This window comes from Gossypium hirsutum, chromosome A02 (assembly GCF_007990345.1).
Source record: "Gossypium hirsutum isolate 1008001.06 chromosome A02, Gossypium_hirsutum_v2.1, whole genome shotgun sequence".
Classification (NCBI taxonomy): domain Eukaryota; kingdom Viridiplantae; phylum Streptophyta; class Magnoliopsida; order Malvales; family Malvaceae; genus Gossypium; species Gossypium hirsutum.
In genome coordinates this window covers 6,113,793-6,178,089 of record NC_053425.1, presented here as the reverse complement: position 1 = coordinate 6,178,089, position 64,297 = coordinate 6,113,793, and the positions used below count along the sequence as shown (strand labels likewise).

Genomic DNA, 64,297 nt, shown 5'->3' with positions numbered 1-64,297 from the left:
ATGATTGAATGGTGAATTTGAGCATAAATGATGACGTGAGATTCATATGAGAAAAATATATGATTAAATGTGTTATTTCTCATAATGTGCTCACTTGGCTATATGAAAGTGTAAATTGAATGATATATGAGAATTGAATTGAATAAGCTTGTGAAAGATAAAGTTAGCTAAGTGAGTAAGTATAATATTGAATGATGATAATTCAATATAAGAACATGATATAAAATTGAGACAAGTTGTGTGAGATAGCTTATCATGCTTATGGCATTGTAATGAAGGTATTTGTTATGTTAAGTTTATTAAGATACGAGCTTACTAAGCTTAAAAGCTTACTCTATGTGTTTTTTCTTTGTTTATAGAGTTTCAAATATTTACTAGGGTTGGAAGTCGCAAGAGACCTTATCACACTATCTGGATATCGCTTCGGTAAATAAAAGCTTTAAGTTTTGGTAATGTGGTATGTATAGGCTAGTTTTGAGATGGTTCATTGTGACTTGTGTGTATATATATATAGCCATGTGAAAATGGCTTAATTATGATGCTAGTATTGTGTATATTTGGTTATGTATTGAGCTCATTTTGGAAAGTATGATTCATGAGTTATGTATGGTGTAATTTGTTATATGATTTGGCTTGAGCATTGAGGTGAAATATTGAATGTATTTTTGACTTATGGTTCATAAACCTACAGGTAAAATGATGAGTATAACATTGATGATGCATTAGTTATTTGAATACGGTTTGAAAAGGCAAAATAATGTGATATGTTTAGAGATAAATATATATGTATATGGCCAAGTGAAATGGTCATTTTGGTATGTTCATAGTTGGGAATTTGGTAATGTTTAGCTTGTGATTTTAATATGCTTTGATATATAGTGTGAGCATGAATTTGGTTGATGATATTATGGATTGTTTAATTCATGTTTGGAGATGAATTTGGCTGAAAATGTTGCATTTATGATGCTTGATTTTGGAATTGTAGGGAGGACTCAAAGGGGTGGTACTATGGCCTTGTAAATAGCCTATTTTTCTCACATGGACAGGGAAACGGGCGTGTGTCTTAGTTGTGTTACTCAATGGCTATTTCGAAATGAGCAAGGGCAGACCACACGGTCGCACACAGGCGTGTGCTAGGCCATGTGGCCAAGTCAATTTCAAGCACGGGTTAGACACACGGGCGTGTGACTGGCCATGTGTCCCAAGTCAGTAGCCTCCCTAATTCTCACACAGCCTGGCACACAGGCGTGTCTTGTGGCCGTGTGGGACAAGTCAGTATGTATACTGTGTTTTGCTATGACCTAGACACATGGGCCTGTCTAATGCTGTGTGAGTTACACGGTCTTCTCACACGAGCGCGTGACCTTTATAACTTTGAAAAATGTTTAAGTTTCGAAAAAATTTGTATGCATTCGGTTTAGTCCCGACCTCTTTTTAAAACATGTCTAAGGTCTCATAGATCTATGTAAGGGACTCTGTATTGATGTATGATTATGATACTATGATGATTATGAAATGATACGAATTGTTTCGATATGTCCGATAATGCCTTTAACCCTATTCTGACGACGGATATGGGTTAGGGGTGTTATAGTTCGCCTCATGCATCTTAAGCTAACGAGACACATATGCTACCACCTTACCATCCTACATCAACACACATCCCAAACCGGCATGTGATGCATCGCTATAAACTGTGAACTCCTTTCCAGACAAATGGTACACCTTTACATAGCAACTTAATTAAGGGTGCTGCAATCAGTGAGAAATCTTCCAAAAACCGTCGGTAATAACCTGTCAGCCCCAAAAAGTTGTGGATCTCAGACACATTCTTAGGCTGCTTCCAATCTAGTACAGCCTCAATCTTTCGAGGATCGACACGAATCTCCTCAGCAGAAACTACATGCCCCAGAAAAGTAACTTCACGTAGCCAAAACTCGCACTTGTTGAACTTAACATAGAGTTGTTTTTCCCTCAAAATCTGAAGAACAATCCTAAGGTGCTCGTCATGCTCATCATCAGTTCTCGAGTAAACCAATATTTCGTCGATGAACACCACCATAAACTGATCTAGGTAGGGCTAAAATACTCGGATCATCAGATCCATGAAAGCTGTTGATTGCGTGATATTCGTAACAGGTTTTAAAAATTTATAAATGAATCGTTCTTGAGACTAACTTATTATCACGATTAAGGCTAGTGTACCTACTAAACAGTAGTATAGTTCAGCAAGACCGGATTGTTGAACCCAAAGGAACTACAAGTACAAGTATTTATTTCTTTTTTATTATCTAGCCTAAAAATTAAGAGGTTTGGTTATCTAAACTAATTACTAACTAAGAATGCACAGAAAGAAAATTTTGGAAAATAATTTTGGGAATATTCGATTGATTAAGACAAAACCTAACGAAAAATCCACCTAGACTTCACTTGTTATTTGACTCTGAATCAGACGATTTATTTATTTGACTTGATCCGTAGAAATCTCTCAGTTATATTATTATCTCTCTCGAGACTAATAACGTCTAACCCTAGATTGAATAATTGAAATCTCTTTCTAATTAACACCCTAGAATTGCATTAACTCGATCTATGGATTCCCTTATTAGGTTTCACCCTAATCCGGGAAAATCTTATCACCATATCTCTAGTTGTGTAATCAACTCCGCTTAATTATGACAAATTTACTCTTAGACAGGGTCTATTCCTCCTCTGAATAAGAGCTTGACTTGAATCAATATCTTGGAATATCAAAACAAGAATTAAGAACACATAATTAAGAACAAGTCAAATATTTATCATACAATTCAGATAATAATAACAAGATCCATCTTAGGTTTCATTCCCCTTAGGTATTTAGTGGGTTTAGTTCATACTTATGAAAGAAAACATCTCCAAAGCATAAATATAACAAAACATAAGAAAACACAAAAACTCCTGAAGGAACTTGAAGGGAGATCTTCAGTCTTGATGATGAATCTGGCTTCTAAGATGGATCAATCGGCTTTCCTTGAGTAATTCCTTGCTTCCTACTCTGCGTCCCCCTTCTAAGTGCCTCCTCAGGTGTTTAAATAGGCTTTAGAATGCCTAAGAGCCCCTAAAATTGGCCTTTTTCGAATAGGGTTATACTTGGGCTCGACAGGGACACATCCGTGTACGATTACTCCAGCCCGTGGTCAAGGCTGTTAAACAGGCACGAGCGTGTAATATACCGGTGTACGTCATGCTTCAATCCTGCCAAAGGGACACGGTCGTGTGACACGCCCATGTGAGGAAGTCCATGTTGATTTTTCACGTGGGTCTATTTTCTTCGTTTTTAGCCCGTTTCTCGCTCTTTTTACTCTCCTATGCTCATCTAAGTATAAAACACGAAATTAAAAGATTGGGAGCATCGAATTTATCAATTCTAAGGAGAAACCCTCTATAAATGTGCTAAGCATGGAATAAAAATATGTATAAACTACGATTTATCAACTGTCAGTGCATTAGTTAGTCCAAATGGCATCACTAGGAACTCATAGTGACCATAACAAGTCTTAAATGCCATCTTATGTAAATCAGCCTCCTTAACCTCAACTGATGGTACCCAGATCGGAGATTAATCTTAGAAAATACTGAAGCTCCTTGAAACTAGTCAAACAGGTCATCGATGCTCGGTAACATATACTTGTTCTTGACGGTCAGCTTATTTAGTTGCTGATAGCCAATACACATCCTTGTGGATTCATCCTTTTTTCTTAAAGAATAGAACTGGTGTTTCCCATGGAGACACACTACGGCGGATGAACCCATGATCCAACAACACCTAAATCTCCCCATTAAGCTCCGTAAGCTTCTTTAGTGCCATTCGATAGGGAGTGATAGACACCGGAGTTGTACCAGGGAAAAGCTTAATCCCAAACTCTATATCCCAATTCGAAGGTTAACTCGGTAGCTCCTCAAGAAAGACGTCTAGAAAATCCCTTACAGTGCAGATATCATTTACAGTAGAGTCCCTAGAAGCGAAAACACTAACATAGGCCAAGAATGCCTCACATCCCTTACGAACTAGTTTCTCAGTCCTCAGTACAGAAATCACATTCGACAGATAATCCCGATGCTTCTAATCATGACCACCTCATTACCCTCCTCAGTTCTCAATACAACCCTCTTAGTCGCACAGTTCAAGTTGACACGATGCTTGACCAACCAGTCCATTCCCAATATTAGGTCGAACTCCTCAAACGAAAATTCTATTAAGTCAGCCAAGAATACCGTCCCTTAAACGTCTAACGGTACATCTCTGAATAGCTTGTTAACCCTTATAAACTGTCCCAACGGACTCAGTAAAGTAACCTCACTCGTAGTGCTCTCAATCAAAATCCCCAAGTTTTCAGATATGTTGCTAGCTATGTATGAGTAAGTAGACCCTATGTCTATCAATATAAGATATGTACGTCAAAAATAAAGAACGTACCAGTCATAACGTCAGGGGTATCTCTGTCCTCACGTCGACATGCAACATAAACCAAAGCAGGCTACCTCGTTTTAGTCTATCCAACACCTCTGCTCGGTGCTCTCTGTCCACGACCTATGCCATTACCACCCCTCGCCTGACCACAGCCTCTTGATTGCTGCTGGACTACTCTTTTGTGGTTGTATCGTACCAGTACTCTAAGCTTGCATCTACTTGGCCCTCAACAGACACTCCCTAATGCGATGATGCGATGATCCACACCTTAGACACGCCTCAGTCCTCCTCCAACACTCGTCCTGATGGCATCTACCACAATCGACACATAGTTGTTATTCAGTAGTAATAACATGGGGCCCAACTCTAACTGGCCCATCAGCTCTGGCCTTTTTCTTAGGCCTCTGTACAGAACTCGAGGGCTCCGAATCCTTCTTGTTCCTACCTCTCTCTTTCTCTTACAGTTTTGGCGGTCAGCGTGCTTAACCTCCTTAGTAATCTTCGCATTTTCTATCAGTGCAAAAAAATCACGCTCCCTCTATGGAGCTATCAGGACTCTCAAATGATCCCTAAAGCCATCCTCAAAGCAGACATATCGTTCATACTCAGTCTCCACCATACCTCACACATAGCGGCTCAGTCGCAAGAATTCGGACTCATACTCGGCCACAGATCGATCTCCCTGAATAAGGTTCAGGAACTCCCTCCTATGGGCATCCACGTAGCTCGCCCCTACATATTTCCCTCGGAAGACAGTCTTCAAGAACTTCCAAGTCAGACGTTCAGGCTGAGTGCCTTCCTTAACAGTCAGCCACCATTGGCAAGCCTCATCTCGCAGCAGTAAGACTGCACCCTTTAATTTCTACTCAGGGGTGCAATTTAGATCATCCATGATCCTCTCCGTGGCCTCAATCCAGTATTCGGTCACATTAGGGGCAACCCCAGTGACATCTCTGAACAGCTCAGTTCCATTGGGCCAGAGTCATTCCGTAACTGACCCTCGGCCTCTAAATCTAGTGTTGGGTCCAGCTACCCTCTTCAATATCCTTAGCATAGCCTGAGACAATGCGTCGTCTCTAGCCACACGATCTTGAGATTCAGTCTCAGTAGTAGGCGACACTGGAATCTCACTCGTGTCCAAATTAGGCATACTGCCATATGACAATAACTCAGCTCAAGCCCCTCTATGGCTTTTTCCACTGCCTCTAGTACCCCGTCCACAGATACCTTGTGCGCTTATGTCTAGTCAGATTTATCTGTATTAAGAATTTTATGAATCAGTTACAATTTTAGTATTTATTAACATATGTTTTATGTAAACAATTTCAGTAATTCAGAGTGATTTTCGTAAATTGCAGCCTCTACCAGTTTTGCTACAGTCTCAATATACTCTATCTAGAGTGTTTTCACAGTATACTACCTACAGTAGTTTCAGATTATACTATCTATAGTATTTCTAGTTTCGCATAATTGTAAAAAAACCCTCAACGTTTGGGGGCTTTTGGTTTTATGCCTTTAACTTTTTTATTTTTTGATTAACACTCTTAACGTTATGATTTTTTTAAGAAATTAATCCACTTTTAAAGGTCAACATGAGTTGACCGTTAATTAAACTATAAGTCAACATAGTGGCCCATGTGACATGCCACATAAGCACACGACATCATATATGACGTCATTTATTTAACTTTTTTTTTCTATTTTGTTTACATTTTCTTTCTTCTTCCTCTTTCTCTGTTCCCCTACAAATCACACCATTGAAAGATTCTTCTAAAACCCAAAACTTTAAATTTTCTTTTTATCACCACCACTACAATGGCAAATTTCAAAGAAATAAAAAATTTCTTCCTCATATTAATATCACAAAAAAAGTAAAAAAAATCCAAGAAATGAAGATCATCAATAGTTTAATGTTTTAAATCCCGTCCATTGTTTTCCTATCAACCCTTTCATTAACCATAGCTGCTTCTTGTCCAATGGATCTCAACTATGTAACGAGAATCCCGTGCAATTCAACTCTTTGCCATGATTTTCATCCTTCAAATTAAACACCCAAAGCTAAAATCTAGAAACAAAACTGTTGTGTTTAACTGTTATCGATTTTCGGCTTTGGATCAGTTGAACACCTTTAAAAAACCAGTCTTTTTTATCTCCCTGATTTGCCCACTTCTGTTTCATGCCTCCATGATTTCCAGTCCAAGCTCAATTTGTTTTCTCTCCTTAACGACGTCGTTTCCATTTGTTTCGAGCTGACCTAGTTCGTGATTACGCTTGATCTTTGTGGCGAGATACAAACGACTAAAGATTGGGTCACTAAATTAGGTCAATCCATGGTGTTAGACCAATATGAAAAACTGATCTTGGTGATTTAACTGCATGTGATAATTGTCTCCATGCTAGTAACGAGGTTCATTCACGGTTAATGGCTGTTGATGGTAATCGCTTATACGGTACTGATTGTTTTGATTTTATTGTTCTTTATGCTGCAGGATTGCTAATGAATTTGGCCCTGGAAATGATGGAACTGTTACTTTTACTTTTGCTTAAACATTGAATCAAAAATCTGGTCCTAATAACAAGCATTCAGCTCTTCAATGGTGTGATTTGCATGGGAAGAAAGAAAGAGGGAAGAAGAAAGAAAGGAAACAAAATGAAAAAAAAGTTAAATAGCTGACATCATATATGATGTCGTGTGCTTATGTGGCATACCATATGGGCCACTATGTTGACCTACAATTTGATTAACAGTCAACGTTAAAAGTGGATTAGTTTCTGAAAAAATCATAACGTTAAGGGTGTTAATCAAAAAATAAAAAGGTTAATGGCACAAAACCAAAAGCCCCCAAACGTTGAGGGTTTTTTTTACAATTATACCTTTCAGTTTAAACCTTGTCACGTTTTAGAAAACTTACAGGATCGGTGCCGGAGACTCGGTGTACTACATTCTTAGTCAAAACATTTTAAATCATTTGAAAATCAGTTCTTAAAAACCAAGTTTTAAACCCAAATTAACAGTCGAGTTTTGCAACCTGGCTCTAATACAATTAAATGTAACACCTTAAACTCGGCCTAGATGTTATGGCCAAATCTAGCCATGTCACATGGAATGGAATTTTGAAAACTAATTTATTACGATAAAACTGTGTTCGTTTATTACTCTTATTAGTTTCGAAAATCACTTACTCATCTAGTCGACTGTTTTAAAACTCAATTCATCACGGAAGCTTTAGAAATCATTTATTTTAAGGAAAGTAGTTCATTTCACGGAAAACCTTGGTTATTAGAAAAATTTGTATTTTGTTAAGTTTGAAATTGTAAGTCCGTAAAAGCAATTAAAATTTCTAAAGTTAAAGCAAAACAGTCCATAAAGTCCAGCTACATAAAAATATTCTATAATTAATAAACCATAAACGAGAGTAAAGTAGTTTAAGTACATGTGGCCATCGTCGAGTCCTCCATCGCACCGAATCGTCAGGTCTGGGGATTACCTGTGCACATTAAACGAAATGGTGAATTTACGTAAACTCAGTGTGTAATCCCGACAGAAAACATGCATACAATCAATTAGCAGCAAACAGTCAAATACAATCTGGGCCTAAGCCCATTATAGTCCCAGTAGCAGTTTGGGCCATAGCCCAACTCTGTTTCAGTTAGGGATGAGTATTCGATTGAGTCGAGTCGAATCTAGTCAAAAATTTTTGAGTTAGTCAAGTTAACAAATCCTATTTTAGCAACCGAACTCAATTTGAATTTTTTTCGAATCAAATCGAATCGAGTCAAAAAATTTTGAGTCAAATCCAGTTGATTTAACGAATACTATTATTTATACTTAATGTTGCGTTTAGATGGACCGATAATTTAAATAGTAGACGAAGTATAAGATTATTTAACTGCATAAACAATATAATGATTTTGCCTTTTAACTTAATGGGTAAACATTTATCAAAGCGACGTAGTTTTGCCTTTTAACTTAATTATTTTGAATTTTAACTTTCAAAAAAGTAAACATATATCAAAACGACGTTGTTTTGTCTTTTCTTATTCGGATTTTCGGATAACTTGAATTGTGTAATTCATATTTGAGTTAAACCGAAAAACTTAATTTTTTATTAAAGTTGATCAGAATAACTTGATTAACTCAAATAACTTGAACTATTTAATTCAAAATTTGAATTTTTTATCGAGTTTTTCGAATCAAATCAGATTTTGCTCACCCCTAGTTTCAGTATTCAGTATCAGTTACGCACTAGGTCGTAGCCCAAACCAACCTCTACACATCATCTTCGTCCAACCCTACACTCCATGTGGGGATTAAATCAACCCACCCATCCCTACATTCCAGGTAGTATCGAATGCGGCACACAAACAGTAATTTGTAGCTGAGTTGTCAGATATTAGGCTTAAAGCCATTCAGTACACTTCCTTCAAATAATATCAACCCCAATGCAATGCAATATATAATGGAATGTCATGCTATCACTGATCTATCAAATACACATACAATTCAGTATACATGCTTATATATATAACATGCTTAGTACATAATTCACTTAATCAATTTCACACAGATAAGGGTCTAAGTAGTGCTTACCAATCCTAGAGAAGGTTCACAGTCGACTTGGGCAACTCGTTCAACCTTAACAACATTTCAGTAAAAATGGACTCACACACCCATGTGGCCTGCCCGTGTGGGCCCACACGCCTAGATTGGCCTTAGCACGTGTGTATCACATGGCCTGGCCCAAATTTTCACACGCCCAAGTAAGCTACCAGTGTAGGCCCACATGCTCGTGTGGCCCATACAGCCCAAATCAGTCTAGCTCGTGTGTCGCACATGGCTTACCTGGCCATCACACGGTCATGTCTTGTACCCACAACCTAGCCTTATCGATCACACTCCTATGTCCTATCACACGGTTACCACACGGGCGACCACACACCTATGTGACGTTGACAGTGAGGTTTTTGGCTTTCATCGAAACCTCGTTTAATATGCAATAGAGTACACATCTGGTTTCAATTGAAGCTAAAACGATTCCCGAGCACTCCAGAATCTATTTTTATAAAAAAAACTCTGAATTAATCGTTTAAATCGATACTAAAACCAAAACTACGCCTCCCACAATCCAACGGACAACCAAATCTCTTACCTTAAACGAGCACAATTATGACGCGTAATTACAGTCCCGATGTAACGTCTCCAGCCCTTAGATCTACTCTTAAACAATAAGTTACACAACTGTTATCAAAATCGTATAACCAACCATAGCACAAACTTTCATAACACTTACCAACCACCACGTGAAACCAAACGTTGCACACACGAAGATGAATCGAAAAGGGAATCGACAGAAGGAAGAAGATGGAGATGGAGAAAACGCAGGAAGATTTTGAGAAAAACCAATTTCGATAGAGAGTGAATTTTTTTGAAAAAAAAAAGAAGAATGAAAAAGAAAAACATAATACCACAAAATCCCCTTGATTTTCTCCCACTACCCATATGAACTCAACTTCCTCAAAATCTCAGTTCAACCGAAATTCTATCCACTAATAGAGAAAAAAATATAACACATTTGCTAAAGTCAAGATTCAAACACCTAACCATCAGCAACATAACACTCCACTTAATCACCAAACTGGCAAGCCTATTCTAATATGATTTTACAAATAACTAAATATAAACCCATTGAATAGAGATAGGGCTTAATTCCAAAAATAATCAAAATTTGCCAAAGCTAGGGCTTGAACTCAGGACCTCTCACACATACCCAAAACACTTAGCTACTAAAACAAATACACATTTATGTTAATTATTCGCAAAAGCAGAAACATAAAATTTGAGGCGTTACATAATTAACCATTGAACACTTAACCAATTAAGCAAACAAATATTTGTCTCAGAACTCACAAATACAAAAATAAATTAATTAGGGCATTACACATAATGTCATACCAACCGTTGGATAATGGGAATAATTATTAAATCAAAATTATTTTCATATTGAATAAAATATTCTTGATATTTTACAAATAAAATGATAATTGCGAGACACTCTCTTTGTTATTGATAAATTATTATTTTTAAAATTTTTATCTCTAATTTTGTAAGTACAATAGTTTAGACATTGAAAAGTTTAAAATTGTTTGCTAAGTATTGTATAATATAAAGTATTTTTGGTATGATTAGATACTATCAAACCATAATTTCATTATCCAACTACTAGTATATTTCAGAATGAAATATTCTAGCCAATGTTTACGAAATCGGATTGATGGTCAAACCAGTTAGGCCATTGGTTCGCCTATTCGACCAGTTTGATTGGTCTGTCCGATTCAATTAAACAAATCATTAAAAAGTAAAAAATTCAGTTCAACTGCCCAGTGCCCGAGTCAACTAGTCTAATGGATTTTCTAGACCAATATCTTTATTGGTTCCTATCCAATCAATCCGATTGGCCGATTTGGTCTCATTCAAACAATATTGATTTTAGGGGTTTAATTTTCAATAAATGAATTTTTTTATATTTTAATATTTTATTAATTTTATTAAAAATATATTTTTCATAATTTATTAGAACTTAATAGATTTTTTTAATAATTTTTTATCATGCTTATAAGTTTTATGATTTTTTATAATTTATTAGAATTTATTGGATTTTTGTAATTTTAAAAATATTTATAAGTTTTATGTTTTTTTAAATATTAATAAATTTTTATTAATTTTAATAATTTTTAATGATTTTTGATGAGTTTTTATGAGAAAATATAAGATTAAACTAGAAATTATCACATGTAACCTTTGATTAGTCCATTAATTAATTTTAACAATCAATATAATTAATGACTAAAATCGTTAATGATGAGATTTAATTGAACACGAATTTAACGTAGAAACTCAAATTTTTTTTATTAAAGGGCCTTTTTTTTTTGAGTCATAAAGATAAAATATTACTTTATAAAATAATAAAACCCTTACACATTATTCACAGAAAAAAAAAAAGAATTATTAGGTTTCCCAAAAGAGATTATCATGTAGTCACTGACATGGGAAAAGAAGAACACTGAACAACAGTCAATGTAAAGAGAAGAAATATAGAAAAAGAAAGGGCAGAGACACCCTTGTCAACATCATTATTTAAACTTATTTAATATTTAACATTTAATAATAATTTTTATTAAACATTTAAATGTAAGAATATAAGTTAAAATATTGCTATATTCCCTCTACTTTTCAAAATTTAAGAATTTAGTTTTTATATTTGTATTTTTAAAAATTTAGTTCTTTTATTTTTCAGATTTTAAATCCAAAATTAACTATTAATATTATTAAATTTTTTGGGTAAAATTTGTTATTGTGACATTTTGAAATAAAAAATCTACTCATTTGGGAATCATGTAATTAAAAAAATAAGTTGTAATTAACCTAAATTTAACAAAAAAAAAGTTTAAAAGTATTAACAGTACCTTAATTTTGAAATCTAGAAAGTAGAGTTACTAGATTTCTGAAAATACAAGTATAAGAACTAAATTTTTAATTTTGAAAAGTACAGGGATTGTATTCATATTTTAACCTAAGAATAAATAACTTCATTGATGACTTTAATGTTAACCACTATACTTTTTACAAAATTTAGTATTTAGTTCTTATACTTTTATTTTTAGGAATTTAGTCTTTTTATTTTTCAAGGTTTAAAATTTAAATCTAATTGTTAACACTGTTAAAATTTTTTTGTTAAATTTATTGGTGTGACATTTTAAAATAAAAAATTACTCACATGGAAACTATGTAACTAAAAAATGATGTTGTAATGAACTTGGATTTAACAAAATAATTTCAACAATGTTAGCAGTTGGACCTGAATTCTAAAATTTGAAAAGTAGATGGACTGAATTCTTTAAAAAAAATACAAAGACTAAGTTTTAAATTTATGAAAAGTATAGGAACTTATGACATATTTTAACATAACTTTTATTATATTTGACAAAGATATTCTTTTATAAATTCAAATATGCTCCAAATCTTTATAGTTTTTACATATTTAAATTCAGTTGTTCCATTTTTAGTTTCAAGAATTTAATCATTTACTTTTAAATTTTCATAATTCAGATTCAGTTCTTAATACTATTTAATTTTTTTGTTATATTTATTGGTGTGATATTTTGATTTAAAAAATTTCAATTGGTAACTATATAACAAAAAATAATGTTGCGATGAATCTTTCTTCAACATAAGAATTTTAATAATGTTAACAAATGAAATTATATTTTTGAATTAAAAAATTTAAAAATTAAAATACAAATAAAATAGCTGAATTTCAAATATACTAAAACAAAAACCTTAAAAGCATACTTGAACTTTGAAAATTTTGTTTAGAACACTAGTTAACAAATTTAAATTTATTAAATTAATTATAAAAGCTATCTTCATAATTTTCTTCAATCAAAAAGCATTCAATTGAGGGCCCTTTTTTTATTTTATTTTGAATATAGCAACCAATTTTGAATGAATACTAGATTTTAGAAAGAAAAAAAAAAGGATTTTTCAAATTTGAGTTGACTTGACTTTAACTTATAATTAATGATAAAATATATTATATTATTTAAATTTAATTATAATATATTATTATTTTTAAACAACAAAACAAATATCAAATTACATGGACTCACCTTAATTTAAGCTTAAAGCCTTAAAAAAGACGTTTTAAAATTTTCCTATTTATATTAATAAATAATTACATGTAATGATAAGATATATTATACGCTTATGAGAAAGACTTAAGTTCGTATATTAAAAATAATATTATTAAAAAAAAACAGTCACAAACATTGATGTAAGCAGTAAAACGTACATGAAATACATCAAATAAAAAAAAACACTTGTTATTATGGCTAACACATAAACTTCATTGGAGAAAGCCTTCAAATTACAGTAACATCACGTGGGAAGAAGAGTAAGGAATAGGTTGTAGGAATATTTTATACTCAAGGCGTTTGTTTTTTATTTTATTTTTGATACTTTTCGATGCGTAATAATGATTAGGAGTGATGTCAAAAAATTACATTAAAGGGTTAAAAATTAATAATACATTTTTTGAAAGAGTTAAAAAGTGAATTATTATTATTTTATTTTGTGATTTCATTAATTTTGAAAGAATTATATAATAGATTTATTATTTTTGGTGGGTCCTCACTGTATACCCCTTTTATATTCACTGTTCATAATTATGATTCCATTTTAGACCTTTTACGCTAGGAGCAAATGTCCCTAACACTTTCTCTTTTCGTCTACAATACTTAAACTCGAGACCATTAAGGAAAATCAAACTTTTCATCACTTAATCTAATATAAAAATTAGACAGACCCGACCTTAGAGTTGTCTAAAGGTGCGGTTACTCAGGACTCAAGATTAAAAAAAAGGTTTAAAATATTATTTTTTAACTTTTAAGGGATTTAAAAAAAAATTATCAACTTTTAAGGAGTTCCAAAAAAGAATTTTTTTAGTTTTTAAGGGTTCAAAATTTTTTTTACCTAATTTTAAGGGACTTGAAAGAATTTTTCTCAACTTTTAAGAAATTTAAAATCTCATTTTATTGTTTTGCCTATATTTTAAAAAATATCAAGAATGAAAATGAAACTAGAAGAAGGAAATTACTTTAATTTTTTTGAAAAATTATAAAAATAATATAGTGAAAAATTATAGTCCTACCATTCACATCATCCCAAAGTCGCTCCTTTTCTTCGTATCACCCACTCAATGAAAAATTAAAAAGTTTTTGTTGTTTTTTTTGTTTAGGTAAATTGTGAACTCTTTTATCATCCATTCAATGAAATTTCTTAGATTGAATAAAACCAAAAAAAGGGTGACCTTTGTAGATAAAAGCCACAAAAGGTTCACTATCAAGTGTTTAGTATTCTACATGAGGAATTTGAAGTGTGAATGCTATTTTATTTTTCCTTTTATTAGCTAAGCCCACTTCCATGTGACAAAAATTTTAATTAATTTTACTTTTTCTTCACTTGGGTATTTGTTTAAAATTTCTATAATATAATAAAAAATAAAAGGAATATATATTTTTTTGGGTCAACAAAAGACTTCCAACCCTTCAAAGAAAAACAAAAACCATTGATGATATTGATGTGCACCAAAACCACTTGCTTGTTTGCTTTTGCTTTAGTTGCAAGCCTGAACTTTTGACCACCAAGCCTTAAATGTAACCATTTACCATTCAATTTCTCATTAATTAATAAAAAAAAGTGATTCCCAGATTAATTTTAATTTTAAATATTAAAAAATTAATTAAATTTAAATTAGTTTTAAAAGTCAAGTTAAAACTTTTGATGTTTTAATAAATACATAGTTCGAGACAATATTATATGATATATATTAAATTTTTTTAATTAAAATAACTTGATTTTTTTATAAATATTATGTGAAAATAATGAACTAATATGTTAGTATTGCACTACTCATATCATTATATGTTTACCGTATAAGATTTTAAATATAATATAAGTTAATTTAACAAATACAACTATTATTGTTTGGGGTCAGAATTAAAATTTTGAAATTAGAAAAATATAAAAATAAAAAAACTATATAATTTATTATACATTCATGTATGACAATCTAAATCCATGTCTCATATTCATACCTTAGCTGTCGCATTAGAAAACAAAAATCTTTGACTTTATGGCCAAACTAAATTGTGTTCCAGTTCTTAGTCTCTGCCAATGTGAAACAGCAACTAGCTTCACTAAGAATTGATAAGATAATGAGTGGCCTTCAATGTATTCACTAATATATATTTTTGTATCACAATTTTATTTAAAAGTTAAATAATTTTTTTTTAGGGTTTTTGGGTTTTCTAAGATGTAAATTAAATATTTAAATTAGGAAATTAATGAAATTAATTAGCCCTAATTATGAAGGGATTGCTTAGTTTTCTCATCCATAGATTTCCAATCCAATTTTTTCCCATGTGATTAGAACAAGCAAATAAAATCTCGTTGAAAAAAGGTCCACTTGCACCAAGATTCTAGGTCAAAGTTATCACAGTTAACAAGATTCCTACCCCGCGGTGCTCATGAATAAAAATAAAAAAACTTCAAATAGAATGTTACTAGATTTATTCTTTATTTAATTGATATTGATGTTATTATTAATTTAAGTAATTATAAATTTAAATGCGTTAAAATATATTATTTTTTATTTAAAATTTAAAAGTAAATATTATATCAAATAAAATAAATATGATAAAAAATTATAATAAAATTAATATAAAATAAATCTAAAAGTATTTGTTTTATCACATGAATCCTATGAAAAAAAATTGAAATCACATTTTTTTCCACTGAGGAAAAAAAGGAGTTTTGAAAAGTAAAAACAAAAAGAAGATTGGATTCAACAAGGTTCTTCACCACCAAAGCTAACATCAATATTCTAATTAAGAACAAGTCCCATTTTTCAAGCTTACATAGAAAAATAACATGAAACTCACCCACCCACCTACCAAAAGTAAGATTAATTATCTCACACAAATCTCAAGGAATTCATATGTATATAAAAATATAATCTATCCAATATGATAAAATATTCTGAACAAGTTTGGATTTAATAAAAAAAAAATTTAGACTGAAGGAGGAGTTGGGAAGCTTTCAATTTTCCTCATTTGAATGCCATTTTTTTGGGATTCATCTTCATCATGATAAACATAAGCAAGTCCCCCATGCCTGGTTAAGTCCATGCCAGCCATTTCATCTTCGACTGAGATTCTTAAAAGCCCGAATTTGTGAAGGAAATAGAACAGGGTTCCCATTGTGGCACTCACCCACCCGACGATAACCAGAATCTGGATGATCTGCGCCGCGAACAGCTTCCCTCCGCCGCCCATGAACAGCCCGTACTTGGCTGGCCTGCCGGGGTAAACTTGTTTCACGAGCTTTTCAGACGCGAACAAACCTGTGAAAATGACACCCCAAGCTCCGCATCCACCGTGCAATTGGGCAGCCTCCAAGGGGTCGTCGTACTTGACTTTCTCGGCTAGTTTGTTGCATCCGATTAAGACTAGAGCGGCGACGCAGCCGCAGATGATAGCGGCCCATGGTTCAACCACCGAGCAGCCTGATGTGATGGCGGCGAAGCCACCAAGTAAGCCGTTGCAAACATCTGTGACGTTCCAATGGCCGGTCAACATCCTTTTACAAAAAAGAGTAGTCAACGCCGCTGTACATCCGGCTAAAGTGGTGGTCACCGCCGTTCTTCCCACCGCACTCCACTGACCATAATAGTTACCGGAAGTGTAAAAACTCGAGATTTTGTTAAACGAACCGGGGTTGAACCCATACCAACCGAACCAAAGCATGAAAGTACCAAGAACAACAAGCGTCGCACTATGACCACGCAAAGCCACCGATCTACCCGAATGATCAAACCTTCCGATTCTTGGTCCTTCAATAAACGCACCCCATAAACCGGCGACACCACCGACGATATGAACAACACCAGAGCCGGCAAAATCAATAACACCGGAGCCAAAAAGGAAATCATCTGTTCTAAAAGCACTAGCCCAACCATCAGTCGCCCAAAACCAATGCGAAACAACGGGGTAAACAAATCCGGTCAAGAAAGACGAGTAAATAAGATAAGCAACGAATTGGGTTCTTTCAGCAATGGAGCCACTGGTAATCCCAGCAGCTGCAATAGCAAAAGCCCATTGATATAGGAAATTGCTATAATCAAACGAAGAAGAAGGGATGGATTCTAAAGCAAAGTTATGGCGGCCGATGAAGCCATTGGAAGGGGACCCAAAGGCAAAGGCGAACCCAAAAGGTAATAAAAAAGACCACCGGTGGCAGCGTCGAGGACGTTGGTTAACATGATGTTCATGGTGTTTTTGGCTCGGACTGAGCCAGCACAGAGCATAGCAAAGCCGAGTTGCATGGAGAAGACGAGGTAGGCTGAGAAGAGAAGGTAAGTGTTGTCGACGGCATAAGAAGCGTCACTGAACTTGCTGCATATGTAGTCGGCGGCGCCGGTGCCGTTGACGCCGAGGAGCGGAGCTAAGTTCGCTGAACAAGTAGTCATTGGCCAAGGTTGAAAGAAGGAAGATGAGCGGAAATGAGAGAGAAAGAGAGTTATAGGCAGAGCATGGAATAGTGGTTGATGTTTATATAGAAAGACTTCGTGCAAAAGTAAGACTTTTCCGTTCACATTTTTTGTGCTTTTATATAAATAATGTATACATATGGAATATTCTTCCTTTTCCTCTTTAATTGAAAATTTTGTTTGCATTTGTGTAAATTTTGTAAAATTTATTATAATACATGACTGAATTTTCAGAATAAATTTTCATAAATATATTTCGAGATGGAATAAAAAAACTTTATTTCATGATTGGTGGAAATTTTAATAATTTAAAATAAAAATGTAATTAACATTTAATTATTTATGTTAATTAAAACTTTGTTTAATAGTATTTTAGGAAAAATTCTAGACATAGTGTCCTTAAATTGTGAAATTGCTAGCTACTTACTAATTTTGTTTATTCGTTAATTTTGATTTTGGGTTTTCATTTTAAGGTTTAATATGTAATCTGGTAATTAAGTTCGATTGATATTTTTTTTGTCTAATGTAATATTTGTTTTTAATAAAAATTTATTGATCTAGGGTAACATTGTTATTTTTTAACTTGAGTTTTAGAGTTAATTTAATAAAAATTCATAATTAATTATTAATATTCATAATTAACTTTCATCCAATTGAAAACTAAAAATATATACTTTTTAAAATATTTATATGCATTTAAATATGTTGTTTAAAATATTGTATTAACTATGTTTAAATATATATATTTTTAATTTTTTGCGTTAATTATGCTTAAATATATTATATTATATTATTACTTTACTAAATAATTCTTCATTGACTTTTTTTTTTTTGAAATTTCATTGGAAACATTGGTCCACACATATAAGAAAATTTTCATTTCATTAGAACAAAATTGGGAGTTTTATTATTACGTCGACAAATAGAGCACTAAGCAACTCACGTGTATTATATTCATTGATTAATGATGACTTGTATGAATTTATAAAGAAGTTGAGAATATTTTAAATATACTTTTAATTTTATTTTATTATCAATAATATTATATTATGTTATATTCCAGGGCTAAAGTAAAAAAATATATATTTTAAAAAGGTAAAAAAATATAATTTTATCATTATAATAATTTGCTATATGAAAAAAAAAATCAATTTTAAGACACCAAAGTCATGTACCCATCCTCCATCAATGCATAGGATGTAAATGAAAGAAAAACATAATATTAAAAAAATATCTATAAAAGATTTATTTAATAATTGAATTACAGATAAAGTGATAAGATAATTATGAATAAATTATCATCTATTTTGGTTCCATCCCTAACCATTTCTTTTTTAGTTGTTTTGTTTAAAATAAATACGTCATTATTGTTTAAATTGATTATTAAGTATTGTTTTATTAAGTTAATCCTGATATCAATTTAGTCAATCATATTACATACAAACGGTATAATTTATTAGAATTTTAAATTTAAAATAATATAAATGACCTAAATTTAAATATTATAAATAATAATATTCGTTAAAAAAGGAAATAATAATATTAGAAATGACTTGAATATGTCACTGAAAATACAAATTATATAATTAAATAAAATATGATGCGACCTGGATGCATTAGTATTTTAAATTTTAGGCTTAATGTATTTTTTAGTCCCTAAAGTTTTTTTATTTTATTTTGGTCCTTAAATTTTTTTATCTCATTTTAGTCCTTAACATTATGAGACATTTCTAGTCTATTCTTTTGGACATTAAAAACTAATGATTGGAACATCTAGGTAATCATATGTTTTTATGTGTCATACAATAATATCGAAAAATCTTTAAAAATGCGAAAATGCCAAAATTATTAAAAATACTAAAGATATTAAAAATATAAAATTACAAAAACAATATAAAATATAAAAAACATACTAATTTTTTAAAAGAGATTAGATATTTTAATATTTTAAAAAATATAAAAATTATATTGAGTAGAGCTTGAATATTGGATTATTGTCTCTTGGAAGGATACTACCTATGGTAATTGTTTTATAACTCTATCAATTTGAATTTATAATTGATAGATCCTTTTAGGTGATAAATTTGGATAATTTTTTTTTCACATTATTTAATTAGTTAAAAATAATGTTATTTCAATTAAATAATAATTTAAATAATATTTCTAATTATTTCAAAAAAAATAATTACCTCAAGACAAGTTATTTATCTCTAGACCAATATATTAAGCACTACTGTCAAGTGTTTGACCATTTGAAAGAACTTTAGTACAAAATAAAAAGAGCATGCGCATGATGATAGATGAAGGAAGCTTACTTCAAACATTAAATAGGGAGTGGATTTAAATAAACATGTTATCAATAGCACAAGCAATGTGCTAAAAATTAATGTAATTTAAAATGTTAAAAATTTGATAAAATTTTCTTCAATTTTATTAAAATATTTTTAAAATACAATTCTTATAAAAAAAATTGATTGTATTATAAAACATCCTATGCCCAACCTGTCTATCGAATTTAGGTATGAAGCGTCACAAATGGTTCGGGTTCACTTATTCTTAATTTTGCTAACTCAGCTGCTAATAAACAGTCTAAAAATAAAACTAAGTCCAAAAATAAAACTATCTAATAATGAAATAAAAAAATAATTCTTAAAACTAAGGCCTTAAGCCACTGAATGCTTAGTTTTTTAAATTTCTATCTCTAATCCGATTGTTTATTTATAAGGAAACTTTTACATCTCTTATCATGGCTAATTATCCCATTACCCAGATTCTAGGGTGCTATCAGGATACAACATAACAATTTCTTAGGCGAAGCCTCCAATGGTTACTCTTTCCTATGTGCATGACTCTAAACATCCAATGATTCCTGATCTCAACACTATCTGGCTAGGTCTCTCCTCTATGTCCTCAATCAACCCTGCAAATCCTGCAAACATCAGCCACACTATTGTAAGTTCAAATGAACTTAGTGAGTTCTTTCACTAGGTTACACATAAACAATTGAACCCTATCTCACGAGGGAAACAAATGTAAACTAATCTAAATAAAATTTAACTCTCTATTTGCTCAAGGTGAGCGTTCCTTATCAGGGTTGCGAACTCTATCCGATTCTATGAGCTACCCGGTTCCCTATAGGACCTTCCATTTGTTGAACCCTCCACTTGACTATAATCCAAATACTTCTCCATTTCAACAAGTCCTATCTATACTTTGTTTCTTTCCTTCCTTTCATACACACCGTATACAAGGTGTTCGTTGACCTTTAACCTATTTAGATGTATGCCTGTTTTCCCATACTATTCCTCTATATTAGCTTTCTTGCCTTTCCTTCCAAGGGTTCTTAGGACATACCTTCCTTAGTAGACCTTCCTAGTTGAACCAGTCCTTAGGGAACTCCCATTTTTTCTATACCATAAAAATATACATATTTATTTTGGGTAGATTTGTTAATATTAATATTACATATTTAAATTATAGAAATATTACCGAGCATTGTACTTAACATACAATTTATTTTCTTTGTGTGCAGGTTAGGTTAACTTGATATTTTCAAGCATCAACCAAAACATCCAAACTATAATCCTTGTCTCAGTTATGTTCATTTATTTCCAAATTTATTTATTTTTGGCATGTACCTAATAAGCTAAATTTTATGGTAATTAGATGATACTTTAATTTAATATTATATTTTATAGTCATATAATTATATATGTATAGATTTATATATAGGATGGATTTGTTATATGGTTGTTAAATGCATCTATATTTGAAAGATAGATTTACTTTAGTATGATTAAGGAATGTATATAATTTTAATAAATATCACATAATTTGTATAAGATAATTATGAATTGATTGTTGTTGCTTCAGCAATGAATGTGACATGCTGTAGCTCGGACCCAGAGATTGGGTTAAGTTTAGGGTGTTACAGTTTTACTCATCATACTTGGCTGCCATAGCATCTTTCATCTATGGTCTTACATCATATACCTTATACTTTGTACTGTGCTGCCATGGCGTCTTTCATCTATTGTCTTATGCCATGTACATTTTACCTTTAACCATGTTGTCATGGCGGCTTTCATCCATGGTCTTACGCTATGTACCTCAAACGAGACTGCCATAACGTTTTTCATCTATGGTATTACGTCATATATCGTCGTCATGATGTCATCCTAAAGGACTAGTCAATACTACTGTAACACCCCAAACCCGGCCTAGACGTTATGACCGGATCCGGTGCGCCACATCAATACGTTCAAAACGTTTCGTTTTACTTAGTTTGGAAAACTTAGTTGGGGTTGTAAAAGATACTTTTTAAAGTAGGTTAAGGTGAATAGAAGCTGTGCACCAAGTAGGAAACCATGAAGAAGAGGAGGTGAGTCCGTCGGACTGCTTAAGTACCAAGCTCCCTTCGGATCCAATCCTAGACATGCACACCACCATTGCCACACCTTAACGACTCGTATAATTTTGAGAAAACCGTCTGGTTATGTCTATCTTAAGAAAATGATTAAGTTTGAAAACGTTTGCTTAGCAGAAGTCTTACTTGTAATCGTGTTATTTTGAAATCCCTTAATGTTTTTGAAAACGCGTCCTAAAGCTAACCCTTTTTCCTTAGTCATCATAGTTTTCTTCATCATAGTAAAATAAAATAATAAAAGTAATTAAAACCATAAAAATAATTAAAAGACCATATTACACTTAAAACCCAAAACCATAGATGAAATTAAAAGGACGTCCAGCTTACCAGAAAGAAACCAGGTTCGTAGAAACATGTGGCCAGTCCAAATCCTCACAGCTCCAAGCCCACTATGGTTGAGGATTACCTGCGAGGATGAAAATAAGGGGTGAGTTTTGGAAAACTCAGTGTGTAATTCAACCCAACCATAGCCTAAATCAGTTCAAACCACAGAGACAGAAAAAGTTGGCCTCAGCCCAGAATAGATATCAGGATAAAGCCCGTAGGCCCAGAACAGACCAGAACAGATATATCATGCTTATGCAGAAACCCAACCATATCCAACCACATACACCCCCATACCATCCTTTCACCATGTGGGGAGACTACTCGACCCACCCAACCGCTACACGCCACAGAAATATGCAGCATGGCTGCCAGATACAGAAAATGTGACAGAGTTACCAGATACAGATATTTTGTGGCAGTGCCACCAGAACAAATAATTTGTGGCAGGGCCACCAGAACAGATAATTTGTGGCATAGCCACTAGGACGCTTCCTCCATAATATAACCCATGTCCCCATGCAACAGATATACATTCATGGCATGCATCATACAGATTTAATTCATCATGCTTTTCAGACAAAATTAACCCTAGGGGTATAAAGGTCATTTAGCATACATAGGGGTATAATGGTAATTTTGCATACATAGGGGTATTCTAGTAAATCTAACTATTTCTAAGGTTTTCATGCATATCGTAGCTATTACGTTTAGCCAAAAACACTTACCGAGCGTTCTTACCGAATTGGGCCCGTTGGCCCATTAACCCAGTTTTGGCCCATTAAGCCCAAAATATCAAAACGCACGAAATCGCGCGTACTGCAGTTTTATCACTTCCGATTACCAGTAATAATTACCCATACGTCTCACGAGCATTCGCACACTCGTAAGCGCCCAAAATACCAGTTTTTCGATATTTCGGCTTTTCGGCTTTTGCCGATCTAGCCTATGAAAGGGTGTCAGTTACACACCTGATTTGTGACGACTTGCTGACAAGATCCACGCACGAACTGCCTACAATTACGTTGCTACAATTCTTAGATTGCAAATCACAATACTAATCTCCATAATTACTTACCCATATTCGACTCTGTCCCTAAAAGCCTTTAAAACTTTACCTTCTTGCCGTAATCCAATGGCTAGATCCAAGTTTGATCGCTCCAAAGATCAAGCCTCCGATCCAACCCTTGAGAAGAAACTAATCATCAAAATAAATCATCGGTTAAAGACCCTTTATGCCCTATGCCCAAATCGATAGCCTCCCTAGATTTTAGGGACTTCGGCTTTTTCCTAACTTGAAAAATAAGACTAGATTTGGAGTGATGAGCACTTACCACTTATTCCTTCCTGCTTTCCACGTAGATCTGATGCAGATTCAACCTTTAAACGACGGTAAAACTTGAATCTAGAAGCTTTGAAGTTTCGGCTACAAGTCCCTAACTTTATAGTAGTTTCGGTTTTTCTAGGTGATATAGAAAATAATGATTTGAGGCTATAACCCTGGGTAATGTTGTCGACAGATGCTAGGGGTTTAGAGGAGAGGAATGTTGGTCAAAAAGGAAAACATATTGAGGAATATGGCTTTGGAAAAACGGCACAAGAATATAGCTTTCGGGATTTTGAGATTTGAGGTTCGGCTTTAGTCTAAGAAAATTAATGGAGGAAAGTGATGTAGAGTAGGGTGGAGATGGACAAGAGGTTTGAAAGGTTCGGCTATGGAGAAAGAGAATAAGAAAAAAGCAAAAATGGCTAAAGGGAGAAGGTGAGAAAAGCAGCAAACGGCACAACTCCCTCCCTATTGCCGAATTTATACTGGCACTTTAACCTAGCCGAATTTACCCCCTAAAGAAACCCTTGGCCGGCCACCTCTTGCTCCTCAAGAGTCCAAAATTCGGCCAACACAGCTCACCCCAATCAGCTCCTAGATTTCCTCCCTTATTTCTATCCTTATTCAATCCCCTTACCCTCTTAAACTCTTCCTGACAGACTTTTATTTCAGTTCCACTACTTCCCTTTCCTGTACATAAAAATTAATCACTTAATTTGCTGTCATTGTGACTTGAACCTGGGTCCTCCCCAAGCTTCCACACGCCACTACATCCTTGCCAGTGGCGTCACATGCCACTTTACCACTTGCTTCCTTGTGATCCATTTTTCACAAATAATTCCTAAAAGCCCAATTAATCAGAACCCCTTTCTCTTATAGAATTAAATTTAATTAAAACTACCGGGTTTTATCCTAAGCTTGGGCCTTCTATAGGCCCACCAACATGATTAATCCTACACATAACAAACAGAACATAGAATTTTAAATTTTACAACTTTTACAAAATTCTCGAAAATTGGGGCGTTACAACTACCCTCGTCGTAAATACCTTTTCATAATACAAATTTTCCGAATCCTCCTCCCATTACCTCTTTAACACCACCTAACATTGATACTCGAACACCACAATGTTTATTTCGCAAGGCCCGGAGCTTTGCTTGAGGTAATATCTAATAGGATCACTTCGCATTTCCTATCCTAACTTCATCTATCCCATTGAGGTTTTCCCACAGTTATGCAATGCATGCACATATCATTATACTTCATGTTTATGCAACAATGGCATACTCAAACAACATAAAATCATAACGTCCATAGAGTTTAGGAGCTCACTCGAAGCTTCATCATTTCAATAGCTTAGCCTTCTCGAACGCTAAATCTTCCATTCTCCTGCTAGTTAAGCATTACAACCAAAACCTATTGGTTAAACTTGCACTTTATCTTAAAAGCCTAAACTTTCATAACAAGCAGAACCTTTAAGACAATTATGAAGATTCATAACTTTATTTCTTAACTTTTACGTACATAGAAGAGCTAAGAACCTTATCAGCTTGTTGGTTTCCCTACTCTTTCAACTGAACCCTCATGAAGTCTACTCCATGCAAAACTTTTCATGGTTATTCATTCTTTGAGCTATCAAAAAAGATAAAGTACGAGAGAAAATGAAATAGATTCTGGAAGGAAATCATCCCTCGAAGCCATTTTTTAACTATTTGTAGCCCTTCCTGTGCTAATACCAACCTTAAGATAACCATCTATCACTAATAATTATGTCTCCCACTAAGGAACCGGTTGGTTCCATTCTAACCAAACCAAGTTTGGTTCTTAACCATGTCCAATTCAGTTTTCAGCTTTCCTATTTCTTCCAATAGAGGCCACCAACTTGTAGCTTCTTTCAATTTATTCCCTTAATTATTCAAAATTTCGGGTTTATTAGAAACAGAGTGTTACATATCTATTTGCATTTCCTTATTTATAGTTTCCTGGTATCCTTTCAACATACATTTACTGGAATTTCTACTACCATATTTTTTTAATTATACTTTCTGTATATTCCTAATATTCAATTATTGGTACTTACCTCTCTGTTAGCTAATCTAGGTACATGTATTAACGCATCGCATGTAATATCTTAACAATAGTGAGGATTGAGGGACTTAGCCAGATTGATCACCATACACATAAGGGTACTTCTTTCCAACCTTTTAGGTTAGAAGACCGACTAAACCTATGCTTTGATACAGCTAAACTTGTAACACCCCACGCCTAACCTGTTCGCCGGATCCAGGTATGAAATGTCACAAATGGTCTGGTTTTACCTACTCTTAATTTTGCTAACTCAACTGCTAATAAACAATCTAAAAATAAAACTATCTAATAAGAAAATTAAAAATAATAATTCTTACAACTAAGGCCTTAAGCCACTGAATACTTAGTCTCTTAAATTTTTATTTCTAATTCGATCGTTTAATTACAAGGAAACTTTTACATCTCTTATCATGGCTAACTATCCCATTACCCAGATTCTAGGGCATTATCAGGATACGACATAACAATCTTGGGGCAAAGCCTCCAATGGTTACTCTTTCTTATGTGCATGACTTTAAACATCCAACGATTCTTGTTCTCAACACTGTCTGGTTGGGTTCCTCCTCTGAGTCCTCAATTAACCATACAAATCCTGCAAACATCAACCACACTACTGTAAGTTCAAATGAACTTAGTGGGTTCTTTCATTAGGTCATATATAAAAAATCGAACCTTATCTCACGAGGGAAACAAATGTAAACAAATTTAAACAGAATTTAATTCCCTGCTTGCTCAAAGTGAGTGTTCCTCATTATTGGACCTTCCATTTGTCAAACCATACACTTGACCATAATCTAGATACCTTACTATATAAACGAATCCTATTCTTATTTCACGTCTTTTCTTCCTTTCATACACACCGCGTATAAGGTGTTTGTTAACCTTTAACCTATTAAGTTGTATGCTTGTTTTCCCATACTATTCCTCTATATTAGCTTTCTCACATTTCCTCTGAGGGTTCTTACGACATACCTTTCATGGAAGACCTTCTCGGTCGAACTTGTCCTTGGTGGATTCCCCTATTTTCTATACCATAGTCCTAAATGACATAATTAACATTTTGTATTGTGCTAAATCACAGCGAACCTCGCCACTTTGACGAACCCATCCTTGTTCCATCCCATTGACAACTGTGGTGGGATTACTTCCAATAATCTGCCTTATGCACAATACTAACCTGGGATCTCACCTGTCCCATATGATGAACAATTGACTTATCGTTCTGGTAGGTCATCATTCATAAGACTATACGAATTTGTTTACCCTCTTACATCTTCATAATTAGGCCTGCTCTTGCATGACCTATCTTTTTCTAGTTTTTGTTGGGTCTTTACCCATGCCTTGTCGACTTTCATATCTATCATTACCACTTTCCTTATTATTGGCGGATTTCCTGATGATCTATTTGTCATACTTACGTTTTCTTTTAACTCTTCTTCCACCTGTGTTGTTTCTCATGCTTGGTGCACAGGCTTGTTCCCCATGCTTGAGGTTATGGCAGACTTTTTATGTTTGTTTCCTAGTGGACTCTATAGGTTGTCATAGTTAAGCTATGGTCTTACACTTTTCTCACCCCATTTCTCACATCCTGGCTAACTTACCCCGTGTTTACTGTCCCAACGAACTTTATTTTTGTTTACTATCCTAGCGTACTACTTGTTTGTGTTTACTGTTCGAGTGGACTATCTCTATGGATGCCATAGTATCTTTCATTCATCGTCTTACATAGATCCGTCATCCTAGTGTATTACCATATGATGCCATGAAGTCTTTCATCCGTGGTTTTACTTATTATACCTAGCTGCCATAACATCTTTCATCTATGGTCTTATGTATACCTTAACCCTGTACCATGCTGTCATGGCTTCTTTCATCCATAGTATTACAGTATGTACCACATACTAGACTGCCATAGTATCTTTTATATATGGTCTTACGCCATATACCATCGTCATGGTGTCGTCTCGAAGTACTAGTCGATACTGTCATCACTGTAAACGTCTTTCCAAAATACATAATTCTTGAATCCTCTTGCTATTATCTCCTTTACAGCATCTAACCTTATACTCAAACACCGTAGTGTTCCCTCCACAAGGCCTGGAGCTTTGCTCATGGTGGTAACTAACATGTTCTCTCTCCATTTCCCTTCCTAAATTTCTCTATTCCATAAAAGTTTTTCCCACAATCATGCAATGCATGCACATATCATCATATTTCATGTTTATGCAAACATGACATATTTAGACAACATAGATCATAACAACAAGTTTGGAGTCTGGAATTCACTTAAAGCTTCATCGTTTCCACAGCTTAGCTTTCTCGAATGCTAGACCTTCCATTCTCCTGGCAACTAAGCATTACAACAAAAAACCTACTGGTTAAACTTGTATTTCATCTTAAAAGCTTAAACTTTCATAACATGCAAAACCCTTAAGATAGTTCTGAAGATCTATAACTTCATTTTTAACTTTTACGTATATAAGAGGGCTAAGAACCTTACCATCTTACTGGTTTTTCTACTTTTCCATTTCCATCCTCATTAAGTCTACTCCATGCAGAACCTTCAGTGGCCTAATCTTCTTCAAAGTATTCAAAGAAGATGAAGAATGGAAGAAAATGAAATGGATTCAAGAAGGAATTCATCCTTGGGAAGCAGTTTCCCAGTTTTTTAATAGCCCTTCCCGTACTATTACCAACCTTATGAAAACCACCCATTGCTAATTATTATGTCTCCTATTAAGGAACTAACTGGTTCCATTTTAACCGAACTAGGTTTGGTTCTCAACCATGTCAAATTCAATTTCCACTTTTCTCGTTTCTTTCAATAGAGGTCACCAACTTGTGATCTCTTTCAATTTAATCCTCTCATTATTTCAAGTTTTCAGATCAGTTGAAAACCAGGTGTTACAAATTGGATTTAAGTAGGAATATTCATGAAATTAATAAAATCTATTACGTTTTAAATATACAAAAAAGTATAAGAACTAAGAGCAGAATTAAACCAAATCATAAAAATACTTAAAAACATAAATTTTTTTTTCGTATTTTAGTAAGACATAAAAAAAGGTTATACAATCAAATCTATGAGTGTGATGTAAGGAAAAAAAAAACAATGGACGATACTTTAAATCCAAATTACGTAAATAAGATTCTAAGAATAAATGAACAATAAAACAAAATAAAATACATCCATTTAATCTCAACTCATTTACAGCCTTATTAATATCTAAATAATATATCAAATGGCATGCTTAGTTCCATTTGGAACAAACAATGAAGTAATATTATATATATATATATATAAATTTAAAGGAAAACTGAGCATATCATATCGTCATGCTTATATTTATTTTTGTGAAAGTCATGAGTTGAATTATGTAAGAATATTAATATTATTATTTAATTAATTTAAATATTATAATTTAAGAGTAATATAATTCCAAGTCAACTTCTTGCAAATTCCACAACATTGAAGTTGGAATCTCCAACTAAATAAATGTAACGTATTGAAAAATGAATATTTGATTCACATTTTTAAGTTTAGAATCTGTAAACGCAAAAATGTCAACCATATAGATTCCATTGTTATACTTTGATTATATTTAAATAATAATAATAATAACCAAACGATGTTAGTATAAAGAAAAAAAAAACATACCAGGCTGCATACTATAATGACCCATTTCACTTGGATAATATATTATTAGGAATTTTATGACACGTATATGCGTGTAAAAATTACGTATTTAGAATATAAATATGTATTTAAAAATAATATATAATAAATAAATAGGTGTATGATTTGAAATTAATTAATCATAATAGCACATGAGTTATGTACGATATTAAACTGAAAAATTAGATTAAATTATGAGTAAAATAAAAATTAAATACACAAATACATTAGATTAAGAATACTAAAGGCATTACAATTGTTTATCATTGTATTGTCATCGATAGTGAATTAGTGTCCAGTTGACTTATGATACAAACTCAATTATTAACATTATCAGCATATACAATTGATGGGATAATAAAATATGCATAATACAATTAAAATGTAAATATTGTATAATATGGTGATGCTTATCAGTTTTGTTTTTATGAAAGTCAAAAAGATAATTAACTATTTTAAGATTTCTTCAGTATAAATTCAAGGATAATATAATTCCAAAGTCAACTTCTCGCAAAATATACAACAAAATGTATATTCATCTTTTGATTCACATTTCTAAGTTTAAAGTATTGAAAACTGTATACGCAAATAATGCCAACCACAGATTCCAATTATCATCCTAATTGTAAACTTAATATAACATGAAATCCGATAACGTTTGGTTGGATAGAAAATGATAATTTTTTTGAGAATTTAATTTGTTGGAAAGTAATTTTAATATTTGGTATGTTATATTTTAAAAAAGAAAATTGGAATCTAACTTTTTTATAAAAATAACAATATGATTCCCACCATAAAAAAGTGAAAAAAGTTACTTTCCTATGTAGTTGGTAAGTTAAAAAAATATTAAAGATAAAATTAGTTTTATTTTATTTTGGTTTACGGTATTAATATATTAAAAATAAAAAAAGGGTTCCTTTCTTTTCCCTTTCAGTATATTGATTCAAAATTTCAATTTCATTATAGTATTCATTAAAAAAAAAGTTTTATATTTATACATGGTTTTATATATGCACTGTCATATTTTTAAAAAAAAATACATGCAAGATAAATTTGGAATAAGTTTTTTAATTAAAATTATAAATTAAAATAATAATTTTAAAATTTATCAATTAAAATATTATTAAATATTTAATCCAAAAATTCTTACTAATAAAGTTTATTGTAAAATATTAAATACATGAATATTATTTTTATTTAATAAGGGTAAATTTGTAAATTACCATTACATCCCCAATAAAGTATTTTGTTAACCAGTAAAGTGAACAAGGGAGGAGGACAGTGGTTACGAAGAGGAAGGTTGGGTGGAGGTTGAGAAGAGATCTTTTGTGGAAGATTTTGAGAGTTTTTGAAGGAGTGAGTGTGTGAGTGTGTGTGAGTTGTTTGCATGGCTCTTTATAGTGGTGACAAATCAGGTCACGTGTCCTAAGGTCACTAACATGGAAGTTTGATTTAGCACTCTTGGTAATGATGGTGATGTAACGTCCTAGGATAAGACATCTTAGGGCGATTGGTAATCAATTACTCTAGCTCTCCACGTGGTTCTTACATAGTCTCAGTGGAGTCGTCTTGTTTTGAAGTTTGCCAAGTTGAGGTTCGCAAACTAGCTCTGGATTTCGCAAACTAACTATAGGTCCACAATGCCATTGGATCTATTGGGAGACTCGTGTTAAGCTCCTCTATGGGTATGCTTTGAGGTCTATAAGGTTTGCTATGCGAGGGAAGGTTATAAAGTGATTTTTGCAATCTTGATGGATATATTCATAGTAATATGTTGGAGGTTTATATATTGGATACAAATTTTATTTTGTGAAGGGATATTCTTGAACTTTTGAAATTTGAATTTTGAGTAATTGAAATTTGCAAGTGTGATGAACTTATGGCAGGAAAAATTTCGTATGTATATTTAATGATAACGCTTAAAAAAATGTGCGAAATGTTGCGGTGTATTTATTGGGTTCCTAATGAAACCATTGTCACTATTACTATTTGCATACACATGTTGGGCTCTGATTGAGGCATCTTTTTGTGTATGGGTAACAGTGCACGCGTGATAACATACTTGATAAGTTTTGAAGTAATTGAAAGGTCTTGTTTTAGCTTATAAGTAGGGATAAGAGTTTGGGATTTTATCATCATATATCTATACTTTTCTAATTTCTACAGTATGCCTCTTCTATCGTTACTCTTGTAGCTAATATAACTTACTTTCTCGTCTATTTACCATGTACAATTGTTATTTGTAGGTCTCCATCGTCTCTATTTTCTCTATACTATTCTTAATTTTATTTTACCCTGATTGAAACATGGCTTCAAGATCGATTAGTGTTTCAATTTGAGAGTGAAGAGTTTGTGCATTCTACATCATTAGAGGAGATACGAAAATTGTTAGCATGTAGGGGGATTACTTGTTTCAATAACTTCAAGTACAAATTTGAGATTGAAGAGGGGAAACACCGACTGAGTGAGATGGGAAACCATAAGAAGGAGAATAGTTGGTTTCGACTACCTCTCTATATATTTGAAATAGGTTTTCACTTATCTCTACATCCATTTTTTGTCGAAATGTTGAATTCCTGTGGAGTGGCCCTTGGGCAGTTGATGGGTTCTTCTTGGTGGATCTTGATGGTGTATTTTTTGGATTGTCACTTACATGAAGATGAAGCCTTTGTAAACATTTTAAGCGAATATAAAGAGTAACCTCCGTTAGTGAGACAAATCAAAAGGGATTCATGATGTTTACTATTCGAAGGGCAAAGAAATCCATCATTGATGATACCGCTAGTAATTTGTGTTTGATGAGGGACAAATACATCAAGATTGGACAAATTTGTGGCAGAAACTTTCCTTTCCCTTTAGCTTAGGTGAGACCTTCGATTGAAAGGAATACTAGAGGAACCTCAGTTGAAAAGGTTGCAAACAAGTTTGCCTATAATATACGAGCAAGTTTATAACTTGAGAAACATGCGATGATTTTGTTTGATGGAAATGAGCCCTAAAATGCTCGATGATGCGGACTTCAATCCTCTTAAGTTTGCCTAAAATGTTTGATGTGAAGCCATGCATTGAAGCTTGGCCATATGGAAATGGGGTTATTCGAAGAGCTTAAGGATTGCCTGTCTTCCTATGCTCTTTGTCTCGAGCGAAAATGAGACTATAAAAGTAATAAAGGAGAAAGCAGTGCTACTATTGTGAAAGTTTATAAGGCTCCAATGGCTAGAAAAGTTACGAATGAGTCCAAAATTGTGAAGGTTTCTGAGAACGTTGAAGGAGTAAGAATTATTGACATTTCTAAGGAGCTTTCTGAAGAAAGTGAATGACCTAGTTTCCTTGGAAAAAAATTTGAACATGTATCATCTTGTATTAGCACTATTTTCGACTTGAGGGGTTTAAAGGATATTACATTTCTCCCTCCTTTAAAATAAATCTTGCCCTCGAAATTTATATAACTCAAATAACTGTAGATATTTATCTCTCCCACATTATGAAATCTCCAGAACACTTTTACTAAAGAAATTTCCTTATTTATCAATTCATTTATTCTTAAGTTAGGATTCTAACTGGTTCTTTCTCAAGAGCCAAATCTGATAAAATTTCAATAACTTCCAATGAAATAACATGTAATGAATTGTATCGGTATATTCTCAACATTGATACATGAAAGATATTACAGGTCTGATAAAGCTTAATATCATTTTCCTTTCTTTCCAAATAGACGATTCTCTTTTTCCTCAAATGTTTTCAAAAGTATTTTCTTTTTCAAAGTTACTTATCCTTCTATTCCTAATCATTTAAATCTTTTCAAATTTTCAATTAATAGTTCTCACTTGCTTTATCAAAATTTTTTAATGTTTGAGCGGCTTTAAACTTCACTAATCGTAATATTTTTCTTTTTTACTCTTCTTCTATGTAGCTATATTAGAATTAATTCAAATTTTTTTCTTCTTAATCATAAACTCTTTTTCTCTTCTTTATTCTTTTTCCTCAACAACATATTATCATTATTTCACTTTCCAATTCTTTATCTTCACTTGTAACTAAATTACTTACAATTTTTTTAGTTATTCCTTTGAACAGTCCCCTTTTTTTTTGTCTTTTCTTCTCTAAAAGCAAACATTGATCAACCAAATATATCTAAGCTCATAATAGATTAGAGAACCTTTGGATCGCTAAAGTTATCCTCTAGAATCCATTGGCCCGATCGCTGCCAATAGACTCGTTGAGGTAATTTTGCTTATCGTAGTTTGCCTCTTTCACATTATAGTGTTTTTTAACTTCCAACTTTCACTTCAATTGTTTCCTTTACCACTTAAGAATTCACTAACTTCAAACATTTCCAATCTCCTAGATTTATTATGTTCTCGATTTCTTCATTTAAGAACTTTTCTTTTCTCTTATTTTCTATTAATGTTGAATATTAACTTAACTAATATATTTATTTCTTTCCACACCTCTCTCTTCAAAACTCATTCTCTAATTTTTATAATTGAATCAACATACTATTCTATTATGTTTCTTATACTTCTACTATTGCAAAATATTCGAATGATGTGCAAGTGTACACAATCGCCAACAAGTAATAAAGTAGTAAGTAAAAAGTATTGTCTCCACAAGGACTACATAGGCTAAAATTGTATAATTTTTACTTGACAAGTTGGTTATTAAAAATAATTAAAAGAGATTTTAGTTGACTAATTAACCTAAATAAATTACTGAGTATGATAAAAATAAATGGAATGTAAACACAGAATAATAAGCAACAATTTAAAAGTTTTAATTACTATGACATGAATAAGTTAGATTAATTGCCTTCTTTAACTTAGAATTTTTATAACAATGTTAATGAAGTTACAGAAAAAAACCATGGAAATTAAGCTATTTATTAACCCAATATGAGTAAGTTATGAAGTCATCCCATTTAATTATTAAATTTCTCTAGCATATTTCTATATTTAATCAACTTTACAATTTCATAAGCAAACATCATTAAAAAGATTATGCAAGGTAATAATATTGTTTAATATTATTACTAATTCAATCATTAAATGATCAAACATGCACCATTCAAATATTGTGTCAATTAATTACAATATTGTTTGGATTAAAAAAATTAATCCAATTGCTTCCTTACATTTATAATGCATGAGTAGCATGTCCATGTTTTTATTTGAATGAATAAGCAACCAAAGCACATAACATCATTAACAAAATAATAACAATCTAAGCTAAGAGAATGCAATCAATCTAACATCAACAAATTTAAGTCAGTTTAATTAAATTGAAAGCATGAAAATACTTAGCAATCATGTTCACCAATTTAGAACAAAACAAAAAGATTAAAGAGAAAGAAACCAGAAGACAAATTTGGTGTTTCTTCGTAGCACAACTTGTGTTTCCTTTTCTCCTTCCTTTTGTTTTGCTCCTTCGTATAATTGCTCCTTAAGGTGCCGAATTTTTCTACTCAAAAGAACTTCTGAAATGCTCCTCTCAAAATTGTGTTGCTTTCTCAAACTTTTGTGTTGCTTTCTCAAATAGGAAGTGAAAGAATGGGAAATGGGAGAAGAGATTATGAGTGATGGATACGTGAATAGCTAACCCCTATTTATACTTGTTGAGGCAGTATATTTTTAGCAAATAGAAGCCTTGAATTTCTCTAACAATGTGGCCGGCCCTTGCTTTAAGGAAAATGAGTGGATTGCTTTGAAAGAAGCTGAAGGAGTTGCTTAATTCATGCTTAATTTAAGGCAGAGAAAGCTTGAATTGTGGAGGAAAGGTGGATGGTCACTTGAGGGATTTTATTTTTTGATTTTTCATATTTACCAAGTCTTTTGATGATGGTTCGGGCACCTTTATAGACGGTTGGGCCATTTCCTCCCTAGTGGACGATTTGAGCTCATTCCTCCTTAGCAGGCTACCCATTTTTACTAACCCAATTCTTGAGTTAGGTAAAAAATGTTGCCAAAGTCCAATAAGCTATTTAGGGTGTCCAAAGGTGACAATACATCAGCCAACTTCAGCATGGCTTATGCTATAGAAATGCTACAACATTGAACATTAATAAGTGAGCTTCAAGACTGTCTTTCCTTCCAGTGTACCAACCATCTTTGGAACTGCAAAAGTTATGTGTTTCAACATATAAAATGATCAAATTCTATATCTTCATAAGGAAAATTCTCTATAGTCAATTTCAAATTCTCTTCAAATTCATATTCTACAATCCAATTTAAAAATTCTTCAAGGTCTTCTTCATCTTCCACCTTAATAATGGGTATAGAATCTATAAATTTCCTTGGTAATTTCTTATTAAGTAATTTATCCATCCATGGCGTGTCAAAAGTATTTTGCTTCCTAAATAGTTTTCGTGAACGTACACTTAGTCTTGCCATTTTCTTTGCTCCATAAAAGATCATGTACTTCACATAATGTATAACTAAATTCCAATAGGTTCGTGGTATCAATGTCTTCCAAAATTGATCCAAAATCATTTGTTGTTCATGTTCTACTAATGTCACTCTAAAGGTCAAGTATTGTACTTTTTTCTTTCTAATCAGTTCTGTAATATCCCAAAAAGCCGGTTAGAAGAAATTGAGTTTTGAAACCAAGAGTGGCTATCCCTCAATTTGAGTGTAGACTTTGGAATTTTTTTATAAGTAAATTGGTTTGGTTTAGTGGTTAAGTGTTTTGGTCATGTATATGAGGTTCTAGGTTCGAATCTTATCTCTTGAAATTTTGCTACTTTGATTAAACCCTTATCTTTGGACATGTGAATTATAAGTTAAATTTAGTCAATTGATAACAAGAATGAGCTTGCTAGTTCAATGGTTAAGTCAATGAGAAATGTTTTATTTTTGAATTTCTTTGTGTGGTAGTTAGTTTCGGGTGGTTAATTAAACTTCCTAGAAACCTTCTGGGGAAATGACATCTGTTTTGTTTTTCTTTTTTACTTTCTATTTTCTGTTGCTACCATTCCTCCGTTCTTTCTTTAGTTTCTTTGTTTTGATTATTCTCTTCAAACTACATTCCTTTTTGCTATGTTATGCCAAATTGATCCTATATGAGATCAAACTTCTCCTTTTTGGTTCAATTCGTTTCCGGTAAGTTTGATTTAAAGTTTGTGTCGGAAGTTCTTCAACGTAACTTCAGTCTCGGACGCTAATCTTAATATTTTGAGTGCGAGTACGTTGTCTGATTTGTCATTGTAATGTCATTATAAGGACAAGAATTCATCCTTATTGCTTTTGCGTCGAATCTATATCAAGCTTATTTCTTAAATTTATTTTTGAAATTTTGATTTAATCCATGTTATTTTTAAAGTCATTAGCCTCAAAAGAGTAGCTTTCAAAATTAGTTGAGTACAAGTCCAATTTAATAGATAATAGGAGAACTAAACCTAATAAAGTTGGCATTTAATTAAGGTGTTATGCCGAATGCAAAGAGAGAGAGAGAGAGAGAGAGTATAAATTAAAAAAAAAATAGATGCTTTTGTCTTTGCCTCATTACTCATTTTAACAATATACAAAAAAGGAAATGATATGAGTAAATCAGAATTCCTTTTTAAGACTAATTTTGATAATTCAAATTTCAAGTTCTGTTTTAGAATTTTCCTCCATTTTGATTCCATTTTCAACTTTGATTTCAAATTTTCAATTTTAGTTCTCTTTTTTTGTCTTGCATATCTGAAATGGAACCCGAAATGTGAATTTTTAAAAAGGTTTAATATAATTTTTAGCCTATGAATTTCATAATTATGTTCATTTTGATATCCTTTATTTTGTTTGGTTTTTTTTTATATTTGAACTTAACAATTAAATCTTTTTTGATCTTTAAACTTAGAAGAATGTAAAACTTTGATGACATAGTACTATGAAATTGTGCCACATTATCACTTAAAAAGGTAAACTTAATTATATCACACTCTATGATTTTGCCACACATTAAACTTTTACATTTTTCTAAGTTCAACGATCAAAATAGACTTTATTATCAAATTCAAATATCAAAGTGGACAAAAAAATAATACAAATGTCAAAATAAACTAATTGATATTTGGCAAGTTCAAAGTTAAAATTTTGCTTTAACCATTTCAAAAACCCACTTTAAAAAAGTTAGAAGTTTTATCTTAATTTTGGGCTTGCTTAAACCATCTGGAGCCATTGCTTTGAATTTCCCTTGCATACTTTTATTATTCTAAGATCCAACTTCCCCTTGTTTTTTTCTATTTTATTATAGATTTTTATCTTATTTTCATAAATAGTGTTAGGAAAATTTTAAATGTTTTAGTGCTATTATGTTATTTCAAGCTCTTTTTTTTTTTTACTCTTTACTTTATATTTAACTATTATAATTTATATGTAATAAATAAGTTTTTTTCTTATATTATCACACTAATTACCAAATGAGGAATTAATGCTTTCATGCATGCGGCATTGTTGTCGCTTTGCTATTATCATTCATAATATTTTGAATAAACTACACCCAATGTCATTAAATTATTAGTAAGTTTATAGTTTTTATCACTCAATTTAAAAAACTTACAAGATGGTCACTAAACTATCCGAAAGCTTTCAATTTATTCATTGGGCTATTAAAATCAGTACTGTATAAAATTCTTTATTTGCACAATTTGCACCAATTGAAAGCTATCCTTACCCCTTCTATTCTACAATATTTGTGAATTAAAATCTAAATAACTTTTTTCTCCAATTTTTTGACATTAACTGCTAGACCGACTTGGATCTAAGGGTATGTTTTTCTACTTTTTGATGGGTACTGATTCACCACACTGATAGTCAAATCGTTACTTAGAACTCGCTAGCCGAACTTAAAAAAAAAACTTTATAACCCAATGACTTAAATAAAAACTTCCGGAAAATTCAGTGACATAAATAAAACTTTTGAATAATTCAACAATAATTTTTATAACTTTTTGAAGTCGAATAACCAAAACGTAAACTTATTAATAACTTAGTGACATTGGGATAATTTACCTTAATATTTTTTACACTTTCATCCAGAATTCTTCCCAACTTTTAAATCAGAAAAAATATATATTTAATTATACTCAAATTTATATTATTCCTAACAACCATGCTAATTAAAAAATACTTATATTTGTAATGCAACCGCCATCCATGTATATATAAAAACATATTTTAAATGAAAGGTATATTCGCGAAGGAGCCTAATCATATAAATGGCGTGAGATAAATGACCCCAACAGAAATGAAGAGAAAATCCAAAAGCAAAACAGTAGTCAAAGAATGTTTTTTTATGGTTTTCGGTTGAGATCAACCCAATTTTTTTTATTTCGGTAAATATATAGTTCGTCACATCGTGTAGTTCGTCTGTATGGTTTCACATCTAATGAGTTCACACCACCATATAAGCGAACTCATATTGAGGAAATACGTGTTGACCCTAAAATAAGATAGGTGTTAGTGTGCATGAACACTTATCTAATTCTAGTACATCAAATTAAGGGGTCGTGCCTTATAAATAGGGAAATTAACCTCCATGAGAGGGCAAAATAATTTTTAACTTCAAATATAATCATAAATATAGTACAAGTAACAAATAATTCATGTATGATAGATTAGAATTAGAATAAAGTTAGTACCATACACAATAAATTGAAAATTGAAATATATTCAGATTTAAATAAAAAAAGATTTAAAATTAAACTTAAAATAATTTAAAGATAAAACCCACACATTACATTTATACATAATAAGGCTTGAATCTAAACACTCAAAATAATCCTAACTTCAGCCTAGATTGCCAAAACTTCATTAACATAGTATCTAATAAATTTATATCTATTTTGTAGGGGTTCACCATATTAATAAAACATATATTTTCGTTAACATCAATTTCGAGTTTGATTTTTATAATAGATTTTTTTGACATTTGCTTATGTACCACTACCAAGCCATTTGTTGGGATATGAAAAAAATTATTTAAATCAAGAAATAATATGTGTTTTTTTTATGATAAAAATATTTTTTATGTTTGTTTTATGATTTATAAAAAATTAATCTTTTTAAATATTATAGTTACCCCTTTCAGCAATTTCATATTAAATTGCATAATATAAAACTAAAATGGGTTAATTGCACCAAGTTCACAAACTATGATTTATATTTTAAATTAATTTTAAAATTTTAAAATGTTTTAATTGAATTTTTAAAATATTAATGTCGATTCAATTTCTTTTATTAAGAGACTATTATGCTAGCTTGAATCTAGCGTGAAAGATAATAAAAAACATAAATTACATTTTAAATACATGTATGTTTACTACATAAATAATTTAAATTTGATATGTTACCAACTTTAATGACATTATCATTTTTTTAATTCCGCGAATCTTAACTATCCATGCAAAATGTGCATACTTATTTCATATTCTAAATATGCTTTATGCCACACAAGGACCCAATTAGAATGATATTTGAGAATCCAATAAAAATATTTAAAATTTGAGAAGAATTGAAACCAACGGTTCATAGGAATCTCCAAACAAAAATGGTAGATGTGTTGACAAACCATTGATTGATTAGGTCAGCAATTTCATAAGGATTTTGATAATCCTATAAAAGGCAAAATCCCATTTGGGACCCCTCCAAAATCCCTCCTGGAAACCAACAAACAAGAAAGCAAGTTAAACAAAATGCTGGAAACCTCTCCATTTCTCTCCTTGATTCTCTCAAGTATTCCACCAAGTAATGTTTAATGTATGTATCTAATATTATATATTATAAACCCTTGTCTAGAACTTTCTTTCTCTTCAAACACTCTAGGATTTATATCCTTTTCTTCTTCTCAGAGCAACATATCTTCAACTTGTTGGAATGTGGGATTTATAGTATACCTTTTTTTCCTGTTGAGGTTCCATTTGTTTGCAACCTTTGGGCAAAGCCGTACCAAAAACCCAAAAACAATGATTTACCCAGTGATTTCCACTAAAAACCCAATATTCTTTAACAGTTCAAAGATCCCAAGAAACCAGGAGAGATGCTCAAAGTTATCAAGCTTTCAGTCAAGATCAATATTCAGGTCTTTCCACCATCAAAATCCTGGTATAAAACCCAAGACCCAATTTTTAAACCCTGTTATAGGAACCAACCTTGGTGAGGTTTCTGTCAGGAAGGGCAAGAAAAAGAAGGAAAGTTTATGGCAACAAGGCTGTCAAGAAATGTTGGGTTTGTGTGGGTTGGGATATTGGGTTCAGGGTTTTAGGTGTTTCCCATGGTTGGCTTTGAATTTCCACATGGCTTATAACCTTAACTTGAACCCTTCAACATTGCAGCTTGTGCAGAACTCTGGCAACCTACCCATGGTAGCTAAGCCTCTGTTTGGAATTCTCTCAGATGCTCTCTATATTGGGGGTGCTCATAGGATACCTTATATTTGCATTGGAGGTCAGTTAATATGCTCTTCTCTTTCTTTTTGACTCAATTTGAAATGTTTATGCTTGTTGTGATATTGTGTTTCCATTAATGCAAACTTTGGTGTCTGTCATGGTCTTGAATGGTTTTGCAGATTAACTGTTTGTGTTTTGTTCTTTTATTCCTTCCTTTGTCTTGTTTCAAGTTCTAAACACTTTTTCTTCATATTTTTCCATTACTATGCATTTGATTCTGTTTTTTGTTCTATTTCCTTATATTCCAAACATTCATTTCCATATTCCATTGCAGTAGGCAATAAAACTCAAAAAAGTAGTATTACCATTTCATATACCTAGGTCAGATTCTATCCATTACATTTCAATGTACTCTTCATCATCGTTTACACATTCGGAATTCATCCATGAAATGCATAAGTCATACTTGTAAGCAATGATGATACATTAGATAACTAACTGCTTGAGCATTCTAACATCTTAAATTCGAGAAGTTTTCAGTTAGTTGATTGAAAAACCGATCAAACCTTACTAAGAATCCGATTTTCAGTACTTCTGCAGGTCCTGTCTTGGGGTCAATTGGCTTTGTTTCCAGTTGCAGGTCAAGCGCTTCCTGCCCTCATGGCTTGTGTTCTTCTCAGTAATACAGGGGCAGCCATTACAGAAGTCGCAAAGGATGCTCTTATTACAGAGTACGGCCAGAAACACCGAATTACTGGACTCCAGTCTTATGCCTTCATGGCTTTAGCTGCTGGTGGGATCCTGGGGAACTTACTAGGTGGATATTTCTTAGTCAAATTACCACCCAGGATGATGTTTCTCGTTTTTTCGGTTCTATTATCTATTCAGCTTGTAGTTTCTTTATCTTCCAATGAAGAATGTCTTGGCTTAGCTCGATCTTTGGGTCCCGTTCCAACTGGACAGTCAGTTTCATAAAATATCAGCAAGCAGCTATCTGATCTTATGATTGCCATCAGTGAAGACAGCATATTCCGACCTTTAACTTGGATTGTAGCTTCCATTGCTATGGTTCCTATTCTGTCAGGCTCAATCTTTTGTTATCAAACTCAATGTCTACATCTTAATCCTTCAGTTATTGGAATGTCGCGAGTGATTGGCCAGTTGATACTTCTTTCTTTGACTGTGCTTTATAACCGTTACTGGAAACAAATTCCCGTGAGGAAGTTGATCGGTGTTGTACAGATTTTGTACGCATCTTCCCTTCTTCTTGACCTTTCTTTGGTAAGAGAGATCAATCTTAGTATTGGAATTCCTAATGAAGTGTTTGCCCTTTGTTTTTCGGGTTTAGCAGAAACTCTTGCTCAATTTAAGATCCTTCCTTTCTCGGTGCTACTTGCAACTTTGTGTCCTCGGGGTTGTGAAGGATCCCTTACTTCTTTCTTGGCATCAGCATTGTGCCTATCATCGATTGTTAGTGGATTTTGGGGAGTTGGGTTGGCTGCTATGCTTGGAATAAGATCCAGTGATTACTCCAACTTGCCTGTAGGAATTTTGATACAGTTCCTTGCAGCACTACTGCCTTTAGGATGGATTCATCATGTTCCTATGTCTCAACCTGTTGAGAAGAAAAGAAAGAAAGGTATGAGTAAAAGAAACCGAAAAACCAGAAGGATTGGAAGAGTTGTGGTTGGTTCAGTTTTTGCTTATCGCCGAGAAAGAGAATCTGATGCACAGAAGTAGAGAAGCTATTCAACTTGGCTGTGACTTGTGAGAACTTCTTATTAACATATGAACTGAAAAATGAAAAATGCCAGATAGTTGAAGTCTCATATTTTATTGAATTGATGCCACCTTCTGTGAATCAGTTCTATCTCAAGTTCCCTTTCGGTGTCAGGCTGCCATCATTGAGCGGGGGTCATGAGCACTATGAACGCAGCAGTTTTTTGACATACAATTAGCTCTTTTGCTTTTGACCATTGCATTTACTTATTCTCTCCAAGCTTTACTGCTCCATAATCAGTTATGCATTACCAAGTTCAGATATCTGGAAACCCCGTATCAAAGAGAGGTGATGAAGGTGGTGTGAGTGCAATCAGATTACATGTATTGTCTTGGAGGTTAAGGTGTACACATTGGATTTAGGTTCACCATAGATTTGGCATGAACTTGTAAAAGCAACTGCATCCTGTGCAGACGAAATGAATTTGTAACAGAAAGTTTTGAATGCTTTATGTTGTTTGCACTGTAAGTAAAATCCTAGTTTGAGAAAAATGAGTATAAGCTTCTCTTACTTTTGATTATTTTAAGGACATCGTCTACCATCCTATAAGATTACTCCCTCCAGTGGCAATGAAACTTATGCAGAGTAGCAATAGAAAATGGATGATAAATAGCATACACTATAGAACAATATGCCATAAAACCAACCTGAAACAGTTTGTTTTTTTATAACTCATTTGTGATGGCTCCACTGGCCAGTGCTCTCTTCGATTATTAACTAGTGATCGGTATCAACTCTTCAGAATCAATAGGGTAACCAGCTCCCTTCATTATAAGGATGAGACCATCAAGTATCTCATAAATCAAAGTGGAATGAGGATGTGCCTTATCAGCCACATAAAAGCAATGAGTCTTGCCATTGATGTTAATCCAGCTACACCCAGGTGCCTTCTTCAAACCCTTTTCCTTCATCATTTTCCTCAATCCTGCCACAGCATCCCATCTTTTAGAAGAAGCATGTAAATTCGAAAGTGAGACATAATTCGAAGGGTTTTTGGGTTCTAAATGAATGAGAAACCTATGAGCAAGTTCTTGCATCTCGATATTCCCATGCATTACAGAAGCATTAACCAGAGCACCCCAAACACTAGGCCCAGGTTCAACAGGCATGGTTTGGATAAAATCTAATGCTTGATCAAGCTTTCCGGATCGACCGAGCATGCCGACAACACAAGCACATATCTCAACCGTTGGTTTAATCCCATATTCATTTTTTATTGTGTTATAAATACTAAGACCTTCAGTTACCAACCCCGACCTACAGCAAGCAGAAAGCACCCCTACCACCGTTATCATATCTGGTTTATTCCCAAGCAAAAGCATCTGGTTATACAGACTTATGGCTTCTTCACCTTTTCCATGTAATCCATATCCACAGATCATTGAACTCCAAGATATAGCATCTTTACCGAACGAACCTTCATCGAAAACTTGTCTAGCACTATTCAAGCTCCCACATTTAGAATACATATCAATCAATGCATTACTCAAAGCAACATCACAGGTCAGTTCTTTTCTAGTTGCATAACCGTGAATCCGTTTCCCGGCCCTTAAACCAGCATAAGAGCCACAAGCAGGGAGAACACTAACTAGAGACACTTTATTGGGTTTTATTCCATCTTTAAACTGCATTTCCTGAAAAAGAAGCAATGCTTCCTCAAAATCTCCATTTTCAATGTAACCATTGATCATCGCAGTCCAAGCATAAACATTTCTAGACCCCATTCTATCAAAAACATTTCTACCCATCGAAACTTTACCGCTTTTCGAATACATATTGATCAGACAACAACCTAAATGAACATCTGAACCAAAACACGAATCCAATTCATTCTTCAGAGTATAACAATGGAGTTCCCTCCCATAATTACATCCCCACGTACACCCACCGCTACTCAAAGGCAAAAGACTCGAAACTGTGAATCCATCGAGTTTCATGCCATGAAGTTGCATGCTTTTAACAACTTCCCACAAATCCTTCACCAATCTCCAATCCCCTGAATTTGAATACCCCGAAATCAACGCATTCCAAGACCCCACATTTCTTTCACGCATTTCGTCGAACACTTTCTTCATCGCCTCAAACTCTCCACGTTTCCCGTACATTGAAATCAACGAATTGGAAACGACGATATCCACCACGAACCCAGTTTTTACACTTTGACAATGAACCAATTTCCCCACTACCAAGTCCCTGATTTCGCCCGCAACTTTCGAAACAGTTGCCAACGTAAAATCATCAAGCTTTACATTAAAACAATCCATTTTACAGAACAAATCAAAAGCTTCAGCGTACGAGTAACTTTTTAGATACCCATTGATCATTGAGTTCCAAAGATAAGCATTCTTGTCTTGAACCGAATCAAAAACGGCTTTTGACTGAGTTAGGTGCCCAAAAAGGGCGTATAAAGAGAGGAGCTTTGAGGCTAAAAACGGGTTCTGAGTGAACCCGAGTAAGAAGACTCGAGCGTGGGCTTGCTTGGTGAATTGGAGACATTGATGGGTAAAGGAGAGATTAAGGAAATGGAGGAGATTGAAAGGCGAGTCGAAGACAGAGGGAGATGTGTGATAACGGCTGGTTTTCAAAGCGAATAGTAGGTTGCGGGTAAAGGGGAAGAAGAAGGTCATTCGGATTTGAATTTTGGCGGTATGATAAAGATGAACGATGTTTCATCGGATTGAAAACCAACTATTCAAATTTGAAGATAATTTATTATGTTCATGAGGGGTATACATACTATACATTCATGGTAAACTCGTGTTGCCTGCAAAAATTATAAAATTCATAAATTTGGTTAAACTAGTTAAAGGTTACTAATAGAGGTGCTCATGGCCGGCCGTGTCGGGTTTGGGCTAAGTTTAATTAAAAATTTAGGCTCTGGCCTGGCCTAAAAATGGACTTAAAATTTTATTCAAGCCCGACTGGATAAAAAAGATAAAACTCGGGCCCAACCTGACCCTCCTTTTTTATATAATTTTTATATAATTTTTAAATATATATAATACATAAAAAATATTAAAATATTAAAATACATATTTTCTAACAAATTGAAAATAAATTTTAAAAAATATGTAGAATTAAATAACATTAAGATAAATATAACTTAATAGCAAATGCCTTTAAAATAATAATAAATTTAACAGATATCTTTAAAATAATAAAATTAATAATAATATAAGTTTTATATAATATTCATATAATAAAAAAATAGTAGCAACATAATAATAAAATGGTAGCAAAATAGGGAGAAAACAATAAGAAAATAACATTCAAAAATAAAATAAAAAAAAGAGTAAATTTTTTTTGTCCTTTAGTGAATTTGGGACGGGCTGGGCTTGGGCAGAAAAAACCTTACTCGGGGCCCGGCTCGTTTTTTAAACGGGCCTTATTTTTTTGTCCAAGCCTATTTTTCATGCTTATATTTTTACTCAAACCCTCCCACATTTCGGGTGGGCCTTCGGGCCGAGCTGGGTGGCTCGACCCATGATCAGGCCTAGTTACTAAATCATCTGTAAATTTTATGTTTTAGTCATTTAATTTGAAAAAAAAGTTAAAAAGATATTCACTAAATTATTTGAAAGTTTTCATTTAAGTCATCGGGCTATTAAAAATCATGTTATATGGTTTTCTTTGTTCGCATCGCCTGCACCAATCAAATGCTCTTTTTTCCCTTCTCTTTTACGGTGTAGTTTTCTTTTTCATAAAATAACTTTGAATGTCATGAATTTATTAACCAAAATTCAAATAGCTTTCCTCTTCGATCTCCGACATTGACTGTCAGATCAACTTTGAATGTTAATATTTTTTGTCAATTGTACATATTATTTTATTGGTATAGTAACAAATTTAGCCTTCAAAGCTTACACATTTTATCAATTATGTCTTGATTAGACTTAATCATGATTCGAGCCACCCACCTAGGCTCGAAGGCTCGTCATAAAAGTGGGACGGTTTGGACAAAAATATATGCTAAAAAAATGAGCTTGGGCAAAAAATAAAGCCCATTTTCTAAACAAGCCAGCCACGAGCAAAATTTTTTGGCTTAGGCCCGACCCAAATCACATAGCTTAGATAAAAAATATTTCCAATTTGTTGGAAAACATTTATTTTAATATTTTTAATATATTTGATGTATTATATTTTTTAAAATTTATTTTTATATAAAATAAATTTTAGAAATTTATTATGGTCAAGCCAAGTCAAACTCGGGTTTAACATTTTTAATATGAATCGAGCTTGAGTAAAATTTTAGACCCATTTTTTAGGTCGGACCGGAGCCTAGAAAGCAAACCTAAAATTCTGCATCGGTCCGACCCATTATCAAGTCTAATATCAGTTTAACAAATTTAACCTGTAACATTTATATATATATATTAAAAAATTTAGCATACATTGTTTATATATTCTATCAACATTTATATAAAATATATACACATTAATGATTGAATTTATTAGTATATCTCTAAAAATATGTATTATTTACAGAAAACATAAGCATTACCACTATAATTAAATTTAACATGAGTTGGACTGAGGCTTTTGGTTTGATCTTACTCAAAAGTGCATTGAAGCCAATGCGTCTCCTCAAAGGCTTAATGATCACTGTCTTCATGCTCTTATCAATTAGTTCAGGAATCCCATCTATATTCTCAATAAGAACTAAGTCATCATCCTCAACAACTCTTCCAGCCTGCTCACCCGTCAACATATCCTTAAACAGAAACCCTTTGCTCCTCATTATCCTCCATCATTGGATCATCACCCCGCCTTCTCACCTTCTTAGAGGCTACCGGCAAAAGGAAATCAATGTTGGACGCCATGTGTTTTATAATCCAGTGTATTCAAATAATAAAAATTTATTAAAATTATATTTATGTCAAACTATGATTTTATTAATAATAATTAAAAATAAATAATATTTACTAATAATTATTAAAATATCTTGTTAATTAATTAATAATAATTTTATAATGATACTATACAAGTATTATTTTAAAACATTTTCAAAATCTTTGGTCTTATTGTGTATATATCTATTAATTTTATAATGATAAAATGGCAACGCAACCTCTCTACTTTTTGTCTCTTAAGCAGGGTTAAAATTTGGAGCTGCAATGAGTTTGGAGTCTCCAAATGAGCTTTACTGTTGGCGTTCTTAACACTAAAATAACTCATGTATAGAAAGTATTATTCTTCGAGATTCCATCATACTGAAATAATCGGTGATTTAAGGAGTCTAAATTGAAGTTCATAGATTGTGTTTGTTGATGGGGTGTTGTGATACTCGTACCAGGTGAAATTGTTGGTGCTCTGCATTTAAAATTAGATTCGAAAATCATCATCAGAAGAAGATACAAAAAAGATTGAATAACAAATTCAAGAACTTGATAATATCTAATATTTTTACCACATCACCTCTACATTAATTTATTTAATCATTTCAATATTTAAACTTTTCTTGAAATGCATCAGAGCTTACCTTATATTATTATTGTTAACTTACAATCGGTTCTTTTATTTATATTATTTGATTTTTTAAATGCATATATAATTATTATATGCCCATTTTTTACACATATTTTGTAGGTATAATGCAAATGGAGATCTTTTGGAGAGGAAAAATGGATGCAAATGGAAAATATTAAAGACTATTATATTTAATTATATTTTACTTTCAAAATTATGTAGTGTTTCAAGACTTCAAATTTCGGTTTATTTAGTTAATTCGGTTAACATTCAAGACAAATAAACATTATCAATGTATTTTTTTGATATATTTTATACTTGTTTTAATAAAAAAACAAAAAAAAAACATATAAATTTCGATTAATTCGATTAACCGTCCCAATTAATCAAAATATTTCAATTCGATTAACGGTTAAAGAATTATACAATTGGTTAATTTAGTTAATATTAATTCGATTCGATTAACCGTTCGAACATTCCAAACTAGTGGTATCGATGGAGTTACATTCATGATAGTCAATTATATTCTAATATTGGCCAAAACATTCTATTTCGGTGATCAAATTATCAATAAGTGACGGGGTTGATTTAGACTTAAACTTTATAAGCTCAACTTCATATTAGACATTAACCCTAAAAAGAATATTGTAACATGACAAACATTATGATGTTTGCAATGCAACTTAAAGAGAGAGAGAGAGAGAGAGAGAATCAAACTTCAAATCTTAGCATGGGATTATTGATTGAAATAAAATGATAAAATAAGAAAGGGGCACTTTGTTAATATACTTTATACTTCCAACTTTAATATAGAAAAATAAAAAAGAGGGGGGAAATGGAGGGGAGACAATGCTAACCACTAAAGCAAGCACGGATTGTACTGCTTGCTAAAGGTTTCCGTATTCATATGCTTTTGCTTTCCATTTTCTTTTTCTTTTGGTTTTGAGATTGACAACTTTGGTTGTTCCATAATACTACTAGGTTTCATTAAATTTAAAATTGAGTTAAAGGTAAGATTTCTAAATAAGATAAGCTTGTTTTAACATTATTTTTTATATTTATAAAATTTGAATTCGAGATAAATTTGAATTCGAGATATTATTTAAGAAATATTAAATTTTTTATCACTTAATTCAACAAGCGTGTTGATATATGCTTTTGTTTTTTTAAGAGAAATTTATTAATTTATTTAATGAATGAGATCATTAAATTCAGGGGGAAAAGTAACAAACACCCATTGTGGATGGTGAAGGACAAGCTCCATCAACACAACAAATGCTTCAGCTTTAACATCAATAGAACATTATGGCACGTTGACAATTGGCTTTGTCACAACTCAAGTACAACATATTTGGAGTGATTGCAAGCATTATAATAAGTAAACCAACCCAGGATGGTCCAAAGTAGCAGGCAAAGACTGACAAAAGAATCAAGCATCCACCAAGCTAAAAAGGACGACTATAAAACTAACCTTAAAATCACTTGCAAAAGCAATACTACATGCATAAGCAAGATTAAAAAGCATATTACAAGAGTAGACAAAAACTTTTAAAAGTGAAGGCTTATTAAACAATGAAAAAACAAACAAAAAAATATAAAATTTAAGACAATACGGGTCCAAACCGACTCATGAAATCATTTATTATTCTGAAATACTCTCAAAACAGAAACATATTAAGAAGTCAACAAAGAGTCACCCACTTTCTAAAGGAAATTGTTGATGGTCGATGGTGTTTTAGCGATAATAGGCGTTGTCATTTGTCAATCACACTTGTAAAAACAACAAAGATACCCACAAAATAGATCTACAAACTGAAAAGAGAGAAGGCACATGGAGTGAATGAGAAGAAGAAAGAAAGAAAGGGTTGATGAGCAAGAGAAAAAGGCGAGCAGTAGCTAGCCCGAAGGCTAGTACTGCCGTTGGACAAAAAAAAGAAAAAAGAAAAGAAGCAAATGACTTGAAGAAAAAAAAGAATTTTTTTAAAGTTTTTATATGCTTTTGTTTTTAATCTTTTATTTTTTAATGATTGATAATGTAGTTTTTGTGTTCTAATTTAAATACTCCTCCCTTCTTTAACTCAAAAAGGCGTTTAAGACAAAGATTTTGGTTTGTTGGTTAAGGTAGAGGTCTTAAGTTATTAAGTATTTAAGTTAAATTTTTACTGTGCGTAATTGTGATGTGTGGATATTCATCTCATCACTTATGTATGCCATATGTGGATTTGGTCTAATTCTCTGCTTGTTGTGCTTTGTATTGATTTAATTCTATATTATATAATTGATTAGACTTAAAACTGTATTTATTTTGTACTTATAAATATATTGTATTTATAATAATAGAACTCTAAAAAAATTTGCTTAATTATTCCATACTTATTAATCTTTCTAATAAGGATTTTTTTATAAGTGAATTTAATTTCAATACTCTTTGATTATACACTTTATGCCTTGATCCCTAGTCATAATTCAATTACCCTGTAATTTCAAATTCTAGTAAGATAGAGATAAGATTGAAATAAAATTTTAAAAATAATTGAGATTAAAGTTCAAACTTTGTGTTAAAAGTACATTTAGAATTAATTATTTGTAATAATTGAAAATAAATTTTTATTTAACAAAGAGATTAGAAGAAATTTGTTATAATCCAATGATCACCTATGAGGCCAAGACACCTGAGTTCAAGAGTTTACAAGCCCATGATCTCACAAGATCAACACCCCACGAGCTCATACAGTAGGGACCACACTATTAATATAGACAACAAACTAGATATCCATGCATCGCATATGTATGTTGTCTTAACATGACAACCTATACCTACAAGAACAAGACATAAGTATGTCGGTTGAGTTTCAAGGAGTATAAGACTAATATGAAGATGTCATATAGCGTTTGAGGGAAGGACTAGAAACACCCCTTTTAAGACCCATAAACATCAGAACCACTAACTCTCTTCCCCCTTTATCATACTCTTAACTATCTTTCTTCTTCCACTCAAACTCCAATTCCCTGATAAAACTCAAACTTCAATAACTTTCACCCACAGTTCTTCACCCACCAAATGAGCCGTCATTAACCACTACATCCCAACTTTATATCAGCAAAACCCTAACTTATAATTTTTTAAAAAATCTTTTTTTAACAAAAAAATGAAAAATGATATTCAATTTTACATATCTATAAAAAGAATTAGTGTATTGGTTTTGTCCCATTCCAATAATCCTTTTTAAGTCAATTATGAAGTCTTAAATTAAGTGTATTTTATCTTGAATTAGGTGGATTAAGATTAACCTATCTATTTACTAGCTATAAAGTATATAATAGACACACTACTATAGCATGGATCCAAGGAAAATGACAAATCTATATATTATATATGTGAACTACATATTTTTTTCTAACATATGACAAAAGGAAATCACAAAAAGATAACATAGGAGATTAATGCAATCAAGAGAGAATCAAGTTCTAATCTTTATGATTTTATTTACTAATAATAAATAAATATATTTTAAGACACCCACTTTGTTTCTAAATTACTTCCCGACCATTTGTTTTCATTGTGACATAAGATTCAACCATACACCTCAACATATTTAATAAATCCACACGATTTGTGATTAAAGATTCCACTACTATTTATTTCATTTATTCATAATATTATTTTCAAGAAATAATTAATATTTCTAATCTCATCTTTTATTCTCTAAATTTTAAATTTGATTTCTATGTTAAGAAATAATTTTTTTTTGGTACTAATTTTATGCTCGCCTTAAAAGAAAAATGAAAATTTTAAAAAGAAAAAACAAGGAGAGAATAATTAAAAGGAAATTTAATGTTGAAGAATTTGTCGAATTTCGACAACAAAGACAAAACATAAGTGTGCTGAAAGGATTTTAGAAGTGATGTGTTGTGCTCGTCGTGATTTGAGTTTTAACTTTTAGATTCTTTTTAAGTTTATAATAAATTTTGTGTCTTAAAATAATTAAGAAAAGAACCCATTAAAAAGATTTGTACTTTGATGTGCCAAATGATTTTTAAGTTTAAGATTATAAAATCTATTAACTTAATCTCCTCTCTCTCTCTCTCTCTCTCTCTCTCTCAAAATAATAATAATAAAAAGTCTCATAATGTCATCTCAATCTTCTTTTATTTACATATAAGTTCTCTCGATTTTGTTTAACTTTTTTAAATCTTTAATATTTTGTATTTATATTAAATCTAGAATAAATTTAGAATTCCACTAAATAAAATTAGATTATTTTATTGATAGATTATATTACAATTAGTCTTTTTTAACAAGACATTTTCACACCTTGATCATCAATCTAAGGCTCACTACCTTTAATGGCCTTCTCATTTGATGATTACTTGAAAAGACTAACACTACTAGGAATTAGTTTAGAGGGCAGCGTTCTAATTTTGACAAATACTACCAACTTTTTTCCGACGAATTTTTCGTCGGTAAAATTTGTTTTTTTAAATAAAAAGAAAAATTAACTGAAAGGGGTAGCTAGATTGTGCAAGCTAACTTTGCTTGTTGCACCAAAATTCCCATTGATATCATCCAAATTCCATAACCCATCCCATAGAACATCGACCTCGTTCGAAGTATCGCTCCCGGAACCCGAAACGTTACCGTCAAAATCCATCATAGGATAGAACAAGCCTGCTTGTTGTTGTTCTACGGTTGTGTTGGGGTATGAAACAGCAGTCGCCATTTCTTGTCTTAACTGTGGCACATATGGAAGTACTGATGATTTATTTTCAGTTTCATCAAGCAAAGACATGATCCTTTTCATGTCCAATTGATTCAACTGTAACTGTTGTTCATGTTGCTCTTGCTGTTGTTGAAGTTGCAGTTGCTGTTGTTGTTGTTGGAGGAGTTGCTGCTGTTGGAATTGTTGTCTTTTCAGCAAACGAGCTTTGGATTTAAGATCAGAAGTGTTATTATCTGATGGAAGCTTGTTCTTTTTCTTGAAATGGGTCCGCCAATAATTCTTGATCTCATTATCAGTTCTTCCCGGCAAGCTTCTCGCAATCGTCGACCACCTACAAATCAAGATCATGAGCATCGAATACGAATATATTCCCGATTTTCAGACCAAAAATTTCCATGTTTGAGATCATATTATTACCTGTTTCCCCACCTTGCATGTAACTCGATAATAATACTCTCTTCATGTGGGGTTATTTGTCCCCTTTTAAGGTCTGGCCTTAAATAATTCACCCACCTCAACCTACAACTCTTCCCATTCCTTTTCAACCCTGAAAAAACACAACAGCAACATACTTTAAATGTTAAGATTCGAACATTAAACTTACGAAATGTCACATTTCCAAGTTTTTGTTTACCAGCAAGCCTAGCAACAGAGTTCCATCTGCCTTCACCATGTAACTTAACATATTCAATAAGGAGTTTATCTTCTTCAGCAGTCCAAGGACCTTTTCTCCAACCTTCTTCAATGAAACCCCAACCTAAGTGACCAGCCATCATTGCCCAAGACATGACTAACAACAACAACAAAAAAAAGGCTTAAAACACACTTTGATATTTAATGCTTTTTGAAACTTAAAAAGTGTTTTTTTAGTGCAAATTGTTTGTGGCATTTGAGGTTTAGTGTGTCATGTATTTATATGTGAAGTAAAGGAGAGGCCCATCAGTCCTTTTCTAAACCATCCCTTGTATCTTTTCTCTCTTTTGATTTTAGATTAAGATACTGTCGTATCATTTGTTAAATTACCAATGTAACCTTAAAATTAGGGAGAGAGTAATATTTAACCATTGAATTTGGTAACTTTTTTTACACGTATTCGTTTTAGAACTTAGGAGCTTCTCTTGATCTGATTATTGAATTTGAATTCCGTTATAATATTATGATATCGTTATCAATTGAAATTTTTTTATAATTTCTTTATAATTTTTGTTTTCTTAAATTATATATTTATAAGAGAAGTTAGATATTATATAAAAAAAATTGATTACAATGAAATTATCCAAAGGACATTAAAGTCAATATCAATGAATTGTAAGAAAAAATTGGGAATGTCAAGACATTGGGTGACATTATCCAATTAGCATACATTTGTTTGATGCCAAAAAGAGACAAAAGAAAATTTAAAGAAAAGGAAAAAAAAAAAGAAAAGAATCTCATACCTTTCTGCCAAGTATAATCTTGGGTTTATACAAAATCATTATAAATAAATATGTTCATTTTATATATTATTAACCATATTTATTACCAAGTATAAATTTTTATACCTTAATATTATTTTATGTGATAGTATTTCTTCTTAAATGTGTATTTTTTATTTTCTAATAGCTTTTTAAAAAGGTATAATTGAAATAAAAATATATATTATAAAAAGTGGGTGGATGATTATTTTAATTTTGATGTGTAATGAAAATTGAACAGGTGTTGGATTTGCTTACATGTTAAAGTGATTGTTGGTCCAAATAATCTTTCATTAAATCATGATTTTTTTAAATTAATAAATATTGTTGGATTCCATATTGGGTATTGGGGACATTAAAATATTCAAACAGTTTATGGTGATGTTTTTCTTTAGATCATCTCCATTGACAGGTGGTCTTGTTCTAGATTTATGTCTTCAAAGACAAAGTTTGATTACGCCCCTTGGGTGCATGCAAATTCCATCTTCTTTCCGATTTTGATCATATATATATTTTTAAATAATATCTAAAATTATTTATAATTTTTTTCAATCCGTAAATAAGAAGATAATGCATTTCAACACACTTAAGCTCACGTCTTTTTGCATTGATAATAATGTCTATACTAAAATTAATTTTTTTATTATGTAAAATATATTTTTATGTTTAAAATATAAAAATTTTAAATTTTAAAATGCTAGAATTATTATTTTTAAATCTAAAAGTCTTAAAATAAATACATTTTATCAAAAAAATTTAAATTTCAAATCCAAAATTAATAAAAAATTAAAATCAAACTAAATTATCATAAACAATTCGAAAAACATAAAAATAAAATCAATTAAACCAAACAAAACTCAATCTCGAATTTAAACCCCGACAACCTATCCCTCCATCTTTTGACTCAAAGACAACAATAAAAATAAATGAGAGAATTTTTGTTGTAATCCAAATTTCATATTTGCAAATTTTATATTTGATTGCCATGTGAGGGATTTTCTCGGGAGACAAACAAGGTGTAGTGATATAGAAAATCTGTACACTCACTTGTCACTCTAATCTCTGTTTTATATTTAATTAATCCAAAATTAAACACTAATAATCCGTGTCTTGTACGGATTTTCGCACTAAAGAAAAAGTAAAAGAACAGTAGGGTTTAAAAGCTGAAAGACTTGACTGATTACTTGTACTGCTTAAACTTTTGTTTAACAGCTAAGCATGTGAGCTTTATTATTATTTTAATTTCGAACTAAATAATTTGTGTTTAGTAAATAGGATAAAAGTGCAACATTATTATATATTTCTTTTGTATTGCCAATTTTATTCGAGTTTTTTTTCCTAAATAATATTATTGTTATTACAACAATTAAAAAGATACGAGTTTAAAAGTGATTAAGCATGCATTTTCTTCTAATTTAAAGATTATTATTTGAAATTAAAATTAATCTATTTAATTTTTTATTAATCAGAATTAAAAATTGGGTTTTCTTTTTAGATACTAATTAATGAGGGATACAATAATTTTTTAACTTTATTTTGTGAAATTAAAGAATTATATTGTTTATGTTTAATTATTTAAAAATATTTTAAAAGTAATGTGTTGTCTAACTCTTTTGGTGATAATTATTTCATGTCTTTTCAGAGAAGATAAATAAGATTAGGATTAGAGATGTTGTGGGGCTTCTTAAGCAAACATTAATTAAATTATTCCTCCTTTGGTTCCTTTTCTTAATTGGAAGGGGAAATTTTTAGCACGCTTTTTTCTAGAAAAGTTAGGGAAATTAATTCCATCAAATTATAACTCATCACAATGATTTTTAAGACTCGTGTTAAGTTGATTATTTGTGTATGTTAGAATATAGAGTAAAAATTTAAAGGTTAAAATATGATTTAACTTCCTATATATTTCACTATTTGAAATTTAGTCTCTTTATTTTATTTTTCAGGAATTTCGTTCTTCTACTTTTCAAATTTTAAAATTCATATTCAGTTGCTATCGCCGTTAAAATTCATTAATTAAATTCAGTGATGTGATATTTTAAAATTAAAAAAAATTACTTATTAGTGATGTAATAAAAAATTTATGTTGAAAATGTTTATGGGATTTTTTTTTCTTAAAAAACACACATTTGAAGTCATGATGATGGAATAAATTTTTTTGTTGGAATAGTGTTCTTAAAAAATTAGCTATAGCATTGTAATTGAAATAAGTAACAATGTTAACTATTTAGACTAATTAATAACATTATAAAAGTAGAAAGATTTAGCAAATTATGTCAAAAATAAAGTATATGGATTTAATCCAAGTTTTAGCATGGTATAGGGGCCGAAATTAAAATTGACCATTGTCTTGTAATGTTAGAAAAAAGTAAGGCAAGCCCTTAAGATGTGTCTATCTCTAAAGCTCTTAAAGTATTCGAATTATATATAACCACGAAACATTTTAATCGAAAATTGAACTATATTAACTATTTGGACTAACTAATAATATTGTGAAGATCTATGATCAAATTATGTTAGAAATTAAAGTAGAATGATTAAATTTCAAATTTAAGTATAATAGAAGGATTAAAACTAAAATTAAACCATTTTTGTAAAATGAAAAAAAGGAGAAGAAAAGGAGCATCGATGAGTGTCCACGAGTCAATATATATGGGTTTAAGTATAATAGAAAGACTAAACCTAAAATTAAACCATTTTTGTAAAATAAAATAAAACAAAATAAAATAAAAAAGGGTGGGTGTCCATGTCTCAATAGGAGGAAGGGTTTTTTTTAAAAAAAAAATCAAAATGCAATTTAAATTTATTAATAAGGTATTGGTTTAATAGTAAAATTAAGGTTATGAGAACTTTGTGAGATCTTCAAATTCAAGTTTCGCTTTATGTAAATAATATCTGAAATTTGTTTTTAGATTTTAATGTGGATTAGATTGAATTAGATTGAATTAGATTTGAATATTAAAATTATTATTTGCCTAAAGTTAAACTTGATGTTGGATTAAAATATTCCCTTTAATTATTTAAAATATTTTTATATCTAAAGTTAAATTCAAATTTTAACATCGAGCTGGTTAGTGATCGACACGATTGCTAGGTTAGACCAAATGAATGATCCCCGACTCAAGCCAGCAAGAATGGTATAAGAATGGACTTTGGAGTCCATTCTCCGACCTAGAGAATCACTTTCAACAATATGATAGCCCATTGTTAGGCTCAAGGGCCCATTTAGCAAGGCATGCAAGCCCACTTCTTGGGTGTAGAAGCCCACCCTTGAGGACTAGGCCTAAAAGGCCTATTGACGAGTGTATGCGAATGTCACACCCCAAAATTTTTTAATCCGCATTTTAAATTGTTGACCAAGTGAGATTGGTAATGACTTGCATTTGAGCTAGTCGAACCCGTGAAAATTTTACTTGTTTCATTTTGGCGTATTTCACTTCTAGATTGTTTCGCCAGGTTCTACCATCTTACGGATTCTTATTCTGCATTTGGCGAGCTCTTATGTTTGCGAACCCGCCAATGAAGAGTTTAATCGTTGCAAACATATTTGTTTGTTTTAGTATCCGCAATAAGTGGGACATATACAATATATGTGTCAAGTCTTATATAGGAAACGCATGTCATTTTGCATGACACTTGAAGAGCCTCGATGATTGTGTCTAATTAGTGGAATCGTGTGTGCATGTAATATGATTAGGTATCCTGCTTAGAGTGGGATTACGAGCTAATCCTTATATAAATATGATAGAAGATTAATAGAGAAAAAGACTTTATTTTCCTTTTCTCTGTTCATTTTTGTTATTTCAAAAGAAACTTAGAGTGTTCTTCATTACTTGAAGAAAGAACCAATTATTCAGTTTGATTAGCAACTAACCTTTTCAAGCCAATTGTTGGTAAGTTCTTGAGTCCTACTTTAGTTTAATACTAGGGAATGAAAGAGTAGTTGGAATCATTTATATAGGTTTTCATTGGAAGTTTTAGAGTGAAGGAAACTTCCTTCTGGTTAATTGATTACATGTTACCGATTCTTATTTTTAAAATTAAGTTTCGGTTGTTTCTGTATTTAATAGAACGTTTATTTTATTTAGCTAAAGAAAAAGGAGAAAGCCCTAGTGCAAAAAGAAAGAACCCGTAGAGTAAACAAAGCTTTTCCTAGTAATCTCTGGTGAGTTCCTCTCACTTGTGCTTCTAATAAATTCCAATTAGCTTAATAGAAATGTTGTCTTTCATGTATGTTAGTATTTTTTAAATCAGTTGTGCATGGATGCATTAATAAACTGGAAGAAATGATAATTGACTGAATGTGCATGAATGATTAATAACAGACACTCTTCCTTGGAAATGGTGGAAAAGGGGAAATGGAGGAAACTGAGATGAGACGAGAATGTGATGGGAAAAATGCATGAAAAATATGAAATGATATGTGATTTGCATCCAATAGGGCATGTGAATACAAACTGTGATTGGTGAATGTCCCAGCCTTGCAGGGAAACACATAGGTGTTCGAATTAACAATGTGGATTTGCATAGGTTCGGTTGGATAAATGAATATTGACTCTATGGAGCAATACCATGAATATGAAACCATAGCTCTTCAGAGCGTTGAATGGATCAGAAGCTAACTCAAGGAAGGGGGTCCATGAACTGTTCCATTGCAAAGCATGTATATAGTCTATAGAGTTCTTTCCCGTGAATTGTACTTAATTAGAATGGGTATCCACGTGACATGTACTTAATTGTGATAAGTAGTCCGCATGTGAACTAACTCTAATTATGCCTTGAAATTTGCCTGTCATTTGTAAATAGATATAGCTCACATTTGTATGTAAACTGATGTTAATGGTGACTTTGTACTTAGAAGCAGACAATATCTGCCAACCAATAGTGACTGATTTATGATATGTATCTGCCAATGGGTTGTACGCAATTATAATGATGCATCCGTGTGTAAGTTATTTGGTAATATCAAATGTTTTAATTATTTAGCTTGATTTTCATTTCCTTGAAACCTTAATAAAAAGGTTATTGATTTTCTTTGGAACTCACTAAGTTCATTTTGAACTTACCTAGCTTCCTTCACCATTTCAAGTTTTGTAAAGCACTGCGGACTCTTGTAAGGAACTTAGCCAGACTACAGACTCGTCTATGAGTCATTCATTGCTTAGTTTATAACATGTGTATCAATTGGGGTGGCCTGTAGTCTCAGTCTCTTTTTTTTGAATAATGTATAAAGTGAACCTGAGATTTCCTCAATATAACAATTTATATAAAACTAAAATATGACCCTTCGTAAAAAAAATTAACTTTTATGTTATAAACTTTTTTTGGCATACACTTATCTTACTATGAAAATATGTTATATAATCTATAATATGCTAAATGGTGTTTTAAAATTGGTTTACTAATTCTTATTGAATGACATAAGTACAGAAAACTTTATATTTAATTTTACGTAACCATTTATAGTTTTGTGTAGAATCTTCGTTCGCCGATTGCTCCGCTGAATTGGGGTGTTACAATGAATATCACCTACACCCCTTTCAAATGTTTAGATGACATACATGCGTCAAATATACACCTTTCTCTTATCCATTCAAGAAGAGGCATGGGGCCAACAAATTACACATATTGGCAGGTTGCTTGGCCAAAGATGATAGCATGTACAGAGAACCCCCCGAACAATCATGACATTTGTAACGCCTTCAACTCGACTCGATTTCACCGAATTCGGATATTAGGTTTTACTCTGCATAACTTAGCAAAATTTCATAACAGACAACTTGAATTTATGACATTAAACATATTTCTTAACATTTTATAAAAAAATGTCACTGTTAAAGGAACAAAGAGAAGTATTTAAACATTAAAATATAATATTATATCAAATTGGTCACAACTTAATACAACACAAGGTTTATAAAAATAGAATCTTTAAGGCATAATCCTCCTAACAGTCAGTATTCCTAAAATGTCCACTATATGCATAATATCCCAGATCACCATTTCCTTGGTGTACTCCTGACTTATCCCTCCTGAAGAACTCACTTATAAAGCAATACCTAAAACATAAACATACCATTTGTAAGTTCAGAGGAACTTAGTGAGATGGGAATGTAATTTACCTTTAAACCTTTCATGCTAAACTCTTCCTCCTGATTATTTAGATTTACTAAATTTGTCTTTAGTTGATACCCTTACATCGTTGAACACACGCATATATATATCTATACGCCACTTACCATACTTAACAAATCATCCTTAACCTAACTCATTGGTTAACTTCAAATCTTACCAGACAATACTACCTCTTCTTCTCTATTCAGACAACTTGGATCATTAATATCAGAACAATTGTTCACAACACTATTGGATACTTACACATTTGGCAGATACCCATGCTGCGTTGAATACCAACAGTATGCCAACCAGATCATTTTTCTATTTCAATACCCAACCCAACTTATATAGATGATTAAGTAATAGATCATTCAGAAGTATTCTTCACCACTCTTGTTACCAAGCGCAACAATACCCAAGTAAACAGATAGCGCAAATACCAGATAATTCTAGAATCAAAGCTTCATACTAAATAGATATGGCAAATACCAACAACTTAGATTTCTCAATCCTTCATAACACGAACCAGTTCTGACTGATGGGCACTTGTATATCTCTTATAACTAAGAGTACATCCATATTCTAATCTAACAGATGACCACTAGGGATAACCTCTCTGAACACATAGATTCATTCTACTACTTTACAAAACTATTCAAACTAAAATAACTTCAAACGTATCATATCCTTATTCGAGACTTATCTATCAGAGAACTTCTCATAATTTATCCAGAACTTGCCACAAAGGCGATACAAAATTCACCACATAGACTTAGCAGAGTAGACCATAAGGGCTTAACAAAATACGTCACAAATGCGACATATAGGGTTCGCCATAAAGGCAAAACAAAAGTACACCACACAGGCCAAACATAATGCACCATAAAAGCATTACTAAAAATACCACAAAGGTTCTGTTTGGATGCCACCTAGGCACTCTAAGTGAACTGCTGTGTTTTCCATATAAATTTGCCTAAACTCATAATCACATGAGGTTTTCCCATCATCGCCCTAGAACACGCAGAAACCCTAGTCGATAAATGCGGTTCATTTTCCATTTTCAGAATGTGTCATGACCATGATCTTTCTTCAGATTATTCGTACTGAAATTCGTGTTTATGTCTTGATGACTTCATCAAATACCACCACGATGTTAAAACTCACATAAAAAAATTCTCATCACTCCATTACACCCCTACTTCTCCAACACTTTCTATCACTCCGTTACACCCCTACTTCTCCAACACTTTCTATCATACCTCACAACACATATCATATGTACACAATCATGAAAACTATACTTATTTTCCTAATCAAATCATAATTCCTTACATATTGTCCACACATCAACACAATCATGCATATACATACAGTTATTTCATAGAACCATATGCATCTATACACACAACACATTACATATCTATAGATATTATACGAAGATCTCATCTATACATTCAGTAGTGAATCAAGTACCCAAGCATTACTATTGAAGTATCAACCATAATAATGAATTTAGAATAACTTGTAGTAGTCGAGTCTAGGGACTCACCTTACTATAGGTCATAATCCTTAATTCTAAATGTCTTTCACGAATCAACAGCATCAACTTCTTAAAAGAACATGGATCTACCATTAAAACCCATTTACAGACAGATTGCTAACATCTTATCTATAAATAACCCTCACACATGACCTCTTAATCATAACTTACTGCTATATACTTCATAGTATCCTTACTTTTAACATGCAAAGTTATTAGACTTACCAAGAGATGAAACATCCTCTGTTTATTTCCAAAATTCTTAGCTTCCAATTTAATAAAGAAAGATGACATTAAAAAGAACCAGAGAGAAATCTTGAAGGAATAAGAAAACTTCCCAACGAACCCTTTTTATATATATAACTAGTTTCCCCTTAGAGGAACTTAACAAGTGTCACTTGAATTCATAATTTGTCCTTTTTAATGGCCTTCAGATTCTGAGAAAACATATATGAGGATCCTGAACAAATATTATTTGACCAGCCAATCCAATTGGCTCCCATCTAGAGCTGTATACAAACTTAATAAGCACAATACTCAAATACTATAAATATTTGACGACAACTCATACCTTAAATACCTCTTTATGCTAACACATTCATTTTCCTTTAAATAGCGGAATAACTTAAAACAGAATCTTTACTTACTTATACGACGGTTATTATACCTCACTCTTATTTGCCAAAAGAAACAATTGAACGAATTATACTTCACCAAACAAATTATTTCACCAGTACACGCCTAAGCCTTGGATCCACTAGACTTGGGTGTGACAACATCCTTCAATGTCACAATTTCATCACACAACACATCTTGTCTCATTCTATTCTTGAGAGTCTTTCTCTCTAAAACACATGCACACACGTGTATTCTCTTTATGTGTGTGTGTGTATGTGTGCCATTGATTCTAAGGCCCCCACCAACAAAAGCCACTATTTAAGAGGTTAAAACATTGTTCGAGGGTTTACTATTTCACCATATTTGCAGCATAAGCATACTATTGCTCTCCACACCTTGTCTATTTTTCACTCATTTTACTTATCTTTGTTTAATAGTCGTCTTAACCACTGATGTGCGCCTTAAAGGACAACATCCGATGCCTTCTCATGTTTGTCTCCTTAGTATTGGTGTTCAAGGGATGATTGTCACAAGATAGCCACAAAAGGATATCTTTTTCCTTTATCCTTGCCTCCATCACTTGTCTAAGATTCTTTCCAGGGATGTTAGTCATTCCATTGTGTTGTCCTTAACATTGTTGTTTGTCTAAGGCCCTCTTCACCAAAATAAGATTGCTCATTTACTCCATCATTTGTTCGAGACCCTATTCACTAAGAGAAGGTCCTCATAATCAAGAATGTCATTCCTTAATGCCATCATCATCATCATCATTTGTCTGAGACTCTCCTCACCAACGAAGATCATTCTTTAACCTATTTCCATTGAGATCACTCGTCCAATGACCTGTCTACGAAAAACAGATTTTCTTAGGCACCACACAAAACTGAACGTTCATCCTAAACCATCACTTTCAAAGGACCATTTCCACCTCACAAAGCTAAAGTAATCATCAAGAAAAACGAGAGTTCCTCTTGTCACTTCCACTAGTTGCATTTGCATGTCTTCACAAGCACTTTCCTCGCCGTCGGTGCGCATTGTCAATAAACCCTCACCGTTACAGACAACAACAAACTTTCTCATTCGCAATATTAATTATAAAAATATTACATGCACATTAATAGAAATTATTTTTTAAATATTTTTCTTGAGTCATTTCATTGAAAAGCTTTTTTATGGAATACTTTTGGTTGAGTCAGAAAATCACTAAGAGTGGAACCAATTATTAAAGTATTTTCTAAGCTTTAAAGCTTTTGATTTTTATAAGATCACCATTGAGATTGTTCTTTTAAGAACTAAAAAAGAAATTGTACTTCAATTGGAATGTATATGATTCCCAGGAATTCGATATTATAGGATGTTATCTACAACTCTTTATTACTTTTCATCAAATAATAATAGCTTTCCATCTTACGCCAATTAATATGATTCCCAACTTCGCTTGGGAGTTCTTTTCATTACAAATAATTATTAAATAAAATTATAAACCATAATATATTAATCATTAAATCTATATAATTTTTTATTTTTAAAATATAAATACAATTCCAATTTTATTAAATTAATTTTTAAATCATTATCAATTTTAAATGATTTAATAAATTTTATTCATTTTGTTACTGTTATCAAATATATAATTCTTACAATTTCTTTAAATATAAATAATAAATAATAAATGTTACATTTAGTAATATTATCATAATATCTTCCCAATTTGTTAGAGTTAGACCGCTAAAAATATGATACTTCATTAATTAAATTCTTTAAAATATTAGAATTTATCAAAAGGTAAACTATAGAAATAATCACTTTTGGTTGCCTCAGATTACATTTAAGTCACTTATG

General features: G+C 32.0%; 4 protein-coding genes and 1 pseudogene across 5 annotated transcripts; 2 read left to right on the top strand and 3 right to left on the bottom strand.

Annotated features, from left to right (window-relative positions):
• Nucleotides 1–15,829: 15,829 nt before the first annotated feature.
• LOC107936593 (ammonium transporter 1 member 1-like) lies at nt 15,830–17,615 on the bottom strand (annotated as a pseudogene).
• A 22,331-nt stretch (nt 17,616–39,946) lies between these two features.
• On the top strand, nt 39,947–43,030 carry LOC107936584 (probable folate-biopterin transporter 8, chloroplastic). Of its 2 annotated transcripts, none has more exons than XM_016869345.2 (2): nt 39,947–40,817; nt 41,349–43,030. In XM_016869345.2, the coding sequence occupies exons 1-2, from the start codon at nt 40,133–40,135 to the stop codon at nt 41,732–41,734; spliced, it is 1,071 nt and encodes a 356-aa protein (XP_016724834.1). In that variant the 5' UTR covers nt 39,947–40,132; the 3' UTR covers nt 41,735–43,030. The 2 variants fall into 2 exon arrangements, with proteins under 2 accessions (XP_016724834.1, XP_016724836.1); XM_016869347.2 differs by having other exon boundaries at nt 40,037–40,817; nt 41,360–43,030.
• Nucleotides 41,101–45,297, bottom strand: LOC107936583 (pentatricopeptide repeat-containing protein At3g12770). The gene is made up of 2 exons (XM_016869344.2): nt 43,187–45,297; nt 41,101–42,374 (listed from the first exon to the last, which is right to left on the bottom strand). Exon 1 carries the CDS (start codon nt 45,164–45,166, stop codon nt 43,253–43,255), a length of 1,914 nt encoding a protein of 637 aa, XP_016724833.1. The 5' UTR covers nt 45,167–45,297; the 3' UTR covers nt 41,101–42,374; nt 43,187–43,252.
• Nucleotides 41,762–42,499, top strand: LOC107936591 (probable folate-biopterin transporter 9, chloroplastic). The gene has a single exon (XM_016869352.1). It carries the CDS (start codon nt 41,762–41,764, stop codon nt 42,497–42,499), a length of 738 nt encoding a protein of 245 aa, XP_016724841.1.
• Nucleotides 45,298–52,249: 6,952 nt separating the features above from the next.
• On the bottom strand, nt 52,250–53,597 carry LOC107936597 (transcription factor MYB24). The gene is made up of 3 exons (XM_016869356.2): nt 53,361–53,597; nt 53,144–53,273; nt 52,250–53,057 (listed from the first exon to the last, which is right to left on the bottom strand). The coding sequence occupies exons 1-3, from the start codon at nt 53,512–53,514 to the stop codon at nt 52,502–52,504; spliced, it is 840 nt and encodes a 279-aa protein (XP_016724845.2). The 5' UTR covers nt 53,515–53,597; the 3' UTR covers nt 52,250–52,501.
• Between the last annotated feature and the right edge of the window lie 10,700 nt (nt 53,598–64,297).

Excerpts from the sequence above, each read along its gene's own strand:
- LOC107936584 (XM_016869345.2), top strand. The coding sequence starts at position 40,133 with ATGTATCTAATATTATATATTATAAACCCTTGTCTAGAACTTTCTTTC. Across the intron at positions 40,818-41,348 it reads ACCTTATATTTGCATTGGAG|TACTTCTGCAGGTCCTGTCT; the intron begins GTCAGTTAATAT and ends TCCGATTTTCAG.
- LOC107936591 (XM_016869352.1), top strand. The coding sequence starts at position 41,762 with ATGATTGCCATCAGTGAAGACAGCATATTCCGACCTTTAACTTGGATT.
- LOC107936583 (XM_016869344.2), bottom strand. The coding sequence starts at position 45,166 with ATGACCTTCTTCTTCCCCTTTACCCGCAACCTACTATTCGCTTTGAAA.
- LOC107936597 (XM_016869356.2), bottom strand. The coding sequence starts at position 53,514 with ATGTCTTGGGCAATGATGGCTGGTCACTTAGGTTGGGGTTTCATTGAA. Across the intron at positions 53,274-53,360 it reads CTCTGTTGCTAGGCTTGCTG|GGTTGAAAAGGAATGGGAAG; the intron begins GTAAACAAAAAC and ends GTGTTTTTTCAG. Across the intron at positions 53,058-53,143 it reads CATGCAAGGTGGGGAAACAG|GTGGTCGACGATTGCGAGAA; the intron begins GTAATAATATGA and ends CTTGATTTGTAG.